Here is a 72,089-nt window from a genome sequence, read left to right as displayed (position 1 = left end):
TAGATGAACAATTTGTTAAAAGTCGTAAAATATCCTTTGTACAGAAACCTAAACCAGTACATGTAGAAGTCATAGATGGTCGTCCCTTGTCTTCTGGAGATGTCACTCATGAAACTCATCCTATAAAAGTAACAATAGACGGTCATGATAGCTACATAGCTTTTAACATAATTAAATCCTCGTCCAATCCAGTTATTTTAGGTTTATCCTGGCTAGAAAAATATAACCCTCGAATAGATTGGAATTCGCATAAACTTGACCTTTTCCAGAGCTTTATTAATAGTTCTACCAACCAAGTAAAAAATTATAAGTCTAGTATAATAAAACCCGTACTGATAGGTGCAAAAGCATTTATATACGCAACAAAAGAAGGATCAACCTTTGCTATTTATGCTGCACCTATTTCTGAAAACATAAAGACTTCAAGTGGCATTCCAAGTCAATATCAGGAGTATCAAGACGTTTTTGAGAAAAAGAATGCAGATATTCTTCCTGAGCATCGCCCATATGATTGTTCAATCGACCTCAAGGAAGGAACTCAGCCACCATTTGGACCAATTTACAGTTTATCGCAAGATGAGATGGCTGAACTCAAGACATATATTGACGAGAATTTAGCGAAGAATTTTATACGCCATTCAAAATCTCCAGCAGGAGCTCCAATTCTATTCGTAAAGAAAAAAGATGGATCTTTACGAATGTGTGTTGATTATCGAGGACTCAACAAGATCACAATCAAGAACAGGTATCCATTACCTTTGATATCAGGACTCCTTGACCAGTTGAATCAAGCTAAGATCTATACAAAAATAGATCTAAGAGGAGCATATAATCTAGTACGGATCAAAGAAGGAGATGAATGGAAGACTGCGTTTCGAACCAGGTATGGACATTTCGAATATAATGTCATGCCCTTTGGACTCACGAATGCACCAGCTGCTTTTCAACATCTCATGAATGATGTATTTCGTGAATTCTTAGACAATTTTGTCGTCTGCTATCTAGACGATATCCTGATCTATTCTAAGAACGTCGAAGAACATGAAATACATGTTCGTCAAGTATTACAAAAACTTAGAGATGCAAGATTGTACGCCAAGATGGAAAAGTGTGTATTTCACACTACTCAAGTTGACTTTTTAGGATACATCATTTCAAATGATGGTCTCATGATGGATTCTAAGAAAGTCCAAACAATCATGGATTGGAAGATTCCAAGGACAGTAAGAGATGTCCAATGTTTCTTGGGATTTGCCAATTACTATCGAATCTTCATCAAAGATTTCTCACGAGTTGCAGCTCCACTTACATGCTTGACTAGTAAAGATAAATTCCAATGGAATCAAGAAGCGGAAGTAGCATTTGAAGCCTTGAAGACATCGTTTGTCTCTGCACCAGTCTTATATCGTGTTGACTTTTCCAAGGCATTTTTTATGGAAACAGATGCATCAGATTTTGCCTTGGGTGCAGTTTTATCACAAATGGGAACAGATGACAAACTTCATCTGATAGCTTTTCATTCAAGAAAATTCTCAGCAGCCGAGATCAATTATGAGATCCACGATAAAAAACTTCTTGCGATCGTGGATTCCTTTCAAGAATGGCATCATTATCTAGAAGGCGCTTCTAGTCCAGTCACTGTGTATACAGATCACAAGAACCTCGAGTATTTCATGTCAGCACGCGTGTTGAATCGTCGTCAAGCTCGTTGGAGTATGTCTTTGTTAAGATTCGAGTTCATTATCACTTATCGGCCAGGAAAACAACAAGGTTTGTCTGATGCCCTATCTAGACGTTCTTATTTTGCACCAAAAGAAGGAGATGCAGCTTTTGAGCAACAAAGAACGGTCCTCTTGAAACCGGAGCAAATTCATCTCCGAGCAATGAAATCAACATTGACTGTTGATTCAACTTTTCTTAAGCAAATCCAGTCCAGTATGTCCTCAGACCCTCTTGTTTATGATATCGAGAATAATTCTTCGAAGTCTCATGATCCTTCTAAGTTCGAGTTCAAGAATAATCTATTATATTTTGAAGGACGCCTATATGTTCCAGAAGGAGAAGCAAGTTTACGTGTTCTTCAAGCACGTCATGACTTTCCAGCAGCAGGGCACTTTGGATATAATAAGACTTTGGAACTCATATCAAGAGATTTTTGGTGGCCACAAATATGGAAGTCAGTCAAAGACTTTGTACAATCATGTGATATTTGTTCAAGATCAAAAATTCCTCGTCATTGACCTTACGGACTTCTTCAGCCATTACCTATACCAGAACAACCATGGTCTTCTGTTTCTATGGATTTCATCATAGATCTTCCAAGCTCTAGATCTTATGATTCTATATTTGTGATAGTAGATCGTTTCACCAAGATGGCACATTTTGTGCCATGTACAAAATCTATCACAGGTGAAGAAACAGCTAAGCTTTTCATTGATAATATCTATCACTATCATGGATTACCTAAAGATATCATATCAGATAGGGGAACTCAATTTGTGTCAAGATTTTGGAGGACCCTTTTCAAGATTTTAAAAGTGGACATAAAGCTAGCTTTGGCTTTCCATCCTCAAACTGATGGACAAACAGAGCGCGTAAACCAAGTCTTGGAGCAATATTTAAGGTATACTATCAACTACCAACAAGATGATTGGACAACCCTTCTGCCATTGGCAGAGTTTGCTTATAATAATACGGTACATTCTTCCACGCAACAAACACCTTTCTTTGCCAATTATGGCTATCATCCACGACTTGATACTTTTGATTTTTCAAAAGTTGATAATCCTGCAGCAGAAAATATGACAAATCGGTTGTCAGAGTTACATACAATAATGAAGACGCAATTGAAGGAAGCTCAAGAACGACAAAAGATAAACGCAGATCTATATCGTAAGGAGCAACGACAACTCAACGTGGGTGATAAGGTATGGCTACTTCGTCGCAATATCAAGACTACTCGACCTTGTGACAAGTTGGACTATCGTAGGCTTGGCCTCTTTTCTGTTTCTGAACAGATCAACCCAGTTGCATATCGGTTACATCTACCGGAGTCAATGAAGATCCATCCTGTATTCCACATGTCTTTTCTTGAACCATATAAGACAGTGGATATACAAGGAAGAAGACAAATGCCACCGCCTCCTATAGAAGTAGATAATAATGAAGAATTTGAGGTGGAAGAGATATTAGACTCAAGGCGGCGCCGAAATAAGCTAGAATATCTTGTTCATTGGCGCGGATATGATATTAGTGAACGCACATGGGAGCCATCCAGGAATCTAGCAAATGCATCAGCTAAAGTCAAAGTTTTTCATCAATGACATCCATCAAAACCAAGATGAAAATCTCTCTTATAAAAGAGACAAGATTGAGGCAAGATAACATTCAATTTCCTATCCTTGTTTGTAACTTCTTTGCATTTGTGACGCTAATTAGATGGAGAGCCAACAACCAGCGAATTCAACTCAAGAACCTTCGTTTGGTGACCTGCCGGATGAGACATTACGATTGTCACAACCTTCAAGACAAAGCAATCGAGATGAAGATCTTCAAGAACGACATGTTCTTCCTCGAATAGATGGTGAGATACAACGCGTTTGGTATCATGATTTGGGAAGGAATTCTCGATGTTTGGTGATTTTACTAGAGGTAGGAACAACTCCTGATGGTATTCCGAATATTCTATTCGAAGGAAGTTACGAAGGCCTCAACAATGATCAAATAACTGGGTGGACTTCCCGCCCTGGTATGGGACACTACCGATGGTTGAGAGGCCCTATCAATCATCTTCAAAGAGAACAGAGATCAGAGTATGTGGCGAATACAATTCGTCGCATCATAGATTTCCTCAACATATGATGACCGCTCCTCGTGGAACTCGTCTTTAGAAGGGGGGGTAATGTCACGGCCATAATCATGTAAGCTAATAATTACATATAGAAATAGGTAGAAGTAAGTAAAAGTAGATAAAAGTAAGTTAATTCTATAATATTTAATATAGAAGCTTCCTAGAAACTTCCTAGACGCTGCTTTGACTTCATAGGTGTCTTTAATTGACTTTTTGGATTAGAAACGTGGTCAACAAGTTGGCCATGTGCCACACATGTTGTTTGCTTGAAGATCAAGCTAACTATGTGGCCCACACGTAGAAAAACTTGCCTTGTAAGTCAAGGCATGTGTCCTACAAAGTCAACACATATTGGAGGTCCTATAGAACGTCGCCACGTAGCCCCTAGTTAGATAGTATATATAGAGACAAGAGTGAAGGCTTCTTCACTCTTGTCAACTCCTTTCTTGCTTCTAGTCTAGTTTCAAGGGTCTCTAGTTTTCTTGTCTTTTGGCAATAGCCATTCTAGTTTTTCTTTTCAATATACATACTTATTATTCATATTTTGTTACTTTTCTTTGAGTGAAGGCTTACTTGTCTGAACTGTTTTTTCATCGAGTTCTTGTCCTTGACAATATGTGTGCATGAATGCATATATATAAATATATAGATACACACACTTTTTGTATTACACTGATAGAAATTATTGACATTTGGATTGAAATTTGGCATCCAAACTTTAAAATCATGTATGTTTCTTTTTTCTAACATAAAAATTTAAAATTAGATTTACTTTTCAAAAATATTTGTAATTTTTTTTATTTTTTTATTTTAAATTTTTATTTTTTTCAACCAAAAATGTGTAATTAAGTTTTTTTAGTCAATTCCAATAATACTAAGTAAAAATGTGAATTTTTTTATTTTTAATAAAATAGTGAATCAACAGATTTTTCTAAAATCTCTATGTTTTTCTAATTTTAATTTTGTAAGTATTAAATTTTGAAAAGTTTTATAGAATAAAAAATATTTGTAATTTTAAGTAAATACAACTGATTTTTTTTATTTATTTATTCTTAATTTATAATTTTTTAAGACTAATTTTGATAAGATAAAAGATTGATTTTATAAATTGAAAAAAGATCATATGAAAATAATCCTCTCCAATAGCTTGGTCTATTCTTCATTGCAAATTGTTATTAAAACCTTATCTTTGATCTTGGTGGAAGAATGTTGTAGAATTTTTTTGTATATGATTGTTGCTTTATCATTGTTATAAATGATGCAAAAAGAAAGGAATAGGTAATGCATCTAAGAAGGTCTCTTTGTTGAGGACTCATTATAATTGATTCACTTAAAAATAAAAATTCTTATAAAAATAATAGTTTGTTGCAAATAAAAATAACTTACTAAGTTGGAAGATAATTTCTTTTAATGTTATTAGTTGATAATAAAAGCTTCAAGATAGTATAAATGTGTTCAATTTTGGTAATTAAAAAAATATACAAAAGATGAATTGAAGTGCATCTAATGTATATTGAGTAATAGAAAATGTTTGTTTAAATAAAACCTTATTTATTTATTTTTCCTACTATTTTGAGGATAAAAATCCACACAAGATTCTTCTTCTTTTATTATCTTTTTACAAAAAAAAACTTTTATTTGATTTTATTATAAGATTTTCAATTATTTTTGGATACTTTAAACTTTTTCTTTTCAGAAAATTAACTTTAGAATTATATGTGAAAAAATAAATTTACATTAAATGTTGATATTAATATATCTATATGTGAGCTAAAATAAACCTCTGTTAGTTGGAAGTTTATTCTAGTTCACAATAAGTGAATTAGTTATGTGAATTTAAAAGATATAGCTTTTAATTAAATTCTAATCCAATCATTTTTTATTCTACTTAAAACACTGAGTTATTAATCGAATTCCCTACACCTACTCACATTTACAATAATATTTCACTCAAAACTTCATGCCAAAAAATTTATTTCTTTTTATTTATAGTAAGAAAATTTAATTTTTTTTTTAATATTTTTTTATTGATAACTATTATTAATATTTTAATCAAATAACATCCAATAGCAAAAATCATCCTCAAATAACAATTCATCCTTGAATAACTTCTCGTCCACATAATTCATTCGTGATTAAACTTCATTTCTTTTTATTCATTTAAAAACCTAAATTGCATCTTAACCTATCTTAGCCCTAAATTAGCTCTGATATCAGGTTATTCCTACTCATGGAATTCTTGGAGATGCTCCTTAGATATTCCAATCCAAGTCGGAGATCTTGATTTGAGGAGTTTGGTGCTGGCAAGCGATAAGTGTTCGTCTTGAATTCCTTCAGCTGTGTCTTTTTAAGACTTTTGTTAGTACTATCGATTTCATACCAGATTCATCGCCCTATGATCCCTCAACTAATTCATTCCTTGACTCGTGCTGATTCACTAAACCTTTCGAAACGTCTTGAAGGTCGCCTTTTACAAACGAAATTGTTGACAACCAATAATGATCGAGCCTATCCACCACCCTCGTCAACTAGTCCGCTTAGGCTATGCACTTCAATACAGTTGGGTGCTTTCTTTGACAATCATAATAATATCGAGAAGTTGTCCACGACCAACATCACTCTCCTCCACTCTATCCATGGAACAAGGTCCATTTGACCTCACAATTGCGATGCCCAGGCAATGTAAGCAAAGGTACATGATTGCCTTGACGGTTTGACCAACATGTCCCAAAAACGATGAAGATCGTAAGAATAATAGAGGGAAACACAACACAAAATTGACGCTTTGGTTGTTGCCTTCACCCTCAAAGGCATGCCACAGCAGCATCATGCAATTTGCAAATCACTTAGTAGTCAATAATGACATCGAGCCATTTGTCGCAGCACATTAGCCAGGAAAAGAATAAAGAAAGGACCCAAAAGACGTCGACCAACGGCCTCAACAACCACCAAGCTCAAGAATAGTAACATGTAAGAAAAAGAATAGAAAAATGACGTCGAAATGGCAACACCACAGTCGACACCATTGTAGGCCACTCCTAGCATGACTTTAGCACAACAAGCTGTGTCACCGCGACCAAGAATTTTCTTGATCCCCACAATGCCACAAGAGCGAAAAAATAAGTATATGTATAGAAGTAGATTTGTCGGCTACAGCTCGAGGAACCAAAAACATGGCAAGAATAGCTACCGAAGTCAACAATTTCAACCGTCAAAATTCAATTTCAACAAGAGGTAGCTATGCCACTGCTCCACCCTCCATTGGCAACGCAATTGTGATGGAACGAGAAATCCAAATTAATCGGCGAGGAGCTACTCAAAAGAATGCCGTCGATCTTTTCAACCAGCCGTAACCGCCTTCACCGAGAAGCACTACCACCCAACGTGTAGATGTCACCATACATGACTTCTTGACCACCAAAAGAGCATTGTGAAGATTGAGTGAACCTTGAATGTACTAGTGACACCACCGCAACACATCCCTAAAGTAGTGGAGCTTCCGCAGCCAACAAAAATATCAGAGAGAGAGACCGCTGCACCGCTTCAAAAAAAAGGCCAGTGGTCCTCCGACACCCAACCGTAGATCAAAATGGACGACAACAAAAGAACAAAACAGAAGCAATTGACAGGAGTTGTGACACCAGCCGCCGCTTCTGCTTCACACTACCAAGAATCAAATAAACATAATCGCCTTCGACGCTTATGCTCACACCCAATATACAAGGTATTGTCGCCCATTGTGACAATCGAAAGGAGAAGATCACCTCATGCCTTCCTACGCTGCTTCCACAGCACGGCAACCTTCACCACACGCAGCTGCAATGGTTGTTGTAACACCAGCGATGAAGCGCATACAGAAGAAAGAGAACAAATCAAGCCAGAGGCGCACTTTGCTGGACCCTGGCAAATCCTTCCAAAGAAACTGGATCAAAAACCTCCAAAATTTCTGGGAGGGTGAGATTTTTTCTTTCGGTTTTTTCTTTTTCTTTTATTGTTGTGTTTGGTCTTTTGAATTTTTCTTCATTTTTCGACTTTCTTTTTTGTATATTTTTCTATTTTATTTTATTATTTGATCTTCCATTTCATTTATAATTGATCGAATCTAGTTTACATTTAGCTTCTAGCTCAATTAAACTTTTAATGACAAAATCTATTATAAAACATCATAAATCTCTATTAGCTAAAATAAAGAGAAGATATGTAATTTAAAATCCCTTCTCAAGGACAATTCTACAAGAGATCCTTTCTTGCAACTAACATTCTATTTTATTTATTTTTATTTATTTATTTTCTATTTATCTCAAAACTACTACATTAATTCACAAAATCTATGATTTTAAGCACAATAAGTGCATTTTTCATATTAAATACTCAAGTGAGTCAATTTAGTGACTTGACCATAAAAAATAAAAATAAATCTAATTATTAATTTTATACATAAATGGTTGTGAAAGATATAGGTATTGGATTTCAAAATAAAAATAAAATAAAACAATAAAGTTTTTGTGGTATTAGATTAAAATTATATGCTATTTTAATAGATCAAATCATGGAAAATTATTTTAAATAAAAAAGACTTAAAAAGAGATAAATTCATAAATATACTTTGTAATTTTATCAATTTTTGTATTAAAATTATATGCTATTATTTTTATATATTATTTTTATGTATTATTCTATTTTATTGTATTAAAATTATATGCTATTTTAATAGATCAAATCATGGAAAATTATTTTAAATAAAAAAGACTTAAAAAGAGATAAATTCATAAATATACTTTGTAATTTTATCAATTTTTGATAATTCACCTAATATATGTATGATTATCTAATGCCAAAGATATGAATCATAAAAAACCTAAAGATCTATATACTCTTATATCACTAGAAAAGAATAAATGATCACTCAAAAATGGTATACTATGAAGATTAGAATAACTATTGCCAAAGATAAGAAGACTAGAGACTCTTAAAATAAGACTAAAAACAAAAAAAGAAAATGATAAGAGCAAAGAAGGCATCACTCTTGCCTCTATAGATACTATCTAACTAAGAACTATGTAATAATATTCTATACAATCTCCAATACATGTCTAATTTGCAAGACAAGTTTCCTACATGTACACCACATGGCCAACTTGTACCATAAGTCTCCAACATATACAATATGATGCCAATTTGTTGGCCAAGTTTTTAACCTATCAATTATCTACAAACATATATAAAATCAAATTTTTATCTAAAAAGCTTCTAAAAAGCTTTTCTATAAGATATTATTAAATATACATACTTCTACTTACTTCTATTTAATTTTTTTAATCTAAGTAATTTTTTATATTTGTGATATTATCCTTTTTTCCCTCCCTTTCTCTTCTCTTATAAAAACAAATTCTACAAGAAGAAATCATCACATATTGAATAAATACAATACAAAAAATTATATTTTTTACGTGCTTTAATCTTTGTTAATTTCAAAAGTAGTTGATAGGTCTTCTCAACCATCAATAGTGTTTTATATTAGGGGCAAAGGACCAGTTTGTTGTTTGATCAATATTGAGGCTTTTAAAATTTCATCTAAATAAAACATTTGGAACACCATTAAGGGTGGTTTTGACCTTCAATAATATCACCAAATATCAAGTGTCTCTTTGAATGTTGTGATGCCAAACATATTGTATTTCACCATCTATTTAAAAAAGAACATGTTATTTTTGACGATTGTCATCTTTATTATATTGGCTTGAAAGTTGTGACAATTTCAATGCTTTTTTTGGTAATTTAGCAAACAATAGCTCCTGAGTTGAATCTTCTTATTTTTGATTTTTTATGTTTTTAACACCACAAATATAAAATAATTACAAACAAGAATAAAAGATAGAATTCAATCTTTACTAAATTGTATTTTTTTTTTATAGCAAAGATTTGCTTAATCTTTCATCTTTGTTTTGATGGATGGTATCAATAAAAAAACATCAAGCTTCCTAATTGGCTTCCATTTGTATTTATTAATATCATATTCTCGCCTATGTATAAGATAAATTAACCTATTTTGGCATCACATCTAATTTAACAAGTTGGCCACATATTGTACATATTGATGACTTGTGATTCAAGTTGGCTAGTTGGCATATATATAGAATTTTTTTTTTATAAGTTAAACATGTGTTAGAAGTCCTATAGAATATTGCCATATAGTTCTTAGTTAGATAGTATATATAGAGGCAAGATTGAGGCTTTCCTTAATCTTTCAATGATTATTTTTATTTTTCATCTTGTTTTGAGAGGCTCAAGTTTTTTTATTTTATTTTATTTTATTTTTTATCTTTGAAAAAAGTTATTCTAATCTTAATATTATTCCATCTTTGAGTGATTATCTCTTCTTTTCTTGTAATACAAGAGTGTATTGATCCTTTGATTTTTTATGATTGATGTCCTTGATAGTTTGAAAAAAGAATATTAATTTACTATTCTTCTTTTGTTTTAAAAATCAGTAAATTATCTTATAATTTTTATTATATTTTAAAGATTATAAGCTATTTATTTTCAAAAAAATATTTATTTTTAAAGAAATAAGACTTCTTCTTTTTATAAAAATTAATATTAGAAGTTATAGATTAGCCTCCTCAAATTTGACTTGTGGATTTGTTAAAGTCATTGAATACAGAAATAGAAGAAAAAATTGGAAATTCTATACTTAACAAAAGTGAAAATAAAATTTGCAACTATTGGAGATTTTTATGTACATGTTAATACTTTTAGGATAGAAATCTCACCTATTATCAACATCAATAATAGAAACACTATTCTTATGCCTTTGAAAGAATCAACAATGAAACTCAATATTTATATAAAGAAGTTGTGTTGTAAAAAAAGAAAATAGATCACCCTTACAATTGAATCCAAGAAGTCTTACTTTAACAAATATAAAGAAGATAAGGATTAATATACTAAATAATTTTGGTGGTACAAGATTAGAATTTCAAAGATTTCTACAACAATTCAAGTTCTACCTAAAGTCACATCTTTTCCAATATGTATATGACTTTATACAAGTTGGATTTATAGACATGTTTTTATTTAATAATAATCTTTCTTAGTTTGTACCTTAGATAGAACACAAGTCATAACTTCTATATAATTTAAATTAAATTTTGGAAGTATTTATCTCCATATTTAAAAAAAAATATTAAAAAAAAAAAAAATAAAGACAAAAACTCCTATTTTTTCAATAAGAATCCTAATTTACTACCATATATGTTATTGAATTCTAAAACCTTACTTATAACATGGATTAAAATAATAAAGCCCTTAACAATCAATTTTGATATAGATTAAAAGATAATATTAAAGATTCATTATTGATATTGCTAAAAATAAATTCATTAGAATAATTCATTACTCAAGCCATTGTATGCAATAATTGAATTTTTAAAAAATTCTAGGAACAAAGATTTGATTGAAAAGGGACAAATCAAGTCATGATGACAACTTTTTTATTTTAAAAAAAAAACCATTACAATTTAAACTAATGCAAATTGGTATAGTATCATATTATGTGAATTTGCTTGAGAATGCATCAAGAACTTGGTTGTATAAGGTAAAATAGAAATTGCAACAACAAGATCTTCATAAATCTAATAGAATTTTAAAAAAAATCCAGTTAAATCTTAACAATTCTAATCAAGATTCTATTAAATCAAATTAAAATCTTAAAAAAAAATTAAAAATAAAATTTTAAAAAATCATAAATAATTTTATAAAAATTCTAAAGAAATAATAAAGTAATCCTAGAAGAATATAAAAATTAAAAATATTAAAAAAATACTAAAAATATTAATCCTTAATAAATATAAAACAAACTTAAAATAAATCTTAATCAAATCTTAATAGAATCTTAAATCCTAAACCAAATTCTCATTGAATCTTAAATCCTAAATCAAATCTCAATCAAATTCTAAATCTTAAATAAAATCTTAATCAAATTCTTAATCCTAAATCAAATGTTAATCAAATTTTAAGACTTAAATCAAATCTTAATCAAATCCTAATTGAATCTTAAATCAAATCCCATTAAAACTTTAAATCCTAAAATTTACTTAGATGTTGACTCACCTCTTTTTTTAACCTTGATGTCAATCTTTTAGTGCCAATATTTCTAAATTTCATTGCTTAATTTCTTTTAAACTTTGTAAAGTTGTTAAAAATCAAGTCAACTTACTAATAAAAAATTTAACTTAATCTAATTGGAAATTTTTTGTAGATCTTAAAAATCCTCATTGGTGCTCTAAACTCCAATTTCCAAGATCTTATGTTTGAATTTTAATAAAATTTGAGTAAATTATTAGATTAAGCTAAAACTTTTTTTAAAAAATAAAATAATATTAGTCCCACAATAATTAAATTTCACTCATAGATCATCTATAAATCTTGCACAATTTTTATAAGTATAAATCTTATATATTTTTTAAAATCTCAAGTAATTCCAAAATAACTCTAACTTTATAAATGCATTGTAAAGTTATTACAAATACAAATTTTTCAAAATCAATGTAAAAAAAATCTCTTTCTTGTTTACTATCAAATCTTATTCTTTGACCAACCGAAGAATTCCAAAATTGCCATAATTACACGGTTTATGCATCAAGGTCTAATTTTGATCTTAATTCATAATTGATCTTTTTTAGATATCAATTCTTAGAATCATAAGATAAATTTTGTTTTAAAATATTTTAAAATATTTCTAAAGATGCAAGAAAATCACAAAAATTGAGTATGATTGCCAAAGATGACAATGTATTACAAAATAAGTCTTATTTCTTGTAATCTTGATTTTTTTGATAGTACAATCTCAATTTTTCTTATCCAAGTAAAAATTCATAAGTCCATATGCTTATTGATAGGTGCAAGAGTCTTCATACATGTTGTAAAAAACAAATCATATTTTTTTATTTATGCCATATTATTTTGATAGTATAAAGATTTTAATCCATATTCTAAGCTAATATTAAAATTATCAAGATGTTTTTGAAAAGAAAAATATGCATTTTCTTCCAAAGTATTATTCTTAGAATTACTTAATTAGACTTAAAAAAAGTTCTTAACTTCCATTTGGATCAATTTATGGCTTATTATAATATATATTGGTTGCACTTAAGAAATATATTGATAAGAACTTAGCCAAAATCTTCATAGGTTATCCAATCTTCAACAAAAGCTTGCATTTTGTTTGTAAAAAATTGATAAATCATTGTCGATGTGTATAGATTTTCAAGGACTTAATAAGATCACCATCAAAATTATGTATCTTCTATCTTTTCAATTCAAATTTCTTAATCAATTGAATCAAATCAAGATCTTTATATAATTAAATTTATAAAAAGAATATATTTTGGTATTCATTAAAGAAAGAAATGTATAAAAAACTACATTTCAAACTAAGTATAGATATTTTGAATATAATGTCAAACCTATTGGACTCAAAATTACTTTAAAAAAATTTTAGCATTTTAAAAATGATATTTTTTGAGAGTTTTGGATCATTTTATTATTTATTATTTAAAAAATATTCTAATTTATTTTAAGAATAAAAAAATAAAAAAATAAAATTTATATATTTTTATATATTATAAAAACTTAAAGATGTGAGATTCTATGTCAAGATTTTAAAAAATTAAAAATCATATTACTTAAGTTGATTTTTTAGAATTCATCATTTCAAATGAAGACCTTATAATAGATCTTAAGAAAGTTTAGACTATTATGGATTAGAAGGTTTCAAGAATAATAAGAGATTTTTAATATTTTTTAAGATTTATTAATTACTATCAGATCTTTATTTAAAAAAATCTCAAGTTGTAACTCTAATTAGACATTTGACTTAACTTAAATGGAACAAAGAAGTTGAAGCATCATTTGAAGCTTTAAAAATATTTTTTACTTTTGTACCAATCTTATATTTTGTTGATACTTTCGAGGCATTTTTTATAGAAGTAATTGAATTATATATTTTTTTAGGTGTAATATTGTAACAAATAAGAACAAATAATAAACTTCACTCACTAGCCTTTCATCTAAAAATATTTATAGAAGCTAAGATTAATTATAAGTTTCTCAACAAAAAAAAAAAATTGTAATTGTGGATTTATTTTATAAATAATAATATTATCTAAAAAATCCATCTAATCTAGTAATTATTTATTCACATCTTAAGAACCTTAAGTATTTTATATCAATATATATTTTGAATGGCTGCTAAGTTTGTTGAAGCATGTCTTTATTAAGATTTATATTCAAGATCACTTATTAACCAAGAAGACAAAAATATTTGTCTAAGGCTCTTTTTGAACATTCTTATTTAATACCAAATGAATAAGATAGAATTTTTGATTAATAACAAATGATTCTTTTAAAGCTAAAGCAATATCATCTTTGAGTTATAAAATCAAAATTGATTGTTCATTTAATCTTACTTGACTCAATCCAATTTATTATGTCCATAAATCTTCTTATTCATAATATTAAGAATAACCCATCTAAATTTTATGATGCTTTTAAGTTTAGATTTAAAAATTATCTTTTTTTATATATTTTTTCAAAGATGAAGTACAACTACATGTTTTTTTTAGCTCATTTTGATTTCCAATTGCAAGATATTTTGGATACAATAATACTTTAGAGCTAATATCGAAAGATTTTTTGTAGCTTCAAATATGAAAGGCGATTTAAAACTTCGTACAATCAAGTAATATTTGTTCAAGATCAAAAACTCCTTGTCATTATCTTTATAGACTTTTTTGGCCATTATCTATAAAAAAAAAAAAAAAACCATGATCTTTTATTTTTAAAGATTTTATCATAGATCTTTTAATTTTAATTTTTTATGAATTTATATTTGAGATAGTAAATTATTTCATCTAGATGGCACATTTTTTATCATATAAAAATATTATCATATAAAAAAAAATAACTAAAAAAATTATTGATAATATTTATTGCTATCATAAATTATAAAAGAATATTATATTACATTAAGAGATTCAATTTGTTTTAAGGTTATGGAATTTTTCTTCAAGATATTGAAGATATATATAAAATTATCTTTAGCTTTCTCTCCTCAAATTGATCATCAAAAAAAAAAAAAAAAAAAAAAAAAATCAAGTTTTGAAGTAATATATAAGGTGTACTATCAACTACCATTAAAATGATTATACAATCTTTTTACCATTAGCAAAGTATATTTATAATAATATGGTACATTCTTTTATTCAAAAAATATTTTTTAATACAAATTATGGTCAACATCCATAATTTGATACTTTTAACTTTTTAAAAGTTGATAATCATGTAAAAAAGAATTTAGTAAATTTTTTATTGGAGCTACATATAATAGTGAAGGTATAAGTAAAGGAAGTCAAAGAACAAGAAAATATCAATGCATATGCTTATCATAAGAAATAATTTCGATATTATATTGGCAACAAGATATGGTTACTTTGATACAATATCAAGGCTAATCATCCTTGTAACAAATTGGATTACCATAGATTTGAACTATTTATTATTTGTAAACAACGTATTAAAATTGCTTGTTGATTACACCTACCAAAGTTTATAAAGATCTATTTTAAGTTCCATTTATTTCTTTTTGAGCCATATAAGATAATAGATATATTAAAAAGAAAAAATATTATTTCTTTTTATAGAAGTAGATAACAATAAAAAAAATTAGATTAAAAATTTTTTGACTAATTTTTCAACTTGTAAACATGCAAAAAATCAAACTTGTATTTATGAAGCTTCTAAGATGTTTTTTTGTAAGATATTATAAAATTTATTTATTTCTATTATTTCTATTTAACTCCTTTAATTTAGATAAATATATATTTTGTAACAACTAATTACTTATATAATTCTATTTATAATTTTTTATGATATTTTTTTAAGAATTTTTATAAAACTATTCTTTGTTATTAATTTTAAAATTATTTTTAAATTTTAGGTTGATAAATTTTAATTCTATTGAGAAGATATTTTTTGATATAAAAAATTATATTAAAATTATAAATAAATACTAAATTATTAATAATTAATATTAAAAAATATATAATTTTGTAGTGAAACCAATTTTATAAATTATGTAAGAATTTAATGATTATATTAATCCAAATTTATCAAAATAATTCCAAATATAATAGTATTTTTTAATTTTTTTATTATAAAAATTATATTTTTAAAATTATAATATTTTATGTATTTATATTAGAATTTAACTTATTTTTTAGGAATTCTTACAAAAATTACATAAGTTGTATAAAGAAGCATAGTTGCATCTAAAAGAAAATTAATATATTGACTAAGTTCTATATTTATTTTATATTATTAAAGTTATTTATATATAATTTAGATTATTTTTATTTGATGAAGATATTATTTATATTTAAATAATTTAATTTAATTAAATTTTTATTTTTTAATCTATTAATTTGAAATTATATGTTAACATAATGGATAGTTGATTCATATAATTGTTCACCTAGATGTAGATGTTTCTTTGCTTAAAACTAAGAAAGTAAATAAGTAAGCAAGCAAAGCAAATAAGCAAGCAAAAAAAATAACCAAATGAGAAGGAAGGAGAGGAGGAGATTAGTTGAGTTATAGAAATTCAATGAAGCCTTACAATATCTATACCTCTCCTATCCATCCATCTATCTATCAATATGCAAAGCTAGCAAATCTTAGTAACTTCATTTGGTGTAGAAGCCAATTAGGACTTTTCTTCTTTTGATACATATTATCTTTTGGGAACTTAGAATATTACCACCCATTGGCGCAAATAGAAAGGACTAATTGGTAGATATTGTGGATACATTGCGCACAAGCCAAGGTAGCTCTATCATAGTTTTTACCCACCAAGCATAGTGATTAGCATCAACCTAGCCCAAAGACACCTACTCGCCTCATATGAACTTTTTATAGTTCCACTCTTAGCTCCTTATTTATTTTATATTTTTCCAAATATATATTTTTAACTTGATTTGTAATCACTAATAATTTAAAACTTGTAAACTAGTTGAGTAAGACTTCTATAATATTAAAATTATACACAAATCTTGGGAGGAGCATTTGAGTAAGATCCTTGAGAACATGAGAACATACAATATTATTCAAATAGTCAATTATCAAAATGGTTTGTCAATACTAATGTACGTAAAAGTATAAATATTAATAAATCATTTGTAGGTGCTTATAAAAGTGAGGAACAATAGCTCAATATTCTTTCAATATTTATTAAAGAAAAATATTGAAAAGTACAATTTTTTGCACTATCACATAAAACTAATACTAGTATTTTTGACTACTTCTATAAATTCAAATCAAATTCAAAAGACAAAATTAAGGAGAATCAAGAATTTTTTTACTTTATAGACAATACTTAGTACCAAGATTGAAAACAAAATTGACTTCTTTGGATATTGTTTCTAGTGCAAATACATAATCAAATTTTATTAATACTAAATTACACTCAAAAATTACAATTAGATCTATGAACAACCTCCAAATGCCTTCTAGTTGATAGCTGCTAAGCTTGGAGCCACCTAACCATCTTACAATGGTTTTGTCAGGGTTCCATTCAAGTCTTAGCTTTAAAAAGAGATAGCTATTTCTACAACAAGCTGCCAGAGAAACAGTCCATTTTGCTAAGGCTGGCCTTTTTGGGGCTTGTTATAAGGCCAAGGCAGCCTGGCTGACCATTAGTGCCACTGGTGGCCATGCTCTTAGGAGCTTCTTAATTGTGCCTAGACACACACAAACAAACAAAGGGAGAGAAAGAGAACGAAAAGACACATCACCTTCCTCCTCTTCCTCCTCTTTCTCATTCCAGTTCTCTTCTCCATCCATTGTCTATATCTATCTCTAAACATATCTCTCTCTCCCTTCACATGAACCCACTTCTCCTCCTTCTTTACCACTGCACAGGGCTGAAGGTGGTCTCTAGCATGTGTTTGTGAGGGTGATTGCTCATTGCATGTTCTCTTCCTTTGAGATGACCATGTGTGTCAGCATCATAAGCAGAATTTAGCAGTAGTTCATTCATACAACCAATGCTGGCATTGATTGATGCAACTAAACCCAAATCATCAACAGATGGACAGCCAAGCTAGCAATTGACAATATATTAAAATAAGATGGTATTATCATGTTTCCACACTCACCCACCCACCAGGAGTGCAATGCCTGAAGGTGAGTGAGAGTGCTCTTTGGTGCCTGGATATATCCAGGATCATGACTAGACCAGATCAATAATATCTACTTTATTTACAATGGCAGACCAATAGAAAGAAACTTGGACAAAGGCGGTGCAGACCTGCAGTCACTCACTCCTCCTCTCTGATAGATACACTCCATCATCATCATCATCATCATCATGACTCCAATCCATCTGCACAATTTTTCTTTTGCATGGCCAATAATAACATTATTAATAATAATAATACTGGATGGATGAAGATGATGCCTCAAGGGGGAGTGTGTACGTGCAGAGTGCATCTCCACCTTCACCTTTGCGTTCTCAGTCACTCGAAGCTCTCAAGTTTTGGGGTCCACAAAGGAAGGTACTACTCCCCACGTGGTGGTCAGCCTGCAGAGACTGCAGAGAGTTTGCACTGAGGCAACCTGCAGTTTCCCTCTTCTGGACCACACTCTCACAATGTTGGCAACACTCACAATTGTGGGGTAAGAGACACTCCTGTGCCCATGTCATTGGGCGCTCACGCACAGCACAGTATTCCAGATGGATGTGGAATAAAATGTGTGAAGAGAGAGAGAGAGAGTGTGTGTGGAGGAGCCAGTTGATGGGTCTACATCCATTGAGGTTGGTAACATACATTGACAAAGACACACTCCCCTCTTCTCTTCTCCTATGGAGACAAAGATAGATCTGTCCATATCATTTTAAAATTGATTTTTTTTCTGTGGAATCAATTGTTTTTAGAGATCTTTAGAATTTCTAAAGATTGTTGGTAGCATTTTACTCTGTCTTAGAACTGATTTTTTATTTATTTTATTTTTTGCAGAAATTTCAACTAAATTTTCTTTGTAGTTATTAAAAAACACAAAAGATACTATCTGTTGCTTGTTTCAAAACTTTAAACAGACATCAAAATTTTAAAATAAAAAGAATATGCTCCAGGGTGTTGTAATAAAAAAGAGATGTGTAATTTTTATTAATAAACTTGTTTTAACATTATGTTATTAAAAATCATTAAAAGTATCAGTAACTATATACTACAAATAACATAAATATGTTTGATTTCTTTATAACATTGAATGTACTTGATTATGTGAACACAAATTTGTTATAAAAGTCATAAAGAAAAGCTATTTATATTCAAGAAGAAGTTGAATCAAGAAGTGGAAATTAAACAAAACAATAGAATAATCAGTTTATTAACAAGATAATAATGAAATGAATGAAATCTTGAATAAATCTTTTAAGTGTTTTGAGAGTTTGGTATGTGTATTTTTTTGTGGACATGCAACTGTAAAAAAGAAAACTAAATAAAAAAAATATATATAACATTTATTATAGTGAGAATTTGAAATTGGATGTCTTATAATAACACCGAGAAACGTTTTTCCATATGAAAGATTTTGTAATTGGTTGTTACAAGACTTATAAATTTTGGAACAAGACTACTATCATAAAAAATGAATTTTCTTCTAAACAAATTAATTAATTATTTTTGGATCCATCTACATTTAAAAAAACGGTCGAGATTTTTTTTTTAAATTAAAAAGTTATTAAATTTATAGTTTTTAATATAAGAGAATATAAACATACCTCATGCATTGATTTTTGAGATTCTTTTGGACAGTGATTTTAGAAATCATATTAATTTTTAAACTATACTTCAACTTATTTTATCTTTTTAATCTAAATATTGATAAATTAATGATATAAATCTTAAAAAACCAATTACTTAATTAATTGATTCCATCTAATAATTTTAAATAAATAATGCAATCATTTGAGGATTTTTTATTATTATAAATCATTAAATCATTAGCCTATTAGATTACTAAATTTTATACTACATATCCAAAGATGGTTGAGTTATTAGATTTGTGTTGTTTTTCTTATTTTTTTTCATCTAAGTTTTAATTAAAACTTAAAAATTCACTATAATTAAAATTTAGATATTTAATAACTTATATATTCATAATAAACAAATTGAGAGAAGATATAAGGATAGACCAAAGGACATAATTTAGTTAGACATTTCAATTTGGTCAAGCCAATCTATCTTCAAGTATCAACAAAAGAAAGATGATTGTTGATTCTATCAGCGCAGCTTTAAGATCAAACTAATCAAGGAATTGCTCAATTCTAGATCAATATCACCTAGACGGTGCTTATAACTATAGAATTTGGACATATTATATAAAAAATATGATTCATTAAGATGGACTCTATATCTATTGCATTACACCATCTTTAATTGTCATGTCAGATGCAAAATGGTTGAAAAAAGAAAATGCTCTCACAACCATTAATAACAATGCTGAAAATGTAGCGTTTTATTAGCTGAAGAGATACAAGGAAACATATTCGTGCTAGAAAAAACTCCAATATATGTATGAAATCTTCAATGGATCATGTAAAACTATGTTTATTGAAAAAAATTAACATAAAAAAGTTAGAAAACACAAGTATAGATTTATTTTTAACTAATGTGAAGGAAGTTGTTGATTTTTTAGAAGAAGTTGGTATTGACTTGCTTGAAGATGTGATAGTCTATAGCATCATAAACAATCTTCTTATCAATATGAGATTTCAAAAAAATAACATCAAATATAGATAGATTTTTCATATATGAAGCTCTAGAATCCAAGCTCATCAATATTGAGATCTCATTGAACTTAGATTTGAGATGAAAGATAACAAGTGAGGCTCTATTAATTTAAAGAAGATAAGATTATTATTATTGTATAATAACACAATTACATGGTGAAAAATAAAAATATAGATGTTATTATAGAAGAGCCTAATAAAAAGATGTAGTAAAAAAATAAGAATAAATGATAGAAAGATGGTAAAAGTTTTAGTCTTAATATTGCCTTTTATAGAAGGGACTTCTATTTACTTTGTAGGAGCATAAATGCCTCAAATTAAAATAAATGAGATAAATAAATAATATAAGTAACTTTAGAAAAGAATCAAAAATAAGTCTAAATGAAATTTACCTCAAATTACTAAAAATTGATATATAGAGAGGACCAATTATGAACATGGATCAAAATCAGACCTTAAGACATAAAGCCATTTATCTATGGCAACTTTGACGTACTTTTGAGAATTAGAGAATACAATTTAGAAGCAAAATAAAGATAAAAAATTTAAAAGTTAGTTTCATATCATTTGGATTATTATTAAGGTTATGAAGAACGTTTAAAGTTAGTTATATATTAAGTAGATTCAGATTTTGAGAAATAAAACTAAGTTTATAAATTTAAGGATTTTGTGAGTTTTATAGCATATTCATGGATGAAAATTTGAAAGTTCATTTTTGTGCTTGTTTTAAATATGTTTGAAAATTTTGAAGTGAATTGAGTAATTAGATTGAAGAGTATAAGAATTTTTGTGGATTATGGTCTCAAATAATTAAAATTTAGGATCAATGAGGAATTTCACAATCTGGCAATATCTACAAGTTTGATTGAAGCAAAAATTAGTCAGAGCAATTAAGATTTAAATACCTATACACAATCTAAATTTTGGATTTTCATTATTATTTAATTTTAGGAATTGTTCTAAGATTTGATTAAGATTTAAAAGGATTTTAATTAGAAATTTGATTAGAATTTAATTAGGATTTGATCCAGAAATTGATTAAAATTAATTAGGATTTCAATTAGAATTAATTGCAATTGAATTAGGATTTATTTAATATTTTAAAATATTTTTTTTATTTATTTATAATTTCATGGTTTTAGTATTTCTTTAAGATCATTTTTATATATTTAAAGTTTTATTTTTATACTTCTTTAGGATTTTTTTGTTATTTTTCTTTAAAATTAATTTATGACTTCTATGTGTCTCTTTTTCCCTAGTGACATTTCTTGGTTGCCTCCAGCCTTTCTACCAGTATCAGTAAACTCTACCTTTAGGGTCAAATGGTGTGCACAAAGCAGGAATCGAATGCGCAATTCGGCGATAATAGCACATGTTACTAGCCCATCGACGTACAGAAGTCTCCCAGTAGCCACAACCACGGCGGTTGCGAGGACTTCACAAGCTTGAAGAAGCACGCACCTAAACAGGAATTTATTCAGATTCGGGCAAAACAATTCCGAAGTTTACCTTCAGGTTGTCTCCACTCAATTTTCACTTCAACGTTCTGTTCATTACAACCTTCGTGTGCCTCCTCCACACTAGACCCTTCCCTACGTTTAGAAAGGGCACCTTTATCCCCTCCGACGCTTATTGTTCTTCTTCTGATCTTTCGTTACGAATTTTAACTAATATTTTCATTCCTATCGTATGAGTTCAGATGTAAGCCAAGGTATACCAGGTCCATCCATGATGCCAATTACAATTGAGAAGCTACCAGTGCACCATTACAAGCCTCCAACTTGTCAGAGTCTGGGGGGACACCCGAAGTTAACCATGAAGGGCGTCAAACTCAGATCCTGAAATCTTGTTCATCGACTTGGCAGCTGCAATTGGGCAAGCTCTGGAACACGATAGTGTTGTTGAAGCGACTATCCGCTCAGTAGAAGGCAGGGCATTTAGTTAGCATTGACCACAGATTCACTTGAAACTGAAAAAATTGCGATGTTACAAACTGATATTAGCACACAACTTTCCCCAAAGACGCTTCTCACAATTTTCGAAACGAGGAGGGTAGCGGCCATGGCATCTCCATTCTCAAGTGCTCATCGCCCATGACATCCATAACAGCAGCGGCATCCACAATTTAGATCAATCTTAGAAAGCTACAAAACCCAATGGAAGCTTCACTAAGTCCTCGAATACGATGCACTAAGTCTTCAATATATATATATATATATATATATATATATCTCTCATTGCATCTGTCGTTTCCAGCACTGGTGGGTTGCGTAATCGAAGCGCGAGACAAGTGACGAGCACTTTCTTCAGAAATGTCCCATGCTTTGCTAATTCCCTTGCATCCAAATGCATGCTAAAGCAAGTCACAGCTCCATTGTCAAGCCTGATGCAGCATATCCTCACGAAGTTTACACCGACAGATCTTTACGGTCCAATGCAGATGTTATTACGTTGTTCCGGAAAATTTTGAAAACACTTCCCCTGCACCGAGGTCAAACTTCGGACGTGTGCAGAATTGACGAGATCTTCCTGAAACGATCTCCTAATGGCATTGAATTTCTGCACTCTGAGTTGGCATGGAACATACAGTGAATTATATTGCACTTGCGATAGTCTTTCCTGACCTGAAATAACTTTAATGATAAGGTCTTATGACAAGTCTCGAATAAACAAGAGAATTCCGTAATCTTACTATTGATCGATCATTCAAAGCAAATTCAAGTGAACAGTGCCACAGAAATAGGATGAGGGCCACAAGTTAGAAAAATACCCACTTCACCAACCCAGTCTTAATTTGGCTGGAAAAGAGCTTCATGCTAACGCTTACAAGATTGCATTAGGTATTGAGTGTTGAGACTTGACTTATATAACGATATATTACAGGACGTTAATTTTACTACCCAAGAATTGAGACTTCATTCTTGTTCAAAATCCCTTGACAACGAAATCAACTTCAAAACAAAGCACGATTTTCTTTTAGCATCAAGTTATTTTCTGATCCATAGAGTTTTACAACTGAAACTTTGAATTTTCAGTAGCAAAGGAAGTTCGGATATAATGTGATACAGCACTAAGTTGATTACAATGAGAACCATGAAGTAAGGAAATACACTAGAAGGTAACCTGAATCAAATAACTGTCCTCATTGCACCAGATCTTTTAGATGTGTGCTTCTGGTAACATTTCCAAAGAAGAATGTGTACTCATAAATCAAAATACAACTTCTGTCCCTAGAATCCAAATACAAATTACCAATGCAAAAAGAAACTTGCGAATTCCTAGAAGATCTTGGTCTCAGCACTCATGACTTCGTGGATGCATCCACAGGCAGTTAAGAGAAATTCAGACCCAATTTTCATTTCTACAACTGAGAACTAAAGCGATGAATAATACCTAAACGTATTGCCCAGGTAAAGAGGGTATCAACTGTGTACAACTAAAACTATTACAAAAAATTGTACAAAGGATCTAGACCAAGTTACTCCTTTTCCGCTTGATAGTTTTAGAGGAGGTCAACTGCTTCTGTCGCAATGCAGAGAACATCTCGTACACCTATGTCATGACAGCGAGGTAAGCATTAAATCCACGTTTCAATGCTAAGATAAACATTTTTTGCGTATACTCAGAAAAGCAAAGAGAGGTTGGATGAGGTACGCAGCAAGACTCAAGCTGAAGCAAACACGTCGTAAGCCGCTAAAAACCTCTGATACACATGAAAGGGAAAAACAGAACGCACCTTCTTGACACCAGATGTCAATCCAAGACTATTCATGCTATCCAAGTCAACCCATTTTGTTACGACAGAACGTTGCATTTTGGGGGTACTTTTGTCCTCGATTTCTCCTGCAAGTATACGACCCTTACAATCAGAAGGATATCTGGTACAAGAAATAATCTTACCGTCCCTACGCATGAAAAGAAGATATACTAAATTTTATATCTGCATTTTCATGAAGGAGTATCCCGCTGAAGCAGTCAGGACAAAGATATCATCGGCCATCAAAAATTTGAGAAATTTACCTGTACTCAGTAGCATCCATTGAATAAACATGTGAAGACGAATATGCGAGAAAACGTGTACGTAAGTCCCGAATTCTTCCCGCTTCATTACAGTATAGCCTCCGCTTCCAATCTTAAATCCTAGTGTGTCACACAGGTAATTATCCATTTCCATTAACCTGGACTTTTCTGTGCTGTTGGGATTATCCAGTGGCGCAGATGGGAACTCCCACAAACCAGCTAGTAACCCTTTCGGAGGTCGTTGAACAAGTAGCAAAGACGAGGCTGCCTTAGACATTTTTGTTTGAGACTCAAGCTCTATGATGCACACTGCGACATATTCTTCTCGAGGTGCAGACTTCGGAACTTTAGCTGGAAAACATGTCACTGACGTTACGTTCTTTTCAACACGATGGACTAGTTTTAGCGCTGCACATTGACTTGAAACTGAACACAAAGCACAAGAAGGGCTTGTAGGTGTGCAGATGGTAGCTCCTAGTTCCATCAAAGCTTGATTGAAATCCCCTGGTCGATATTCCTCAACTAATTGTGAAGCTAAGGCCCTGCAGTGTCATACACAGAGAGGATCACTAAGTCCATTATTATCTGAGATAACAATAAACAGTTCTGGATAAATTACTATTTGTTGCCTGAGGAGTTTTCAATTAATTAGGAGTTTTAAATATGCAGTTCGACCAGGCGAGGGAGCTCGATGCAGAAGGTCTACTCTATAATTACACACTAGAGAAGAGATATATTATGCTGCTAGAACAGCAAAAACAAGAAGTTCAACAATGAAAAAAAAATTAAAAAATACAAATAATAAAAAGTTTAGCACTTTGCTGTTGACAAAACAGTACTAGAATCTGCATGTCTCGTTGAGATGCAGACAATTAACTGACCAGAAAAGCTTCACAGTTGTAGATGCTTTTGGATTCAACGAAATAGCTCGTAGTCTGCACAATACTCGGATAACATTGCCATCAACTACTGGGACTACCTGCATCGCCGCCTCACAAGTTTAGGGTCAATCATGAGAGCTAAGTAAAGTGCGTTCACACACAAGAACTCTAACTGCGTATACTAAATCGGCAACTTAACGTATCAGGGACAAGATAAGTTCAAATAATTAGCCGCCAAACCTGTTTGAATGCTATGGAAGCAATAGCACCGGCAGTGTAAGTTCCAATGCCGGGCACTTTCTGTAGCTCTTCAGCAGTTCGAGGAAATTCACCTCCGAACTCTTCTACTATTTTTTTAGCCCCCTATACAACAAAAGAAAGGTTAATTAGAGATGACAGTAAAAGTATGCCATTCGATCTTAGGTTTCTACCGTGACCGCAGAACCATTTAATAGGAAATCTCAATAAATAAGGATCAATTAGAAACACATGTCCATACCTCGAGGAGAAAGCGAGCACGGCGGTAATAACCTAAGCCTGCCCAAACTGAATTGACCTCCTGCGATCTCACCAAAAATTGCAAACGAAGCGTTACTTAATAATCCTCGTCATGTAAGGCACCTTGATGTGAAATACAGCCAGGATCAAGCTTACCAAGCAACTTTGTACGCTAGAATTTGGAATAAATGCTGAAGAACTCACCTCTTGAGTGGCTTGAGCAAGGGCATAAACAGTCGGCCAAGTCCTCATCCAGCGCTGATAGTAACTGATGACGGTTGCTACCCTTGTTTGCTGCAACATCATCTCTGAGACCCACACCGCATAGGCCCTCTCCCCTTCAGTCTCAGTCTGTAACACCAGGGTACTTCTTAACATATAATTCACAGGCTACAAAATAGATTTGAAGCGCTTTTAGCAGACGATTACTTGAACCTTCTCACTTGTGTGTTGGTAAGAGTATGGGAGCTCATAAGCCCCTACCACTGCGAGAAGAAATCGAAAATCTCGAGGCGCTTTCCAGTTTAATATTCTAGATTCAGAGTGCAGCAACCCGAGATAACTCTTCAAAATTTCAATTGCAGAGAAACACTATCCTGTTCTCTGTACATTATACTCAATGATATCTCTAAGCATTTAATATTCGTTCCATTGTATCAAATTTACATGCCAACAAATTATAATGACTTCTGTCGAGATTAGGAGTATTGATTTACCGCATTGTGCATAGAATCCCTACACAAGACTCCAGAGAGCGACGCATCGTTCATCACTCCAACTCCAGACTCTTCTTTGCAGATTTCACCAGCTCCATCAGCACTGTAAGAAGGATTTTCCAAACAAGAATACAAATTTATGCGCCACGGCAAGACACGGTGGTTACTGTCGTACCAAGAAAGCAGACTAGCCCGGATCGTCATCACCTCACTTTTCGCAAAGGAAAAATCAGCCAAAGTGCCATCTGAGGTACAGAGATCTTCCATATCAGTTGCAATTATCTCCTCCTTGTCAACCTGAGACGACTTCGTCTTTTTCTTTGTCCCAGTTCTGAACTTCTGCTGCAATCCCTTCCCAGGTTTCTCATTCGATTTAGCTTTATATACTTTCAAATTGGTCTCATCCTGGAATCCCTCAACCGTACGTATTGGATTCTTAGCATACATGGCTGCAGGTGAGAAAGCTGTCCTCTTACACGACGCCTCTGCTTCCATCGAGAGCCGGACGGACCGAGTTGTGGGAGCCATTGAAGGCACAACTCTGGAAAGTGGTCGATTAAACAGCACCATCAGCTTGCATGTCTACCACGTCCAGCCAGCTCATGACTCGGCATACAGCAAGCAACCCTGCGTTCAAGCACCGATCGTTTCAATTGACAAACTTGACGGTGCATTTCTACACAGCAGATTCAAAGATCTCTCGAAAACGGGCTTTCAAAACCTGTTCAAGATGATTGCTGGAAAAATTCGACCTAACTGATCTCCACAAGCTACCAAACTTACTTTGTTTGTGCGATGTGATTCGACATTTTGCAGAGGTCAATTTCTGTCCTCCGTAGCATTTGCAATCTCATGCCAATCACGCGTATCCCTCAAAATTGTAGAATGAATACACAGAAACGCCAGAATCATCACCCTGGAAAGCTTCTCAGCCCAGTGAAGGCAGTCCGCAAGAACAGCAACTTGGTGCTGACCTAGGTCATTGAGAGCCGCATTCAAGTGAGCCATCACGCGAACAATCCAGCAAGATATGAATGTAAGTAGAGCTGGGATTACGCATCATAGCGTGAGGTAGGGATCACCCCCTTTGCGTTGGCTGGATAGCAAGGAAGGACCCGCAATTAGAGCCACACCACCAGACCTAGAAGCATTTGTGATTCCCTGCGCAAAGCATCCTCGGTGGAGGATGAGGAGAAGAAGGGAGAAGGAGGAGGAAAAGAAGGAGACTGAGCTGAGGAGGAGGAGAAGGGAGGAGGGAGCAGGAAAAACTATTGCAAGCAAGCAAAGCCAAGAGGAGAGTGGAGAAGAGAAGAGAAACAAGGAGGGACACACCACAGACACACTCTCCCTCCTCGCAATTCAAATGCCGCAGAGCTAATTAATTAATGCTGGGAGAATGTTCCGCAAACCAAGATGGATGATGACGATGCTACATACCTACATGCCTCCCTCCTCCCCCTCGTCCTCCTCCACACCACCACTGCGTGGGAATAGAGAGGGCACGGTAATCCGACCCACGATAGTAGGGCCAACGTATACTTCGCTCGCCCTCCTCCTCTCCCTCTCCATGCCACCCGTAACCACTCTGCTAGTTAGTAAGTAAGTAAGTAAGCAATAGGCTTTTCTTACTCAGCCGTAGATTCTACACACGATGTAACACGAGATTTGATAATGAGATCAAATCTTCCTTCCTCGATATGTATACTTATTATAATAATAAGAAGGTCCTCTAAAAGCTTCTTAAGAATTACAATACTTATGAAGTGGTTTTATGATAGCTTTTCAGATTTTGTGAACTTCTAAAAGTAAATTCTGTAGATATGTAAAATATCTAAATGCACTGGTAGATCAAAACATCAATCAATTTTTATCACAAAAAATTTTAAGAGAATTTAATCTACCTCTTTTAAAATAATAATGATAGTAGTAATAATAATAATAATAACAATAACTCTTTACATTAGTATTACATGTTTTGTGATATTATTCCTTTTATAGAATACAAGTTCTTCAAAGTTAATGGGGTTCTAATTTGCTTCACAACCTGTAAAAATCTATTGCAGGTTGAATGATATTCCATTAGGAGATTTAAAATCGATACTTAAAAAAAATTAATCATTTTAAAATCAGATATTTGAAATATTATTAGGTCTAATTCCAACTTCTAATAATATTATCATGCATCAAGATTTTGGTTTTAGATTTTCATTCAAAACGTGAATTAATTTACTATTTGTGCAAGAAATTAAAAATATATATAATTTTTTGTTTTTAATTTTCTAAAAAAATTAATATAATACTAAAAAAATATATAAAATATTTTGAATAAGTAGAAGTGCATTAAAATACATTAGATAGATAATATAAAAACAACATACAACCTTATGCTTGGCCATAAGCTTTATTGCTCTTTGGAAATTTTTCCATAGCTTTTTTATTAGATAATATCTCCAAATACAAGATTGATATTTTATAGTATTACATGAATGTATTTTATTTTTATTTTTTATAATTTATTTAAATAATAAAATTATAAATTTTATTTGTATATCAACTATAGTATTTTATTTAGAAATTTGTAAATAAATATTCTTAAGTTAAATATATTTATTATTATTTGAATTACATTTGATATTTGATCCATTCAAATATTATCTACTAGATATGAATATATTTTTTATATTTTAATAATTTGAATTAAGATAAAAAAACATAATATTATTTAAGAATCTAATTGCATAATATAAAAAAATTATTTATTTATTAGATATATTTTTATTTTAAAATTTTGTTAAATAATATATTTATAATCTTTATAATTATGTCAACACAAATATTTTTGTAGATGTAATTTATTCTTATATTTATAAAATTATAAATTATATTACATTGATTTGCATATCTTCTATTTTTTATATAGATTTGAAGAAATCACAAAAATTATTAAAAAATTATAGAAGTATAGAAATATAATTACAGGTATTTTTAATTAATTTTTCTAAAATTTTATTTAAAGAAAAAAATGAATTTTTTATTTTTTATTTAAAAATATCTAAAAAATGAATTATAAATTTTGTACATTGTAATATGATTCAAAAGTTAATTGATTGATGAGTGCAATATCATTTCATGTAACAAATGCCTATATTATTTAAGTGAATAGAAGTAAATAAAAGTAAATAAAAGTAAGTCAAAGTAAGTAGAATATTTTAAGTAGATAGTATCTTATTTTTAAAAAATTAAAGAAGTTTTTGGATGTTGATTAAATCTTCATATCTTTATCAATACATCATGTGGCTATTAAAATTTGTCCCACAAGTTTCTCACTTTTTAATTGCAAAGTGGGAAGTAACTTACAATTTGATGATTGGACCATAAATCTAATGGATTTTAGGCTTCTTAGTAGTTAGAATATATGGAGACAAGAGTGAGGCCATTCTTAGTCTTATTAACATTTTTCTTATACTCTAGTCTTGGTTCAAGACTCTTAAGCTTCTTTGTATTAGACAATAGTTATTATAGTTATTTTATACCTTGTATCTATTTTTTTCTCCTTACTTTCTTCTCTCTTCAATGATACTTAAGTGTAATATCTTTTGAATTTTATCTAGATTTATATTTTTGACATCTCATATGATATCAATTGTTAGTTTTCAAAATTTTAAAGCATATATATATATATAATTTTATTATTTTAAAAATAATAATAAGTATTTTTTTAATTGCATCTAAGTTATTTTATAATAGATATATTATTTTTAAATGATTAGAATAAAGATACAATAATTTCACTAAATGATATCCTAAAAAGTTTAATGTTATGATAATATAGTATATTAACTTTGAATTTGGAACTCAATGACTTGTTGTACTTAATTAAAAAATCTCTATAACTTAAACATAGTATTATTAAGAATTAAATAAATAAAACTTTTGATTCTTTAAAAGTTGTAATTATATTTGTATGATTCTTTGCAAAAAGAATAAATTAAATTAGTATAACTATTTAAAAAAAAAACCTCTTTCTAAATTAAAATATATAATTAATAAATCTTAGAATTAGTTATTATAGTAAATACAATTGTTTCATTATAACTATTAATTAATATTATTTTTTAAGATTCATATTGTAACACCTTTATTTTTAAAATTTTAATATTAATATAAATTTTTTAATATATTAAGAATTTTTACACATACAATGAAAGTATAAAAAGATTATTATTATTTTTTAAAATTTATAGATATTATGAGGTAAATAACTTACAATCTTTTTAAAAGTAAACATTTCATTCATTATTTTATAAAATATTATCGAATTTTGATATTAAATCTAAAAATATTTTTTTAATAAAACATTAAAACTATATCTTTTTTACAACTATATTAAAAATTGAATAATGTATAGATGGAAAATATTTTTTTATAAAAATAGAAATAAAAATAAACCTTTCATAAGAATAAAAATATAATATAACAGAAGTAATGGTAAGACTAAACATGATTTTAATTTTTTTTTTTACATGTATCAACTAAAAGAAAGTTACATAAAAGCATTTAAAAAACCACAAGACTTGCAAGACATCATCTAAATTTTGGAAGGCTTCTATAATAGCTTATCAAATAAAAGACACTACTTAGTAATGTTCCAATTGTTACAAAGCATATTTAAAGATACTTGGAAATCTAATTTACACAAAAAAAATTCTTCAACTAAATTATGTTCTAAATAATTCTATTTATATTTATTTATTCCTATATTATTGGCATATAATTTTATTAAATTTTTTATCTTATACAGAATTTAATAGTAATAAAATCTATAATATAATTATTTTATTTTACACCTTGATTTGAAAAAATAAGTATAATGATAATTTGAAGAAAGCATGGGAAGCGGAGCGAAGGGAACGGGGAAGGGAAGCCTGATGCCACGAGAGGGGGGGGGCACCCCCGCCCTCCATCCTCATCGCCGTGCCCGCCTGCCTGGCCTCGTTCCCATTCACGTTCCCATCCTCGATCCCTTTGTAATTCCTGCCCGTGACAAAGGAGAGCGAGCTCCTGCTCTGCCCTGCTTGTCTTGCCTGGTGTTTTATTGTGTTGGATTGGGTTATCACTGGCATGGTGATCATAGCTAGCATCACCATGCACATGATACATTCAGTGTCTTGTATTCATAGGAAAAGAGACAGACAGCATAACAAATCATTGCATCACCCAACAGCTCGCCCACAACTTTACACTAGTCATGGGTGAACTATAAATTCTAAATACATAAATTTCAAAGCGTGTACAGGTATTAATAAGATTATGCAAAACCATGGCATAATTTTTAATCGTATCATTATATTGTTTAATTTTTTAAATTAATTTTTGTTTCCTTTGCAATAATGAGCCTTCATGTATCTTTCAGTAATTATTATATCCTTTAATATATAACATACCACACTTCTGGAGTAATCCTTCATCTTTTCTTAAATAAGTCCAGTTTGAGAAGCGTTTTCATCATGGAATGACTCTCATTGTGAGGATACTGCCGAAACAATCTGGGCGAACAGCCCGAACTTGAAATATGGCACGTTGGCGGGGTTGCACACCTACAGTTGCGTAAGAGTTCCGAGAAGACTGAGGTTCCACTCTAGGCATTCTCCGGACCACGATAATCGCCCGCTAGTCTGATTGAGCATGCAAAATGTCGCCTTACTTGCCTTACAACCCACAAATCAGACTCGCACGTGTAACTTTGTAAAGCCTGGATGAAGACTCACCTGGTCTCATGTATGCCCTTCTTTGAGTTAGAATGCATCTAACAATTCTGGAGCAAGGGGTCGCAGTGGGAAGGCAACGTTGGAATGTATATGCCTACAATTGTATGGGTCTACGCCTGAATTACCGGTCCCAGTTGTACAAGACTCATTCAAGCAGGGTGACATGGCGTGGCGGACAGAGAGTACGTTCAAGTCCAAGTTCCCATGTTCCAAACAAACTTAGCATGAAACGAAAGAGTCTTGGATGTACAGCCCCTCCGTTATTGTGATTTATGCACAATGCCAGTGTCGCTCGCTCTAACTTCTCAGATCCTTCCATCTATCTATATTTATATATATATATATATATTCACCGAATTTGTGTACAGAGTTTGCATTCGTCGGAAGCTCACATTGGTGTGTTGTAACTGGAAGGCGAAGAAGCATAAATGTTGCATGCAATCCGACGAAGTGTAGAAATGAATCCTTTCAAATCTCGTCATTTTCTTCGGTTCGCGGCCAGCTTGGAAATGCTATTCCTGTCACCAGAAAAGCCTGATTGCCAGCATGATGACGCGTAAAACTCAGGTGTTGGCACCATCCTCAATTTATCCAAATCGTGGGGACAGCGAGATTCCGCGCGTCCGAAACGAGCACTTCGTTGCAGATAGATACATTGTGAGCGAACAAGCAGAATTGGGTTCGACAGAGGTAGATGTGGTGGAGATACATGTGAGGGCGTGGGCTGGAGGTGTGTGAGCAGGATTTTGGGATGTCGGATGGTTTAGCTGGAGTTCTCGTCCACACTGTTTGAGGCTTATTTATTTGTTTTCATTTTTTTGGTACGGATTTGGTGAGACAGGATGTTTAGGAGATTCCTTGGTATTGCTTGCAGTTGCGGGCACAGCGAGTGTGATGCTACACATGGATTATCTGCCGGGGCGGTAAAGAAGACAATATCAGGGCATTTGGGCGGAGAAACTACAGCTAGGGCTTGGCTTGCGTGACAGGTTGCTAACAAAGCAGGAATTCATGGATACGCCTGGTAAAGGACCTCTCCAAGCTGGTACCTCCCCTTCAGGAAAACAGCGCTCCAATTTTAAAGGCTGCTGCATCTTCTTCGTCCTTGTGGCTGCTGTAATCCTCGTTGCAGCTGCTGTTCTCATCCCAACGGTATTGATTCCGAGGCTGCGCGACAAGGATAAACCTGCCGGACATATCAGCAAAGCGCTAGATCGCATTGCATTAGCTTGTAATATAACGAGGTTTCCTGATACATGCAAGAGCACTATCGTAGGCACTACCGCCGCTGAGTCTGACTCGATCTGGATCCCCAACTTGGCTGTGGCGGCTGCTACAGATGCCGTTACTAGCATTCTTTCGCGATGCCGCGCCTACAACCTAGATCCCGAAGTTATATTTAACGCGACTTACGGGAGCATTGTGGATGACTGTCTCGAGATTCTGCAATATGGCCTTCAGTACTTAACGAGTTCGTCTGAGACACTCTCCAAGTTTCCGGGCCCAGAACAGAACCGTGAGCCGCCGATTAACGAGCTCAGAACATGGGTTAGTGGAGCACTCACTGTCACCGGAGCCTGCTCCGACACACTGTCACGAATCCAGACCGTCAAGAGCGCACCTTTGCGACAGCAGGCGAACCAGACCTTCCAGGTTGTCAGCAACGCACTTGCAATTGTCAACTCATTCGCAGTATACGGTGATGATTTGGAGAAGTGGCAACCAGCTTATTTCTTAGGTAATTCCCGTGGGCCTCTGTCAAAATCTGCACGGCGTATGTTGCTCTCTACTGAAGATTCGCCACAGTTCAAGCTTCGCAGGAGCAATCCTCTGTCGATTTCAGGTGGATCGTGTGAAAGTTCTCCGAATCATAACTCCTGTTCATCTACGACTGGTTCCTCCTTGAATGTTGCTGGTTCTCTTCCCAACTGGTTGAGATCACAGGATAGGAGACTATTGCTCGAGGAATCCTTTCCCATTGCAAACATTACAGTTGCCCAGGACGGTTCAGGCAATTACACGACCATTCAGGAGGCAGTGGATGCTGCACCAATCAACAGCAGCATACGATTTGTAATCCACATCAAATCGGGCGTGTATGACGAGGTGGTGAGGGTCCCCTTTCTAACGAAGAATGTCATGTTCCTGGGAGATGGCATCAATCAAACCATTATCACAGGAAACCGAAGCGTGCAGAATCCGAGCATAACCACCTTCAAGTCTGCCACTGTCGGTAGGGCGTGACTATTCACCTTCAATACTTCAACCACTTCCTTTATTTTCCATATCTTGAAATTTTGTTCACCACCATGGAAAACATGCAGACGTGCGAGCTGTCTGGCTATGGCGTTTGTCGGTGCGCTTTACACAATAATATTGTGATAAAGAGCTTCAAGACACGGTCAAAGCACTGGTGGGAGGTCGAAAGTTGTGGCTCAAAGGACTGGGTTCTGACAACGGACAACCTTGCACGAGCATACGTTGCACTACATAATGTCGCTGCGATTTTCGTGTTTTATTTTTTTGACAGCCTGTTTTGAGTGGGTTACTCGCTGGCATCGTAGCTGATAATCATAGCGAGGCCCAGCATGCCGCATGAACACCTAGAGAGTAAGGCGTTTTTCGTCGAACTGGTGGCCTATCTGGTCATTTTGACAGATGCATGATTCATGGCAGCTGCAATTTAGTTGGATTTGCTTAAACGGGGACCTGGCTGTGAGGGTGTGCAGGTGTGGCCGGAGAAGGCTTCATGGCCAGGGGCCTTACGATCCTGAACACGGCCGGCGCCGTAGCTCAACAAGCCGTAGCGCTCCGAGTCTCGGCAGACAAGAGCGCGTTGTGGCAATGCTCACTGCACGGGTTCCAAGACACTCTCTGGGCACATGCATTTCGTCAGTTCTACAAAGACTGCACTATCTCCGGCACCGTTGATTTCGTCTTCGGAAATGCCGCAGCAGTGCTGCAGAGCTGCACCCTTCTAGCGAGAGTCAACCTCCCTGGCAAACAGAATGTGTTTACTGCGCAAGGGAGGACCGATCCTGGGCAATGGACGGGGTTCTCCATCCAGGACTGCACGCTCGACGGAACGCCGGACCTGCTCCAACTGAATTCTTCGTCACAACAACTCACTTACCTGGGGCGGCCCTGGAAGCAATATTCTCTGACTGTGATCATGAAGTCCTACATGTCAGCCATCATTGACAGCGCTGGCTGGCTTCCATACTCTGGTATATTTCTATTGGCTTACCAACCTCACTCCTGGTCGCATTCTGGAATTACGTGCCTAGTACATGCACAGCCAACTCCTTTTAGAAACTGCGGCTGACAGTGTTGAATTGTTGTTTTCAGGTGACTTCGCTTTTACTACGCTGTTCTACGGGGAATATGGTAACACTGGACCTGGAGCCAAAACTGAAGCAAGAGTAAACTGGTCGACAGCAATCACAGATCCCGCAGTTGTCACCAAGTTTCAAGTTGGGCAGTTTCTTCATTCCGCAACTTGGTTGCCCTCCACTGGCATTCCTTATACAGATTCTTAGTAGCACCCTCAGTGGATGTTACCCCTGAGTTCACTGTAGAAACCATTATATTAGGCTATTTATCTGGAGTCGCCCCTTCTGTAGATTAGTACAAAAATGTATGTAGAAGATTTGGACTTGCGTGTGCGTGCAAAGAATCCATGTGGGTTGCCCGAGGTGCGTTATTTTTCTTGATAAGTTGAGAAAATAAATTAGAACACAGACACTTCGTTCACTTGTAGATTATGTCACCTTTTGCCTCCAACATGATTGCTGGCGATCCATTGCAGGGGTACCCTGGCATGTATTTATACTGAAATTCCTGATATCATTTTCTTGGGTACGACATTGCTTAGAGGGCAGTGCCGGGCTGAACGCTCAGTTGCCTGCATATTTGTCAGCTGGTGTTCAATTGTGTGACGTCCTGTGATCATACTTCGCTCACTCGACGATTTTCAATCTAGTACTTGTGGTTAGCATCACTAAAACCTAAATTAAGTATCCTTGTCCACATCTGTCCCAAAGTTGCACAACGTTTTAGTCAATGTCCCGAAGAAATCAACCAGGGAGATAACGAGGAATAAACCTTCTGCTGCAACATCAGGTAACAGTTAGTAGCACAGAGTAAAACACATGATATCATGCTGCCTAACCTGTCTTGGCTTGCTTGCACTTCAACATCATGCTATCAATGTCCAAATTCCAAAATACGTTGAATACAATTCCGGCAAAAACAGCCTCACAACCTGCATCACCTCCACAAATTGTTCAACTTTCAACGAAAATTTGTGGAGCTCATGCATTCACTTTAAGGTCCTCTACACAGGGTACACAATGAACAATGACTGCCCCGGAAACACCAAAAATTGTTTGGCGCCTAGAACTTCTGTGAGACGCATGAGACTGATCAAAACTGCGTCATGTTGCAAAACTGCTTCTTGTATATTTCACAGTCGACTTTGAAAGAGACAAAATGACTCCAATAAGATCAAGTACCACGGCTTAAATCAGGCGTCAGCAGTCCGCTATTCTACATTGTCAAGACCCGCCACAACAGATTGAATGCACTATATCTGTACCTGGCGCATTACCTCAAGGGTAACTTGTAGAGAGCATTGCTGAGTAACATCGACTTAAACGCGCTGCGTCGTGATGCTGCAATGGATGGAGCGGTCATTTAGCAGCTGATTGTTCCTTTCCCACGGAGGTTTCTAACAGACCTGAACTCGTACTGGCTCCGACCCATTACAGTGTTCGAAAAAACTAAAGCCAGCTTGTGCTGTTGGAAGCATTTGAGGGAAAGGATCAAGCTTTGTAATAATTTTGAATAAAGACCGTCAGTTTAATATTTAATTGCAGCGAGGAAGATAGGACGAGTAAATCTGCAAGTAATCTTCGGTATTTAATGAACGTAATCAGTGCATGTCGTGACAGGTGGAACATGTAGTGCTATCAAAGTTCGGTAAAACTGGAATCGATCACCGGGACTAAGAGTTACAATTTTGTTACTAGACAACCTCATCAACCAAAGCTATTCTTAATTTTTGAATTTCTAGATTGCCAAACTTTTCAAATTCTTAACTTGGTGAGCTTCTATTGCTATTTAAATACATAAAAACATGTTTTACTCTACATGCATATTAAAAAATTAAGTTATTTTTTTATTAAGGTATGAGTCATCTGCCTCTATTCATACATTATATTAGTTTTGTGTATAGTTTTATATCGTTAACAATGTTGGTTTAATCTTGAATATATAATTGAGTAATATCCTAAAATGAATGCAACGAAAAATAAAAGAGCTTGGAAAATGATACTATGATTTTAGTCCATGTTATATTCAAATATATTAAAAAATAAAATAAAATAAACTACCTCCAAAGATACAGTGATAGCAGGGCAGTTGTGGTAGGATTTTTTTAGTTATATTTTCTACAATACAAGAAAAGAAAAATGAAGGATGAAAACTTGTAATAAGAATAAATATCCAAGACATAAGTATCAAAAAGATTTGGTATAAACAAGAGACAAATTAATACTATTTATTTCACTCTACTAAATACCATTCAAGCCTTCTATCTTAACTTATTTTAATTCTAATTAAAAAAATTGATAGAAAAATATTTAAAATTTGACTCAAATCTTTAAAAAGTAGTCTCTATAGAAAGAATAAATAATAATAAAAAAAAAACAAAAAACAAAACAAAAAAAACAAAAAAAAAAATATAGTTTAGCAAAACTTTGACAATACACAACATTCTTAGATGATAAAGAAGTTTGAAATAGAAATTTTGGATGTTGTTTGTTTGGTATGGATGGTTTTGTCTGGTGTAGTCATGATATATTTTTTTTCTTAAAAGTGGTAGTGTTTTTTAGTGGTGATGCATTTCTTTCTTTCTATGTGATGTTTGGCTGCCATTGTGGGAAGGATTGACCAATATTGTTGTTTATAATTATATTTAGTACTCAACCAAGCCCACAATGCAAGGCAAGGCAAGGCAAATTAATAAGTGTGGTATTGTGTCTCCATGGTGATGCTTGCCCTTTGTTATTCTTACTATTGAGTTGAATCTAGTTGTGCATGTTCTTAAATCTTTCATGCTGATTCATTCTCAATCAAATGAAAGGAAGTCTAGGAATTACAATTATCATTGTGAACAAAATTTTCTCACACAATGAAATAGTAAAACTAGTTTTGAGATTTTCCAGAATTTCAGCTTCTTTGTATTCATGATTAACAATATAATACACAATACAACATCTTGGCATCTCTTAAAGAGTCAATTGCTGCATGCAATGGCTTGAGTAATAAATTATTCTGATGAGTCTACTCTTTGTATTGTCAACAATTAATCTTTGATATTATCTTTTAAGCCATATCAAAATCAATTGATAAGAGTTTTGTTATTTCAATCCACATTGCAAGCAAGGTTTTGGAATTTAGCAATACATATGGTGGTTGAATATGATCCTTGTTGTAAAGATAGGACTTTGGTCTTTGCTACCCTTTCTTGATCACTTTTTTCAAATGTAGCCATAAAGACTTCTAAGAATTCATTCAAATCATAAAAGAATTGTGTTTTTTTTTTTTTTTTTTTTTTTTTTAATAAAAATAAAAATGCAAACCAAGAGAAATCACTTCCAAATAGAAGTGTATTTATGAATCCAACTTGAATAAATTTGTCTAGGTATTAGGAAGGATGCAACCTTAGATACAACTTCACTTATTGTAGAAATCCTCAAAACTTTGATCTTGTTTTGTCAAACTTCTCCGACCTACTTACCATTGCTTCCTTCATATTTATAGAACCAAGGCTTCTTATATTTAATTGTGAACTTGATCTACTTTCTTCTTTCAATTGCACAATTTTCTAATGTAGAGTCTGAGCTTTATTGTTGTCTTCTTTCACAAGCACAAGAATAATACCTTCATGGTTTACATTAAAAATATGTGAGATTTTAATCCTAAGAGTGTTGATAAACTCATAAAGATCTATAATAGTTGCAAACCTATTATTGTTTTTTTTTAAGAGTAACGTCCATAATTTTTCCTTCCATAGACAACTCAAATAAACTCATAAGTCAATTTAGAGGAAGATAATTGATAATTTCTAATACCAAATAAAAATTTCTACAAAGAGGGATAGTTTACTCTTTTTAAGGAAAAAATCAATGTTAAAAAACTAAACTATTAGTTTAAAAGTAGATAGTCTACAACATTCAAAATACAACAATAGAAATGGAGTAATCTACTTACTTCTAAAAACAAAACAAAAAAAAATTAATTAGTTCTCTTGTCAAATTTTCCAAGTCATGAATCTCAAAGAATCAAAAAATCAATATACTTAGGTGTTAAAAAGATTATATAATCATTTAAAGATGATATAATATTAAACTAGAATGGATATTGCTAAAGATAAAGGACTAGAAAGTCTTAAAACAAGACTAAAAACTAGAAAGACATTGATAAGAATAAAAAAGACTTCTCTCTTGCCTCCATATATACTATTTAATTAAAAACTATATGGCAATGTTCTACAAGACCTCCAACACATGTTTAAATTGCAAGACACATGTCTTAACTTATAAGGCAAATTTTTAATATGTGCACCACATAATTAGATTGTACCACAAGCTACCAACATGTACAAGATGTAGCTAACTTATTAACTAAGTTTCTAATCTATCAATCAACTACAAATATATATAAAGTCAAAGCCGCATGTATAAAGCATCTCTATAAGATATTATCAAATATACCTACTTTATTGTACTTCTTCTTATTCATATTATTTAGGTAATTATTAGAGTAAATATATATATGTCTATGATAGTAGATGCCAAGTATATCATCTATTGACTCATGAGAGACAACCTTGAGCTTGACTCGAATTGCATTTGCATAAGTATTAGAATCCATTGAGATGCTAAAATCTTAATCCTAACTCTTGCTCATGATCACTATTTATATCCTACTTTCAAGGTAAAAATGAAGAAATGTTCTTAAGCAACAATTGCAACACATGTTAGAAAACAAATAAAAAAGTTGTTCATATACTATTCTATGGTTGGCACTCATTAATCTTGCAATATTAGGTTATGTAAGACAACTCAATTGCCTCATAGCACCTCTCTTCTTCATTTAAAAATATGGAGCTCCATCTTGCTCTGTTCCCTTGATAATATTTTGATGCCCATGTTAGAAGGCCAAACTTAGATAAGGTTTTATTCATATTTTATACTTTCAGCATCATTATTATGCTCATGATACCAATCTTTGAAGTACTTGCTTGCAATGTTACCAACATTTCACTCACAAAAGGAACTAGCACGAGGTACTTCATGTCCATGATACCAATCTTTGAAGTACTTGCTTGCAATGTTACCAACATTTCACTCACAAAAGGAACTAGCACGAGGTACTTCATGTCCTGAAAGCAACTTCAGCAATATCTTGTAAGTAAAAAATATGTTTAACACATATGTTGTATGCATGTCCATGTTTGTATTTTACTTAAACCACCTGAAGTTCTTGGATTAGAATGTCTTTTTTTAATTACCTTGTTCCCCCAGGTTTTTGTGACCTGCTATGTAACTTGCATCATTTCATGAGTAACCTCTTGAAATTTACAAAAACATGTCTTGCAATCTATACTGGCATTCATACCTATATATTATAAATTATTCTTTAAAAAAATTACATATCACCATCATATATCATATATACTTTTACAACAAATTGTATAAAAAGATTGGAACTTTCTGATTCAGGAAATTAATAATTAATTCATGATCCAGACCTAACATTGGCTACACAGCTTGCATTGGAGCCATTGAAGCAGTTGAGACTGCTGAATTTCTTCTGCACCGATAGTCTCATCAAAAAAATAAAAAATAAAAAATAAAATTGTGCAGTGTGTATAAACCACAATGAATGTAAGCATTGAAGTAAATTACTACAATCAATCAAAGTCAGTTGAATACTGGGCACAGATTTTCCCTTGCCTGAAGCCCAAGAATATTGCAAAACATCATGTAGGACCTAGATAGGCATGCTAACTACCTCCAAATTCATCAGTTAGTCAGGCCCTAACACCAGACATCATAAATCCTAACATGCAACAAGTGATACTGTCAGGACGGCACCATTTTTTTTTTTTTTTTTTTTTTTTTTTCAATTCATACATTGCATCATTCAGTATACCTTCTGGACAACCTAGAATATATGTTATTATCAAGAGAGCACGCCGATCTATGTATGATTATTGTAATGTCATTTGTGTGCATAACGAGCTCCTGGTCTGCCAGATCAACTCACTTATGCGATTTCGTTTACACGCTTTCTTAATGGCCGCAGTAAGTATTTCCAGACGCTATAGTCGTAACTGCAATTGTTTACCATTATTGGCTGCTCTGCCTTTCTTGTCTTTCAAGTACATCCCTTAGGCTCAGCGTTTTGATGGATTTGCCATCAATCTCAAAGCCATGTGAGGGATTAATCTTAGCATTGAGAGGGCGAACTGGGCCCACAGCAAGGGATGTTTTAATGACGGGCAGATTTCCACTCACACCAGCGGTGTGGTTGTCGTCAGAATTCTTTCGGCGCAGCAAACTCAGCACCGTCACGAAAACGCCCCTGCGCTGGTGAGTAGTCGACTGCTTGGTTGTTTCTGAATGGGCATTGGGCAATCTTCTTTGATGAGACTTCATTTTCCTTGTGGCCAACTCCCTCAAGATCTTTGCTCGAGTATCCGCTTCCCGCATGGCGTTTGCTCCACGTAATTGATGTTTTAGGACATCTGGGTAGCACGACATATCACACATATTAATGCATGAAAGTTGATTTTTGAGCTCACAAGACCTTACCGGGCATGTTTTAAGAAGCTTACTTTCAAGATATATCAATCACAGTGCAGTTACAAGGTATTTGAAGAGTTTGTTAATTGGGCTGTTACAGACGAAACCACATGCATGCACGGAGCGCAGCGTCGTGGACAATGAGTATTGCCCAGTCATGTAAGCTATAGAAGTGACAAGTTTGAACAACCTCAGATACGAACCACTACGGCTCCATCGCCCATGTAGTTTTTTAAAAATACAAATTTAAAATAATACGTTCATTATCTCTCAGAATAATCGAAAACAATCACTACACTCAAGTTGAATGATAGCTCTAATGTAGGCTGTGAACAAGTTCTCCGAAGACGTTACGAAGCTTTGAAGCGAATATCACACATTGTATCTCTCACAAATACCATTAGCAGAGATTTTTCGGTGTCTAGGAATGTTTAGCTCACATTCAGAAACATAATGGTCGTTGTTGCAAAGAACTGCTTGAAAACATCGCACTCTAGGACATGTGTCATGACTTGGCGAGATCCCCACTTTTAACGCTCCCTAATTTGGCCTGTCTTTCCATACATTGTCAATTGTTAGTAGGTGGGCATGTTCCAAACAACCTTATACTTGGTTACCGGTTTGAATGGTCGTGAGATAATTACAACGGGATCAGTGTTGGCATATGTTATAAATTAGTATACAAATCTACTCTAAAGCTTTTGGAAGAAGTATGCGCCCAGATCGTTCTAGTCTGAAATTCAGAATGTGGGAAATGATCTCTGTTTCGAACAAGGTAGAACGAGGTGAAGCCGCAAGCCCGCATATTTTGAATGGATTTTCACCACTCTACATTATGCTGCTTTCGACTCACTCAAGCAATGATCGAGGTGAAAGGACGAAATTTCTCGGTCTAAATATGAGTGAAGAGTTATATCTCAGGATCGAGGAGATCGTTGACTGAAGGAAACGAAGGACGGAATAAGTGAAGTGAGCAATAAACACAACAATTCGCAGACGATGTTTTTTTCCACTGATGCTAAATAGTGTCTATGTCACGGTAACTTCTCTTCCTGAGCTCAGATCATTTTAGGCTGAAGGACTCACATCAACAAACTCGTCACCTCGTGAAATGCGACCTGCGTAGTACGACTGAACTAAGGCAAAAGCCGAAATCGCCAAGTAACGACCCACGTCTAGGAGCTCATAGCGTACAGACAATCAGAGAGCTAATTGGCAAGGCCTCTGTAAAGACTGGAGCATTTTTCTCAATAAGAAACCAAACCATACTCATACAGGTAAACAAAAGCTAGGAGAAGATTTAAACTCACTTGAGTTGCAAGGAGGTGCAGACGACCCCACGTCAGTTGATCCCCCACATGCAGCATGGCTACTGCAGCTTAGGCTTTTCTTTGCAGCAAGACAAGAAAAATTAACACCCGGCGTCGTCGCTCTCAAGGGCATGGGCTGCATGTCCTGGATTTCAAATAAATCTGAGCTGTTTTCATCCAACTCATGTGTGTTCCATTGCCGATTCAACTGGCTGTTGGGTGATGTTTCCAGATGAGAGTCGGAGCTGCTGGTAAGCACTCCATTTGCGTTGGTCGCGTGCTTTTTGGCAAGAGCTGCAGTGTTTGCCCGTTCCAACGAGAACAGCTTCAGCCTCTTGTCAAAGACGTGTCGCGTCGTCCGCCCACTGGCACCGAGGACTGGAAATGGAGATCCGAATGCTCCTTTCGACAGTGCATTGCCACCACGAGGGCTTTCAGCTCGATTCCTCGGCCCCTCCAATTCTTCCTCAGCCTCGTAGTCCGGCTGATGTAGGAATCGCCTCAGTCCCATCTCCTCCTCTAATTTAGCCGATTTCATTTCCTCAATAATGTGCCCTGAGCCAAGTTCTTCCAGATCTTTTGCAGATGGAGAGGTAGGAAATGAAAAAAATGCATCCAGATCAGAATCAACTCGATCTAATTGCTCTGATGGTTCGACCATCACAGGATGCTCAAAAGTACTGCAGAAATTAGAAGGTCCTGCCTGCTCTTGCCGCTTGGGTATGCTCACTCTCAGGCCGTGGGTCGGAGTCAACATGGGCACAGTAAAAAGTTGCTCCCTTACGTCATCCTCAATGCCTTCAAGTGAAACTTGAATTACTGAGCTAGAGCATGTCTCGCTCTTCGCACTTTGACTGGGGGTCGCAATAGAAACGGGTATGGCGAGATCCTCCCTTGATCCACAGCAACCAATACAAGCATGTCCAACTTCGGAGCAGGTCTCGCTGTCAGAATATCTGCCGCTCGCCCTCGAAACACAACATCCCACGCACACATGTCCGGCATCGGAACATGTCCGATCACTGCCCGAAAATCGGCCAACATTATAGATCAATTGCCGATGGTAGTCAGGCTCATTAGTAAGGTGCAACTTTGACAAAATCTCCTGGGGGGTTTCATGCCGGATCTTGAACTCTAGAAGCTCATGCAACGGGGGCGCAGCAGTTTCACTACCTTCAGTGAACTTATTTCGAGCAGGAGTATTGTGGCTTCTGGGTAAACAAGCTGACTGCCTAGCAGCATTCACCACTGAGGCCCACCGGCCTGTTGCTGGAAAACACGATTCAAAAAAAGACCTGGCCTCTACTTTCTGCATCCGAGCTTTATAGAGCGCCCCTAAATCTATGTCCTCATGAGCAGATGATGAAAATTCGGACAAACTCAAATCTTCACCCTGTGCACTGGAGGAATCATGTTCAGTCAGTATCATAATCTCGTCATCTTCAGAAAAATCTAATTGAACCCCTTCAACGTTCTCTAGCTCTGATTCTTCTTCGATGTCACCATTGCCGTAATCATTGTCGTCATGTAGTTCACCTTCGTCGTCATCTTGATCAACAATGATTATTTCGTTTGCAACTTCAATCTCAATCGACTTCATGTCTGGCGTCTGAATCTTAATCTTCGGTGCATAGACTTCCACAGTTTTCGATTGGTCCCGTTCTTGTAAGAGCAAGAATGTGTTCCTAGCCGACGCTTTGGCAGCGGAGATAGCATATGATCTTGCAAGAGCATCCATGCCTTCCGTCTCCAAGTTCCTTACGAATGGTGTCCCCACAAAAGACGCAAATGTGATGTCTCCAGGTGAATGCTTCATGTGAAGATTGTGGATTCCGCCCAGGAGACCTTCTAAGCGAGCTGTGAAGAGGTCTGGATTTCCACCATTTCGTCTTCGTCTCTTGTAAAATAGGGTCGCGAGTTTTCCCTTATCCCCTGTGTCTGCTGACCATCGTGGCGATTCGTAGATCAACGACTTAGAGTTGCTGGTGCTTAGCCCCGAACAATCTGTGTAATTTTCAGTGCTGGTTCCAAGCCATCCTGCTTTGGAATAGCAAACCCCCATCCTCTCTCTGTTTTTCAAGTTTGATTCTTAATTTCCAACACAAATCCGCAAGCTCCTCACCCCTTGGATCGCAGCACATGCTCTTGAATCGATGAAAGAAAGATGTGCACCCTTATCATGTCCAACCAGGTAGCAGTAGTTGGGAAAAATTTGAAGACAATAACGTCAATTACTCAGTTATAGTCTCGGAGACTGAAGTTCGAAGATGGGTAATGTCAGTCTGTATCCTGGACGGTTTCGGACAGTGTGCGTCCATAATTGATCGTCTCAAAACTTTCCCAGTCACCCTTGTGTTGCTAAGGGAAACCCGGCTAACATGTGGAAGAGCCGGGAGAAAGATGAGAGAAAGGGAGAGAAAGGAAAAAATTGAGGAATACGTACTCAGATAGAAGAGCCTAACAATCTCTATCCATGATATCATCTTCAAGGGTATGATTGCATCAAATGATTTTGCCACCTGCTGAAATTGTCATAGTAACTCTCTCGATTTCGGCAGCAAGCTCAAAATCCTCTACAGCGAGCTCAAGGTACATTCTTGTCTTGGTAGTAACTCAATGGTCTCGATGCCAAATTGAAACTTGCCATAGCCATATTCTCGGCTTTCGAGGCTCCACATTGCAAAAGGCAGGACACTTCTAGGAACCGGAAATTCCCGAAGTAAGTAGTTGTATTGTTTCCATTATTCGCACAGATAACTGCCATGGAACGAATCAGCAATTTCAGGATCAACAATCGTCAAGACCGCAAAATGTACCTACATCCGCTGCAGCTTGATAGGAGGGTCTGCAACGAGCCATGAAACCACGAACATATTTACTAGAAATGTTGGCATCACTGCAGAGAAACTAAATGAGAAGTGCCCGAAATTTACAGAAGGGGGATAAAAGGAGTGTTTCGTAACACAAACTCAACCCTAGCCGAGATATATTGGAAAGATTGAAATATTCCTTCAAAAACAAGTATCAAACATCACTGCCTGAGTTACCTGGAAGGTAACAAGCGGTCTCAGAGGACTCCTGATCTTCGTCCTAGAGTCTTCACATTGATGCATTTTGGACTAGTCCAGTTCTCCCTTGCAGTTTTGGTACAAAAACCATCCAGGGCTGAAGATGACCGTGTCAATTTTCGGGGACCATTGGCTAATGAAACATCCTCATTCCCATAATATGATTAGCTCAAATATGAAGTGGAAACGACTGACATTGGAGTTGCTCATGACGGATAAAACATCCCCTATTTGAGGAGCGACTTGAAGGTTCCGTATAGAGGACCTCCAAGAAGTTCGAAGCTGTCCACTCTCTGCAGTTAAGAGAGAAAAAACCAAGAAAATTAATTCGAGGGCAAGTTATTATCACCCCGAGTAATCTCTACGCACCCTCTTCTTTTTCTTTGGAAGGTCGGTGGTGTCCATTGCCGTCCTTTGCCCTCCAGGAAAGACATGAATGAATAACAAATTAGAAATAAGATGCCTGAATGTATAGATGTTCGAATATCCTGGTGCTCAGCCTGTACTTCCAAACAGCTGGCTCCTCGACTTCCTCAACAATGCCGACACTCTGCAGATTAGAAAAGAACGAATGAGACACTAGCTTTCTCCCACACAGATCATCGACAGACCTCAACTACCGAGCTCGCACTAGCACCCTTGCACCACGTAACCATGAAGCGGTGATCATGGAAGTAACTAGACCTTAAAAAAGAACAAATTAAGAGGCGATCGTCAAGCGTGCGCACTCGACGACTGCCATGGGCCAAAAGCAATATCCACTCTGTGCGAAACACACACAGTGGAACTGGACCGGAGGCAGGCAGAACACACGCAGATGGGAATAATTCCGGAAGTAGAACTCAGGGAGAGCACAGAAGAAGCAGAGAAGAGAAGAGAAGGGCGGGAGAGCAGATCATAGACGGCAGGTGAGGGAGAGGGGAATGGGGATGTGGGGTTCGGGGGGGGGGGGGGGGGGGGAGTGTGTGTGAACCAATAAGTGGAAAGAACTGCAAAGCAAGCGGCTTGATAATGGGTGCAAGTGCCGAGGGGAGAGGCCTTGGCTGTTCTTGTCCCCGCCCCCGTTCTCTCTCTCTCTCTTCCCTTCCCCATCGCACCCGCCCCCTACCTCCCTCCCTGCCCGCCCCCCTGCCTGCCATTATACAGCCTGCCACCGGCCTTGCTTTTTCGTCCTTCCCTTGCTCGTCTTCTTCTTGTTCTTCTGCCTGCTGCTCCTCCTGCTTCTTCTTTCTTCTACTCTTTTCCAGGTACTAGCCCCCTCCACTGCCTGCCTGCCTAGCCCCTTCCTTCCTAACTACTCTCCTGACGCCCTTGAATGAAACCTTGACACACCTCTCCTCTTCCTTATCTTTTTCACACTCTGGAGCAATAACCCATTTCTTCTGCACCCCCTGACATGCATCCCCCTCAGCTTTTTTGCCTATCAGATGCATCACTTGCATGGTCATGTATTCATCCATGATCATGCTTACCAGGACATCACATGCTTTTACCTTAAACAGGTGCAAATCACTAAAATTACAATTATTTGTTCTCCCAAAATCCTTAACAGCACACTTTGAAAAGTATGTGTTGAGATTTTTTTCCTCATTATCAGATGCATCTTTTTTCCTCTCATGTTTCTTGCCACTTCTACTTTTATTCATGATCAATACCAACTAACTTAAAATGATACCATGGCTTCCAATCCATGTTCACTCCAGTGTAGTTACCATGTGGCTGTGTAGCTTCTCCTTTTGTGAAATAGTTACAAAAGGCTCCTCACACAAGACAATGAATTTTGAGTATGTTAAAAGACCATTCATCCATTGAAGATGAAGGAATCTTTGGATGCATGTTGAAATTCTCATGGCTGAACAGAAGAAAAATCACATCACCAGACAGATGAGTTTCTTGGTTGGAATACCCTGAGATGTGCATGTTAGGAATGTTTGCATGCATCAATCAATAGGTGTTAAATTGAGTATCCTGCATAACTTAATCCTTTTGGATTACATTCCTGCTAGAACCCTTCCCAAAGGCTACCATTCTTGTGTTGTGATTCTGCTTGTCATTTGTGCTTCCTTGTTTTAGTGTTCCACTCAACACATTTACTGAAACTTGATAACCTTGTTAGATCAATTAAATGAGGCTACCACATAATTAGTGCAGGAGTTGTTCACAATGCCAGGTGAGAATGTGAAAGACTCTAAGTGCAGCTCCACTGGACAAGTGGGAGTAAAAATGTGCTGTCACATTTAAGTTTACTGCAGTAACTCTGCTGAGCAATCTCTTAAAACGATGACTGAGATGGAGTACCAGAGAGAATGAACGATGCCATGATGTGAGGCCAATGGTGAATGGCTCTCATTGAGAGTCTGGAAAGAATCTCATCATCCCTTGAAGACCATTCCACAGAACAATCTCAATGACAGGAGTATGATCTTTGCAGAATGCCCTCTCCATTGCTGGGGGTGGTGTGGGTATGGGTGGACAAGCCTTGTGCATTTGGAACTGGGATGGGGAGTTCAGGTTTGAGTCTTGAGCCCCACCATGTGTCCACTGAAAGCTCCTGGAGGTAGACCTCCAGACTGCAATGTTTTGTATGGAACTGAATGGATTCCTCCAAAAGAAGAGCTGGATTGGGAAGTGCATGGCATGCTAATGATGGGAGAAGAGAAGGGTGCTGTGGAGGACCACTGCCAATGGGAAGAGGGACAGAGCAGGAGGGAGGGAGGGAGGTAGACCAAGAGGCTGCCAAGACCCTGCAACAGAAGAAAAGAAAGCATGCAAATCAAGGGAGAGGAAAGGACACGAAAGTAGATATTGTAACCACAATACCAGCAAGGTCTCCTCCTCTGGTCCAAACATGGTAAAGAGAGAGTGTGGGCAGCTGGGATCCAATGGGGGTGGATTTCTGGAAGAAGGATACAATGTCCACATGCAGACACATGTATTACTCTTCCTTCTTCTTGCTCCTGTGCTACTTGTTCACCTGCATACCCCCGTCCTCTTAATGCAAAAAGGAGAAAATAATTCCAGCTTTTGGTTCATTTACAATTAATGTCAGAGGTGAAAAATCATGGGGGTATGTGCACCACCTCTGACACACTACCACACCCTCCCTCACCCACATGAAGGTCATGATGTATGTATTATTGCTGGTGATGGACCATGAGAAAGAGTGAGACAGTTCCATTTTGAACTAGGAGCCTACAAAGGTAAGCAAAATACTTCTGTAGGAATGGGAAGGACAAGAATCCCATCCCCATGCATTCAATCAAGGGTGCTGTGGATATGAGAGCATGGTACTCTTGTTCAACACTTCCTTCCATATTCCTCCTCCTTTTGATTTTCTTTCCCATTCTCCAGAGTTTGTGATTTTTCTAACAAGAAACCTGGGCAATGAATTATTTTCTAGGGCATTGTAACATGCATGTGTTGCCTGTGTATAAACTCTTATCATCCTCAATTATGTATCACATATAGCTTTAACAAATACTTCATTACAATCAAATCAGAGACAAGCTTAGAATTTCATGCTGAGGAGGAGGAAAATGGATATGGGTGTGAGGTAAACAAGGGAGGGAGAAAGGAACTGGGTTCTGTGCTGAAGGGGAAGAAATAGATAAAGATGAAGCAAAATTTCAAGTGTTGGAAGGAGGAAGAGAGAAAGGAGGTGAGTTTTAGACAGAAGAAGGTGGAGAGAAATATTAATGGAGGGCTCAACATTGTTGTTGCTGTTAAAAACCAACACTCATGATTAATAATGGTACTATTGCTCATATGGTACTTAATGGTACCTTGGGTTTTTAATACTAAAATATGAGCATAATATATCTGTTTTTGTAATTTGAAAGCAGATGACAAAAAGAGATAACTTCATTTTTAGAAGACAACATTGGCTAGATGCAAGAAAAATATCCCAATGCCAGGATTTTGCATATGATTTAAAAAATCATTCAATTTATTATGGTTATCTATTTGGAAAGAGATGAGCAAAATTACAAGGTAAATGGATCATCAAATCAATATGAGAATATTTTTAAATGAGGACCAAAGAAATTAGTTTTGCTACATGGGTTTGATGATGTTTGGGTATGATATAGGAACACATTTAATTTCCAAAACATAACTATCTAAAATCCTTTTTCCATTAGAGTAGTTTTAATTCAACTGAGCAACTGAAGATAAATAGTTATATTTTAAATTTAGTTGGAAGAACATACTTTAAAGTAAAAGGTATATATTCATTTGTAGAATTTATAATACAATAACACATGCAAAAAAAATATATAAAAAATGGAAGGTGAATTATTAAGTGGGTCAAAAGATTTTATTGAGTATTAAAAAAAATCTTTGCAGCATTGGAAGACAGAACATCAATGCATATATATATATATATATATATATAGCATTAATTTGGTAGCAACTGTGATGATAGGAGAGAAGGTCACCATGGATGGTAATAAGAAAGAGCTGTAAAAGAATGTGAAAGGTACATGACAAGTGGTATACAGGGTTGGAATATGTGAAAGAAAGCAACAAATAAGGGCTTGCTTCCATTGAGGGTGCAAGGCTTCAATAGCAAAGCAAGGCTTCAACATCAACAACTCCACAACACAGGCAGTGAGTGGTGCTTGGGGGGAGTGCCCTCATTGCACATCCATCCTCTTGGTCACTCAAATTGCAGCTTCTGAGGGTTTCATCCTCCCCATTCCTTCCTTCCTCAAGCCTTTGTGCTCCATCCAAAGAGGAGGTGGGTGCATTCTGTCCTCCTCATACTCCCTTGTTGGACCTTTTTGTTGAATGATATCATATCATTTGGAGTGCAAGCTAGGACCTGTACAACATGTTATAAGTTCCACAAAGTGCTGCCTCTTCTCTTGTTTTGGCACATTCATGTTTGCAGTATTAATGAAGTTTCATTTTTGTAACATGGTATTAGAACCCTAGATGCACAAGTACCATATATGAAAAATTTGAATGAATTTTGTGGATAAAGTTTTTTAGACAAATATTTTACAAATGAATTGTTCCTGTCTTACTACTGCCAAAGCTTGGCAGTTGCACTACTGGAATATAAAACATTATTTCATTAAGCAATTTGTGGAGAAAGGATAGATTGTATTGAAATATTATTCCACAAAGTAGATTGCACTAGTTATCTTCACAAAACCTCTTTCTAGAAATAAGTTTCTAGTTTTCAATGATATGTTAGGTCTTGTTTTAATAGAGAACTAAATCCCACTTCCAAAAGAGAAGGGTTGAATGATACCATATTGTTTGTACTGCAAGCTGGGACTTATCTAGCTGTAACAATTTCCACAAAGTGCCACGTCTCTCAATGTTTGGGCACGTTCATGTTGCATTTTTGTAATACTTTTGCTTAGCATGCACATCGCTGCCTCTCCACTTCTCTGTTAGCCGCCTGCACTTCCCATCGCACTGTAGATGCATCTTCACCGTCATCAGCTGATGACTGCTCCTCCTCCTCCTCCTCGCCACTTCATCTTCCTCGAGATCATTCTGCAGTACCACCTCCGCCAACTTCTCCTCCACGGTTGCAGGGCCTACTGTGTGTATTGGCAGGGCACTGATAACACCAGCGACATAATCCAAGGATTGCTTTCCCTGACAACCCCCCCCCCCCCCCCGTTTATATCTTCGGGACGGTCTTGATGTCGGGGGAAATTGAGACGCACGAACTCGCTTCATAGTTCGGAAGCAGCTGCAGATCATTTCTATTCACTAGTCAGTAAACGACGCTGCATGAGGGCAGGCAGGTCACTTCCTTAACTGTGTTGAATTTCTGTTCAAATCAATCTCGTGCGAGTAAGATAGCACACCATCATCGCAATCGACTGCAACCTCTTCCGTGGCTTTGAAAATTCCATGCCCTACGCGATTGCCGCTTCCTGGCAATCGGATTTCTGCTAGCCGCTTTCCACTGTGTTTCTGACCCTGAGTTTGAATTACGCTGATACAAAGCAAACTCTCAAGTTATTTTTTAACCTCTGATTTCTCTTTCCAATTGTCAAGCCAGTCTCCAACTGATAAGATATGTACAGTCTTCCGGAGGTGTTTTCATGGATTTTTTGGGTTGCGGCAGAAATTTTAGTCTCTGCTTATCAGTTTCAACTTCGAAAGTTTCTGGTGAACTTGGCACATGCTATAGGGTAACCTGATGTCAGATCAATAAACGAGCAGTATTTTGCCTTCATAACAGCGGGGGTTATCGTTGCTTGTTATGAAAAGAAAAATAAATTATATGAAATCACATGGGTAGAATTTGTCGTCAGATACCATGAGAAAGACTGATTTGTTATCGACCTGTTGTACAAAACACAAATAAATAAATAAATAAATAAATAAATCAACGAGCTGCGAAGAAACACTCACTCCTTGCAAGTAATGAAATCACGTGACAGCCTTTACAACAGAAACTCGGAAACTAGAGCAAAGATATATTAAGAGACAGTGCTTGCTGGAATATCATATCATGTCAGATTTATTATTTTCGATGCAAAAAGATTCGGAACACATGATTATAAATCTGACATGATATATTTCTTTGTACGTAGTTTGTGTTGTGTAGATTTTGGACAGCTCTGTTCTGCTCAGGACAGCTACACGAATGGAATTTGTTCTAAAGAAATGGCTATCCGTTCAAAACGTTTTGCTACTTTCTACATTAACTCGAACGAGTGAATGTGCCACGTTTCCTTGCGTGGAGGGTGCACTGATTTCAATGCTTCTGATGAATCTTAAATGCAAAATTTAAAATCAATAATCGAGGTAGTAACTGGTGTCTCAACATGTGAAGTATGCAGGATGGACTACAACTGTGCGCTTCGTCCAACGCAAGACTAAGCATAAAAGTCGCGCAACATGTAGTGCGATAAGTTTGAACTACGCTGATACAAAGGACATGATAAGAATCAAGAATATTTTACCGCATCTGCGTATGAACCCACATATAACCAATAAAATATGACTGGTAGAATGTTATGAGAAACAACTTGGATATTTAAGTATGCGTTCAGCTTCATACTTTCTCGCAATGAAGTCCCGAATAATATTTGGTAGAATATTTGAAGAAGGCTTTTTGCACACACTTTCCTCTTGTTTAGATGAAGTTTGCATTAAACCATCATCACCGGCGCACATCACAGGCTCACGTGAGCTGAAACTCCCTCATTCTGTAAGCGTTAATTCTTCTTAACCTCCTGGGACAGACGAAGTCCGATTTGAGTAGGGCAGTACACCTGAAGTAACTCACATTTGATCAAAGATGCGACATGATTGCTCGTGAACCTGAAGCTAAATTATACATTTCTCGAATTAAGTCTACAAAAATCCTTGCCTGCATCGACTGAGCTTTTCCTGCAACAAGTTGAATGTTTACGTCTCTCTGACGGTTGTGTTCGCAGTATCCTGCTGACAACGAGAGTGCAAAGATTCTTGATGATGACAAGAACAGACATGCGATCAGCCAATAAATGAAGAATAATGACCAAAGGCGCTGGAGATGTTGATGTGCTCAGTAGCCTGAACTCCACTGATATTTTGCTATTCCGTGCTTGGGAGGAGAAGTGGCGAAACCGCGGTTGTTCTTTGAATACTGAAGATCTTTTCCAATAAAGAGGTCAGAAGTCTGGAAGGACACGCCATACTGCACTGGTTGACGTGCTATTCCCTTCCCTTTTAGATGCTCAGGCGTAAAGCATGAACATGGCTTGTAACTTCTGATTGGTCGCTGCTTGTTCAATTTTGCAGCTCCACAGCCAATTCGCTATATCCGTCATTGTCAGGATAGTCATATGACGTCTACATACCTTTTGATAACTTTCATGCTTTCCTTCATCGTGTTTAAGTAACGCAAAGAGGTATATGGTTTGCTGAGAATGAAGGGATTGCAATCCTGTTTTTGCGAATCGCTATGAACTCAAATCGACATATGTAACACCAGATTTTTTTACTCATCCAACTACAAATATGCGTGTTTCATGCACCATACCTTTGCCAAAGAAAGGCGTTGGTAAGAGTTAGTTTACGAACCTGAGTAATAACGTAAACATTGTCGAGGTAATTGCAGTATCTGTCCCGAAATTACTTCACTACCACTTGGGTTATGCGCTGAACTCTGGATAGACTGATATCAACTTGTTCGATACGTTGTGCCTCACGGACACAGTTTTCTCTTCAGATTGAGCAATGATCCTACGAAAAGCCTTTGGAATAATAACAAGTCTAAAAACGACGAACTGCTACCTATTATTTCAATTTGAATTGGTGTCATTAAAAGCGGAGAGATCTCCTTTACATTTTGATTGAAAATGATATTTTCAGTCATCATCTGGTAGACGACCCGCCTGGGTAGCTGGTGTTGGCGTGATTCGCATTATTGCGTTGTCCCTATGCAAGGTGTAGTTGCAGTAACTCTATCTCAGGCTGATGGTAATGGCTGTGGGCTTGTGCATATATGTTTCAACGAGGCTAGTTTTCACAAGCTAGGGCAACGTAGGGTCGAAGAGGACCGGTTGTCAACTTGTATCAAAATCAGTTCTTAAGGCATAAAGATCTACTCAAAGTTCTTTGGTAGATTGGAAAAAAGAATTTGAGAGCAGACTTGAGGAGAGATTTTTAGGTTTTTATTTCATATCAATTAAATCAATATTGAATTTTTGAGGGATTTTCAAAACTAGTGATATTCTTGATTGGTTTAGATTTTGAGAAATAAAAGCATGTTTGCAAATTTGAGGATTTCTTGAGGATTGTGGTAAGTATACAAGTGAATTTTAGGCAATGTGTTGGTGTGCTAGTTATAAATGTGTGTACAAAGTTTGAGATCAATCAAACAATTAAATCAAAGTGTGTGAAGGTTTGTGTAGGTTAAGGTCTCAAAAATTGGAGTTTGAGAGTTAGTGAGTATTTTTAAGATCTTTAGCAATTTGTTATTTGGATTGAAGTGATTTTTTTTGTATGGATATTAGACTCAATTTTCAGTGTTAAGATAAAATTTAAAAGCAATTCAATAGTTAAAGAAGGAGGTATTGGTGCTAGAAGTTCAACATTCAAGTTGGAGCAAGAAGCTATATAATATCTAATTGGATTATCTTGTATTTCTCTCAATTGATAAGTGTGATTGATTTCATCTTTCTTGTACTTATTCTTAACTAAGATATTAAGAAAGGTGCAAATTTTGTGTTGATATCAATGGTTTGATCATTACTTGATAAAGTACCAATTTGCTATAGGATTTGGTTTAAGATTTGTTTATAGTTTGATTAGGGCCAAAGATTTGGTCTAGGATTTGATTAGGATTAGGATTTGCTTAGGATTTGGTTTAGAACTTGAGTAGAGATTGTTTAAGAATTGTTTAGGATTTATCTAAGTTTTAGGATTTTATTAGGGTTTCAATTAGGATTTGACCTAAGATTTGGTCAAGGTTTAATTAAAGTTTTAATTAAGGTTATATTGAAGTTTTTATTTTTAGAATTTCTTTAAGGTTTTTTATTTTTTAAAAAATATTTCTATTTATAATATTTTAAAAAAGATTATTATTATTTCTTTAAAGATTTATTTTTATATTTTTTTATAATTTCTTGTTATTTTTCTTTGAAATTAGTTTGGAATTTCTTTGTGTTTCTAATATAACTTCTTTTAAATTTATTTTGAATTGATCAAAGTTTCATTAGGATTATTAAGGTCTACTTAAGGTTATTTAAGATTTTATTAGACTTGATAGGATTGTTCTTGTATTTCTACTTACCTTCTATAACTAGACATTTGGTGCATTCTTACATAACACAACAACGTAAGGGGCGCCAAATAAAAATTTCCATTTCAATTACTTATTTCATTTATTTTGATTTGAGGCATTTATGTTCCTACAAAGAAAATAGAAGCATCTTCTTTAAAAAATAGTATTAAGACTAAACCTTTTATTACCTTCTTATCATTTATCCTTGTTTTTTTACATCTTTCTACTAGGCCCTTCTATAACAACATCCATGTATTCATTTTTTACCATATAGCCATGTTACCTTCATGACATTGTCAAAAACTTGGATACTTAAACCCAATTGAGAACCTTGCAGCCACTTTTTAGATATTTGTATATATTCAAGGCATCTAAGTGAACAATTTATAAGTAATTGATATAGACATGTTTAGAAGAAAATTATCAATAGGTTCAAGTAAGAATTATCTCAAATTACCAAATATTGATACCTAGAGAGGTACGTGGTTTCATGCTTCTTTTGTAATTTTTTAATTTTTTTTTTGATTTGATTAAAGCTTGATTAATATTGTTAAGGTTTAATTAGAGTTACTTAGGATTCTATTAGAATTAGAATCTTGTTGTTGCAATACTCCTTTTATCTTCCACAACAAGGTGCTTAGTGCATTCTCAAGTAAGGCTTCACATAATACAACAATAGGTATTACTAAAGTTGTTTGTCATAAGCTATGTGTGATGTGCCGTTTGTGCGTGTTATAATGCATCTCTGAAAAAAGTTTAGTTGCTTGTCCTATGACAATTAATCTTCTTCTAAAGGCTCAATTCCATGCATGATTTGTAATAGGATATCTTTTATTATTAGATATGTAACATATTCCCTCAAGTTTGCGACTCTGTCTTTAAATCATTGTAGGAAGGTGGAATGTGCCTAAGTCATTGGGCACAATATATTTTATGCTTTGTTGAGGTGAGCTGTTATTTCTCTTTTCAACTTAAGATGGTGGTTGGTGTGTGATGGATGTCTACATGGTTTGAAAATAATTGGCTAGGTCCCTGAGAAAGAAGTCACAATGACAGAACGGTTTCTACTTTGAAGGGCATATTACCTTGCAAAAGATGTTTTCCTATGCCTACATGGTCTTGAATTTGGTCTCTATTTTGTTGAGGCACTTATGTGAGGAATATTACTTATATTTTTGTAGCTCTATGCATATATCTATAGCTACTTATAATGTGGTTTGATATGCTCAATATAACACTATTTTGAGGTTGAACTAGCCTTCTTTGAGGTTATGTTCATATCTTTGGTACTATATTTATAAGATTATTATATATTTTAGGATGTCTTAGGACATATTCTTGGTGATGGTGCATGGACTGCCCATATTCCAGAACATGCTTTTTTCTTGTACTTTTGTATCATTGATAAGTGCAAGGAAGGTGTTGTAGAATGTAACGTCCTACATAATATTGAGGGTTGTTAGATTTATAAGCTTTTTGATGGTCGTATATTTCTTTTTAAGCATGTGTAATCTTTAGGCATACAAAAAAAAAATATTGTGCCATTTTTAGAATCTAGTTCGAGCAAAGGTTGTAATAGCTATCTTGTTAAATCTTACATTTCTATTCTCTAATAGAAAAGCCTTCTCCAATCAAGAGCCATCTTGTGGCAGAGATCTTGAGACAAAGTTACAATTGCCACAACTTTACAAAATATCGGGTTAGCTAAGTTGTCACAAAGATACTTAATTATTCTAATAATTATCCATATAATTAAATAGAAGTAGATGAAAGTAAATTTATTTTATAATATTTTCTAGAGAAGCTTTTTAGAAGCTATATAGACTCAATTTTGACTTTACATAAGTTTGTAATTGATTGATAGGTTAGAAACTTGGTCAATAAGTTAACCACATATTGACAACTTGCCATACAAGTTAATAATATGGCACATATGTAATAAAAATTGCCTTAGAAGTTAAGATATGTATTTTTCAAAGTCAATACATTTTAGAGGTCTTATAGGACATTATCACGTAGCTTTTAATTAAGAGTATATATGAAAGCAAGAGTAAATCCTTTCTAGTACTTTATCTTCTTTCAAAAATTTCTAATTGTTTTTTTCTTTAGTAATAATTATTCCAATTTAATATTATATCATCTTTGAGTGATTTTTTGATTTTTTTGAGTGATATAAGAATGTACTAACATTTAAATTCTTTGAAGTTCATGTCCTTGATAGTTTAAAAAAAGTGCTAACTTATTGTTTTTATCTTGTTTTAAAAGTGAGTAGATTATTTTATTACTATTATTATATTTTGGAGATTATAGATTATCCATCTTTAAATAAATTATTTAATTTACTAATACCAATTTTTTTCTTAAAAAAAGTAGATTATCTTTTTTTATCAAAATTTTCATTTAATATTAAAAGTTATGGATTATACTCTTCTAATTTGATTTGTAGATTTATTAAGTTGATTGGGATAAAATAAAAAATCATAGATGCTACACTTAGTAGAAGAAAGAATAGATTTGTAACTATTGCAAATCTTCACAAACTTCTCAACACTTTTAGAGAAGAAATTTTATGCATCACCAACAGTAATTATAAAAAAACTAATCTTATGCCTATGAAAGAAGTTCAGAATCTATGGCAAGAAATTGTAAAATTGAAGCAAGTAAGTAAATTAACCTTACAATCAAATTTAGGAAGTTTTATTTTTATAAGTACAATAAGGTTATGGATTTGTATACCCGATAAGTTTGATAGAACAAAATCAAAATTTTAAAGATTTTTCTAACAAATCAAGCTCTATTATGAAGGAAATGAATTTGAAAAAAAAAATCCTCAATACACTCTTGTGTTACTAAAACGAACTAAAAAGTCACTCAAAGATGATATAATATTGAAGTAGAATGGTTATTGCCAAAAATAAGTAGATTAGAAAAACTTGAAACAAGACTAATAACTAAAAAAGTATTGACAAGAGTGAAGAAGGCTTCATTCTTGCCTCTATATATACTCTTAACTAAAAGCTATGTGGCGATGTCTTATAGGACCTCAAAAATATGTTAACTTTGCAAGATACATATCTTATCTTGCAAAGCAAGTTTTTTATATATGTACCATATGATTAATTTAATTAATAAGCTATTGATGCATTGTCATAATACGTGAAGTCTTACTTGAGAATGCTCTGGTCATCATGGTGTAGAAGGTAGAATAGAAATTACAACAACAAAATCCTAATTTCAATAGCATACTAATAATGTTAAACAAGCTTTAATCAAATTTAGAGAAACCTCAAAGAAATTCCAAAGAAATAATAAGAAATCTTAAAGAAATATTAGAATGATTACAAACATATCTCAAATACATCTCAATTCAATCTTAATTTAATCTTAGTTGAAATCTTATTGGACTTCATTCAAATTTTAGGCTAAAAACTAACTAAATCTTAAATCCTAAACAAACTCAAATAAAACCTTAAGTCCTAAATCAAATCCTAATCAAATCCTAATCAAATCTTAAACCCTAAATCAAATCCTAATCAAATCCTAAACTCTAAATCAAATCCTGACCAAATCCTAAATCCTAAACCAAATCCTAATCCTAAATCAAATTCTAACTAAATCTTAAATCTTTAATCAAATCCTAATCTTAAATCAAACCTTAACCAAATCTTAATCAAAATCTAACCCTAAATCAAATCCTAATCAAATCCTAATCCTAACTCTAAATTCTAAATCAAATCCTAACCAAAATCTAATCCTAAATCTAATCCTAACTAAATCCTAACCCTAAATCAATTCCTAACCAATTCTAAACCAAATCCTAAATCCTAAAACCTAAATCCTAAACCAAATCCTAATCAAATCCTAATCCTAATTCAAACTCTAACCAAATCCTAAATCCTAAACCAAATTTTAACCAAATCCTAATCCTAAATCAAATCATAACCAAATTCTAAATCCTAAATCAAACCTTAACCAAATCCTAACTCTAAATCAAATCTTGACCAAATCCTAAATCCTAAATCCTAAACCAAACTCTAATCTTAAATCAAACCCTAATCAAATCCTAAACCCTAAATCAAACCCTAATCAAATCCTAAACCCTAAATCAAACCCTAATCAAATCCTAACCAAACCCTAAATCTTAAACCAAATCTTAATCAAATCCTAATCCTAAATCAAATCCTATTCAAATCATAACCAAACCCTAAATCCTAAACCAAATCTTAACCAAATCCTAACCCTAAATCAAATCCTAAATAAATCCTATACCCTAAACCAAACCCTAATCCTAAATCAAATCCTAACCAAATCCTAAATCCTAAATCAAATCCTAATCCTAAATCAAACTCTAATCAAATCCTAACCAAATTCTAAACCCTAAATCAAATCCTAATCCTAAATCAAACTCTAATCAAATCCTAATCAAATCCTAATCCTAAATCAAATCCTAACCAAACTCTAATCTTAATCCTAAATCCTAAACCAAACCTTAACCAAACCCTAATCCTATATCAAACCCTAACCAAATCCTAGTAATTTCTAAAATAGTTTTAAACATCAATAACTAATGAATAAATAATTGATATTAGTTCAAAATTTTGCATACTTCTTAAAAACTAAGTTGAAAACAAGCACAAAAAATTTGAAAAGGATCGAAATTACCAAATAGACAATAATTTCAAAAATGTGTTTGGGTATTGGCTATCTTCCTTCTCCAACCTTGATGCCAATCTTCCAAAGCCAATATCTCTTCTATTCACCATTCGATTGATCTCAAAATTCTCAAACACATAGAAAAACAAGCCTAATATCCTCTTACATAAATTTCACTCCAATCCAACTAGTAGATTGCAAGAAATCTTAAAAATCTTTACTAGATCTAAAAATCTACTTTTTGAGACCTTGACTCACTTAAACCTCAATAATCCTCAATTCAACTATTAGATCGAGCTAAGATTCACAACACATATTAAGCACAACTATGAATATTTATCCACAAAATTTCACTTATAGATCTATTACAAAATTCTTGAAATCACTAGAAACATCAACCTTATTTGTTTTTCATAAATCTAAGTCATCAGAAAATAATCTTGACTTTATAAAGCTCTTACAAAATCACAACAACTCCAAATTGCCCAAATCCAATTCTTATAGAAACTTTATCCAATCCACTATCAAATTCCATTTTTTGATTTGCAAAAGAACCTTGGAGTCGTCGTCAAGACTCAGTTTTGTGCCTCAGGGTCTGATTTCGATCCTAATTCATAACTGGCCCTCTCTTAGTATCAATATCTAGTTTTTCTAAATAAATTTTGCTATAATTTACTCTTAATTTCCTTTTAAAGATGCCTATATTATTTATTTTTCTAATCGACTTTGTTTTGCCTTATTTATGGTCCTACAAAGTAAGTAGAAGTCATCTTTCCAAAAAGGCAGCATTGGTACCTTTTAGTTTTACTACCCTTTTGACTATTAACTATATTTCTAAGATAATTTGCTCTAATACTTTGAACTAAGATCTCTTACATTATAATAATTTCTACACTCTTTCACCTATTAATCATGTTACATCATGACAACGTGGATAACTTGTTGACAAAGTTTTTAGCCTACCAATCAACTACAAATACATTTAAAATCAAAATAACATCTATGAAGCTTTTAGAAAGCTCTTCTAGAAGGTTTCATAAATTTAATCTACTTTTATTAATTTTTAATTACATCTATGTAATCATTTAGATATTTATTAGAATATGTATATATACTTATGACATTATCCGTCTTTCTAGGGATGAATTCCACAAAGAGCAGTCATCATGTCTTGATGAAATCTAAGATGCTGCAAATTGTATTTGCTACAAATTCTGATCTTTAATTTTTTTAAAAATGGTTGATAGGTCTTCTCAGCCATCAATAGTATCCTATATTAGGACAAAAAGACCACCATATTAATTGATTGTCATTAAAGCCTTTGTAACTTCCTTCAAATAAAACATTTGGAATTCTATCAAGAATTATTTCTATATCTAATAAAATCACCAAACATCGAGAGTCTCTTCTTAGGTCTTGATATGAAACACATTGTATCTTACAATCTAATCAAGGAAGAATATGTTCTTGAGGATCTTCATCTCAATAATGTCATCTTGAAGATTGTGACAATTGTAATATCTCATTTCATAAGTCAACAAATAATCACTTTTGGATTGAATCTATTGCTTATTGATTCTCTGTTTTCTTAGCATCATAAATATATAGAAGCTACAAAGAATAATAGAAGGTAGAATGTTATCTTCCTTAAATATTGTTTCTTTTTATAGAAAAGATTTATTATCTTCATCTTGTTTTGATGGATGTCATCAATGAAAAGCTTTAATTCACTTTACTATATTTGAAAGCTTCTTTACTAGCTTCCATATAAATTCATTAATATCATATCTGTTGTTGTATTATAATACAACTATATAGTGAAAGATAATAATATGAATCTTATTATAGAAGAGCCAAGTTAAAAGATAAAGTAAAAATATATAGATAAAAGATAGGAAGGTAGTAAAACTTTTAATAGTAATATTAGTTTTTTAAAAAAGTAGCTACTGCTTACTTTGTAAGGCCATAAATAAGGCAAAATAAGGTAGATTAGAAAAATAAAAGATAAAGGCATATGTAAGAGGGAGTCAAGAATTGATTTTAGTAGAATTTATCTCAAAATAGACAAAAATTGATACTCGAAGAAGATTGGTTACTAACCAAGGTCGAAATTAGACCTTGAAGAAAAAAATCAAGCCTTGACAATGCTTTTGGGGTTCTTTTAGAGATTAAAAAGTAGGATTTGAGAAGAGACTTGATAGGATTTTTTTAAGCATTGATTTTGAATGATTTGAGTATGTATTGATTTTGTAAGAGCTTTGAAAAGTCAAGGTTTGTATAGGATTTGACTAAGATTTATTTAAGATTTAATTAAGATTTTTTTAGGATTTGATTAGAATTTGTCTAGGATTTATTTAGGATTTGATTAGAATTTGCTTAGAATTTGTTTAGAATTTGATTAAAATTTGATTAGGATTTAAGTAGGACTTGACTAGAATTTGCTTAGAATTTGTTTAGGATTTGATAAAGATTTGATTAAGATTTAACTAGGATTTGATTAAGACTTATTTAGGATTTGACTAGGATTTGACAAGGATTTGATCAAGGTTTGACTAAGGTTTGATCAAGATTTGACAAGATTTTAACTAAGATTTAATTTAGGTTTTTATTTTAATATTTTATTAAGATTTCTATTTTAGTATATTTTTTTGAATTTCTATGTTATTTTTTTAAAATTTCTTTAAAGGATCTTTAGAAATCCTTTGTGTTTCTTATATAATTATTTTGAAATTTTAATTGAATCTTATTCATATTTGATTATATTTTCTAATCTTTAATTATAATTTATTTAAAAATCTATTAAAATTTTTAAGATTTATTATTGATTTTTTTTTTTTTTATCTTCCATAGCAAGGTGCTTGGTGCATTTTCAAGTCAAATTTCACGTAATATGACATAGTGCCAATGAATAAGATATTCCAACTTATTTTGGTACTACCTTGAAACTAAGACTTCTTCTACCTTGAATTCTTGATTATTATCTACTTTCATAGGAGGAAGTAGTATTTGTCTTCTTTTCAAGATATTCATTTTCTTATATGATTCAAAAAGAAATATGTAAAATAAAAAATGGATCTTCATAGACTCTAGTAAATATAATCAATAAGCAATATGATTGACTTGTTCACTAATAAAAAAAGGTCCAAACTTATAATAGTCCAACTTGTCACAAGAACAAATAGTCTTGATATTGTGACAAAGTAACCATATTCTTAAAACCTATGTTGAATTGTGGTTATTCCTTGCGATAAGTATCTGTATTAATCTTTTATTGTTATTGAGCTTCTTTTAACTGTGCCTTCATTATTGCATGTAGCTTTGACAACAATTTGCTAAATCTTTTGCCATACAATTAAAAACTTTTGAAAAGTCAAAAATATCAAGTTTTAGATGATAATCATAATTGGTAAATAAAGGTATTTTTTAAATAGAAGAATCTATCAAATTATTGTATGCAAACTCTACCAATAGTATAAGAATTGATCAATCATCTTGATGATAATTGATAGTATATCTCAAATACTGCTCTAAAATTTGATTCACTTGTTCTATTTGCCCATTAATTTGAAGATGAAAAGCCAAAGAGAGCTTTATATCCATCTTTAAAATTTTAAAAAGAGTTCTCTAAAATCTTGATATAAATTGAGTCTTCTTATTCAATATGATATCTTTGGACAATTTATGATAGCGATAGATGCTGTTAAAAAAAAACTTAGCCATTTTTTTGATAAAATAATCTACAACTACAAATATAGAATCATATGAACTTGAGACTGGAAGATCTATGATAAAATCTATAGAAGCAAAAGACCTTGGTTATTTTCAAATAGGTAATTGTTGAAAAAGTCTATAAAATTGATCATAAGGAGTTTTAAAACTTAAAAAAATATCACATAATTATACAAAATCTTTCACCCCCTTTCACATTTGATTCTATTAGAAATCTCTTGATATTAGCTTCAAAGTCTTGTTGTATCTAAAATATCTAATTATTGGAAAGTCATGATGAGTTTGAAGCATATGTAATTGCGCTGCACCTTTTGAAATATATAATCATCCTTCAAAATAGAATAGATTGTTTTCAAATATAAACTTGGAAGTATCATAAGATTTAATAGAATTATTTTTGATATCATAAACAAAATGATCAGAGGACATATTTGATTGAATTTTCTTGAGAAGATTGAATTAATAGATAATTTTGATTTTATTACTCAAATGTGAAAATGCTCCAATTTTTTTAAAAAATATTCTTTGTTGATCAAAAGATGCATCTCTTTCTTTTAGTGTAAGATAAGAATGTCTAGAAAGGATGGCTAATAAATCTTATTGTATTTCATGATGATAGGTGATCTTGAAATCAAATCTTGATAAAGACATGTTTCAACGAGCTTAGTGACGATTCAAAACACGTGATGATATAAAAAACTTGAGGTTCTTATAATTTGTATATATAATGATTGAATATAAAGTACCTTCTAAATGATGATGCCAATTTTGAAATGAATCCATGATTGCAAAGAATTCTTTGTCGTGGATTTCATAATTAATCTTAGTTATTAAAATTATTTTTGGAATAAAAAGCTATTAGATGGTATTTGTCATCTGTTCCTATTTGTGATAATACTGCACTTAAAGCAAAGTCTGATGCATCTATTTCTATGAAAAATACCTTAGAGAAGCAACATGATATGAGATTGGTGCAAAAATAAACTCATTTTTTAAAGCATCAAATAATGCTTTGGCTTCTTTATTCTATTAAAGTTTGTCTTTACAAGTCAAACATATAAGTGGAATTGCAACTTAAGAAAAATTCTTGATGAAGATCCAATAATAATTGACAAAGTCCAAAAAGCATTGCACCTCTTTTATTATTCTTAGAATCTTCCAATCTATGATAGTTTGGACCTTCTTTGGATCTATTATTAGTCTTCTATTAGAAATGATGTAACCTAAAAAGTCAACTTAAATAATATAAAATACACACTTTTTTAACTTGATATATAATTTTACATCTTAATTTTTTTATAAGAGATGACAAATATGAACTTCATGATCTTTTGTATTCTTAGAATAGATTAAGAAGTCAACTTAATAACAAATGATAAAATCATCAAAAAATTCAAAAAAAACATCATTCATTAAATGTTGAAAAGCAATTGGTACATTCGTGAGTCCAAAAAGCATGTCATTATATTTAAAATATCTATACATAGTTTAAAATGTAGTTTTTCATTCATCTCCATTATTAATACATATCAAATTATATGCTCTTTGTAGATTTATTTGTGTATAAATCTTTATTTAATTGAATTGATCAAAAAATCCTGAAACCAAAGGTAGAAGATATCTATTCTTGATGGTGCTCTTGTTGAGTCTTTAATAATCCACATATCCACAAAGATCAGACTTTTCTTTCACAAATATGATAAGAGCGCTAATTGGAGATTTAGAATGATGTATGAAATCTTTAGCCAAATTTTCATCAATATATTCTTTGAGTGCAGCCAACTCGTTTTATGATAGGCTATAGATTAGTCCAAATGGTGGTTGAGCTCCTTCGTGAAGATCGATGGAAAAATCATAAGGATGATGCTTTAAAAAAAAAATTATATATATATATTTTTTTCAAAAACATCCTAAAAATCTTGATATTGACTTAGAATACTACTTGACATCTTCTTACCATCAAAAATAGGTATGGTACATAATGCAAAAGACCTTTCTTTTGAGACATTATAATTATCATTTTACTTATTCTTGAAATACCTTTTCAAAATAAATCTGTAAAGGAGAATTTGAACACAAGAAAAGACTATCTGCACGAGTTTATATATTAGGGTCATACAATTAATTATCTTTTGGTTTGATAAAAACATCGAAGAATGCTACAATGCCTTCAATATTCTATCAATTCTTCTTCTAATAAATAAAATATTGCAATTGATAATTCTATCTTATGCATTCACTATCTCTTCTCTTCTCTAAACTTATAATAATAATAATATGTAATACTGTACTATTTTAAAAGACTGCATAAAACATTCTATAATCCAATCATTGGAATTTTTAAAAATTAATTGTCATTTCTAATAAATTACTTCATACAATTTCAAACTCCATAAATTTTTTCTTGTAGAATACTCTCAACACTCGATAATCAATGTATTATAATTCTCGCATTCATATCCATTCTTCACAAATATCTTCAATTATTGACTTTTCAATTTTTTACTTATAATTCAATATACAATAAATCCAATTTCTCATTTGATATCATATAAATCAAATCTTTCTTTCATTACAAAATTTTACTTCATATTATTTAAAATCTATCTATTACCCTTCTTTTATAAAGAAAATAAAAACAAAAGGTAGCACCAAGCTTACCTTGGCTCATGACTATTACAATCTGGCCCTTTTTACTTCTTCAACTAATTTATACTTACATTGAAACAGAGATTTCAACCAACATTTCTTATTTAACCACTTTTCTCAACTAAATCATCTATCTTACATCCTAAATTGATTGTCCTATTGATGATTAATCAATTTTATCAATATCTAATCAATATCCTATAAAAATTAATTTCTATCCATTCTACATAGCTCTGCTCTGAGGTGTGCAACATCCTAGCAAATATGAAATTAATAAAAAAACTTCTTCAACGAATCTTTACAATATTTTTATCCTTCTGATTTGTTTGATTGATCAATCCCAACATTCTCCATAGGTAGTTTTATTGATTCTTGTTTTAATGATAAGTCCTCATCTTTCTTTGATACTTCTATTGGCTCTCTACTCAATTGAGCTGATAAGTCCTTATTATATGCTCCCAATTCATGAACTTGAGCCTCCAATTGTAAAATCATGACATCTTTCGCTTCTAAATGGTGCTGCTTTTGCGTCATATTCTCATTCAATTCATCAATTATTGAAACTGGTGGGACATACATTTGTGATCAATCAATACTGGCTAAATCACCCTTTAATTTTGTCACTATAGCTTTCAAGGTTCCAATTTCTATCCATAATTTTTTTTGTTTCAATTCTATATTGGTCATCCAATTTTTTTTTTCTATTCCAATAATGCTGCCTTCTCTGGTTCTACTTTTAATTGACTCTTCACATCCTCCCATTCCAAATCCCATATCCAGCAATTTTGTAATAGTTCTTGTATTAGGCCTTCAAAGAGATGTTAAGTGTGTTTTTTTTTTTTTTTTTTTTTTTTTTTTTTTGCACAAGCTTCCTATTTCTCTCCAAATTTATGCTCCAATAGTGACTTGCATTTTATATTTTCTTGAATAATTCGATCTTGTTCTTTAATTTGATGGCTTTGCTTTGATATCTCTTTTTTGATTGCCTCCAGTTATTGCATTAAATTTCCATCTTCATCCAATTTATTCATCGTGAGCTATAATTAAGAAATTTAAGTATCACGGACATGAATTAGAAGATGATGCATAAACCAATAAAATTTGTATTAAAAAAAAGTAAAAAAATTAAAATAAAGAAGTACGTATATTAAAAAGAAATTAGAATGGCTTATTGCCAAAAGATAAGAAAACTTGAGACTCTTGAAACTAAACTAGAAACAAGAATGAAGTTGACAAGAGTCAAGAGGGCTTCATTCTTGCTTCTATATATACTATCTAACTAAGAGCTACATGGTGATGTTCTGTAGGACCTTTAATATGTGTTGACTTTACAAGATACATGCCTTAGGTTATAAGGTAAGTATTCTATGTGTAGGCTACATAATTAGCTTGTTCTTCAAGCTATCAACATGTGTGGTACATGGCCAACTTGTTGATCACATTTCTAATCTAAAAAATTAATTAAAGATGCCTATAAAATCAAAACAACATCTATAAAGCTTCTAAAAAAGCTTCTATAGAAGATATTATGGAATTGACTTACTTTTATCTACTGTTACCTAAATCATATAAGTAATTATTGATTTATATGTATATGTCCATGACATTACCCTCCCTTCTACGAATAAGTTCCTTGAAGAGCGATTTTAATATGTTGAAAAAATCCAAGTTGTAGCAAATTATATTTTTCACATACTTCTATCTTTTTTTTCTTCAAAGATAGTTTATAGGCCCACTTAGCCATCGATAGTTTTTCATACCAAGACAAGAAGATCACCTTGTTATTTGATCATTGTTAAGATCTTTATAATTTCTTTCAAATAAAATATTTGGAACATCATGAGGAGTTGTTCCTACTTCTAATAAAATCACCAAACATTGAGAGTTTCTTCCAAAGTCGTGATATGAAATGCGTTGTATCTTGCCATCTATTGAAAGAAGAATATGTTGTTCTTGAAGATCTTCATCTCGATTACATTGTCTTGAAAGTTGTGACAATCATAATGTTTCATTTGGCAGGTTAGCAAACAAAGGCTCTTCAGTCAAATCCACTGGTTATTGGTTCTCCATCTCTTTAGTGTCACAAATACAAAGAAGCTACAAAGAAGGATTGAAAGTAGAATGTCATCTTGCCTAGATTTTATTGCTTTTACAAGGAAGATCTTCATTTTATTTTTGATAGATGTTGTCAATGAAAAGCCTTCACCACTTTTGTTGTATTTACAAGATTCTTTGTTGGCTTTCATGTGCATTCACTAATATTATATCCATGCCAATGAACAAGATATTTCAACTTATTTTGGCACAACCTTAAGTCTTAGACTTTTTTTACTTCAAATTCTTGATTATTGTCTACTTTTATAGGAGAAGGTGGTACTTATCTTCTTCTTGGTATGTCCCTTATCTTGTATGGTTCAAGAAGAGAGACATAGAATACTAGATGGATTTTTATTGACTTTGGTAGGTATAGACAATGTACAATTGGATTGATTTGTGTAGAAATAGGAAATGATCCAAGCCTACAATAGTCCAATTTGTCACAAAGACGAGTAGTCTTGATATTGTGATGAAGTAACCATACCTTGTCACCTATGTAGAATGGTGGTTATTCCTTTTGATAGACATCCACATTGATCTTTTGTTGTTCTTGAGCTTCTTTTAATTGTGCCTTCATTGTTGCATATAGCTCTGACAAATAATTTGCCAAATCTTCCATCATAGGATTATTAGCTTTTGAAAAGTCAAAAATATTAAGTCATGGATGATAATTATAATTGGCATAGAAATATGTTTATTTTATAGAAGAATGTACTATGTTATTATAAGTAAACTTTGTCAATAGCAAAAGAGTTGTCCAATCATCTTATTGGTAGTTGATGGTACATCTTAAATACTGCTCTAAAATTTGATTAACACGCTTTGTTTGTCCATCAGTTTGAGGATGGAATACCAAAGATAGTTTTATATCTACTTTTAGAATCTTGAAAAGAGTCTGCCAAAATCTTGATACAAATTGAATTCTCCTATCTGATATAATATCCTTATATAATCCATAATAGCAATAGATGTTGTCAAGAAAGAATTTAGCTGTTTCTTCACCTGTGATAAATTTTATACATGATACAAAATGTGCCATCTTGGTAAAATAATCTACTATCATGAATATAGATTCAAAGATTGAAAGATTTAGAGATTGAAAGATCCGTAATAAAATCTATAAAAATAGAAGACCATAGTTGTTTTGGAATGGATAATGATTGAAGAAGTTTTTAAGGTCGATAACAGGGAGTTTTTGATCTTGAACAAATGTCACATGACTGAACAAAGTCTTTGACACTCTTCTACATTTGTGGCCACCAAAAATCTCTGGATATAAGGTCTAAAGTCTTATTGTATCTAAAATGTCATGCTGCTAGAAAATTATGACGTGCTTGAAGAACATGTAATCAAGCTTCTCCTTTTCGAACATATAATTAACCTTTAAAATAGAGTAGATTGTTTTTGAAGTCAAACTTAAAAGTATCTTAGAACTTAGAAGAAGGATTCTTGATATTATAAACAAGAGGATCAGAAGATATACTTGATTGGATTTGTTTCACAAGGCTTGAATCAACAATCAATATTAATTTCATTACTCAAAGATGAAAATACTTTGGCATCAAAAAAATTATTTTTTATTGATCAAAAGATGCATCTCTTTCTTTTGATGTAAGATAAGAATGTCTAAAAAGAGCGATTGACAAACCTTATTATTTTTCGAGTCAATATGTGATCTTGAAATCAAAACTTGATAAAGACATGCTCCAACAAGCTTGGCAACAATTCAAAATACATGCTGACATGAAGTACTTGAGATTCTTATGGTCCATATATACGATGATAGGATTCAAAGTACCTTTTAAATGATGATGCCATTCTTAAAATGAATCCATGATTGTAAGAAGCTCTTTGTTGTGGATTTCATAGTTAATCTTGGTTGCTAAAACTTTTTTGGAATAAAAATCTACTAAGTGAAGTTTATCATCTGTTCCAATTTGTGATAATACGGCACCTAAAGCAAAGTTTGATGTATTTGTTTCCATAAAAAATATCTTATAAAAATCGACATGATACAAGATTGGTGCAAAAATAAAAAGTGACTTCAAAGTTTCAAAAGATGCTTTAGCTTATTTGTTCTACTCGAGTTTATCTTTCCAAGTCAAATGTTTAAGTAGGACTATAATTCAAGAGATATCTTTGATGAAGATCCAATAATAGTTGACAAAGTCTAAAAAATATTAGACATCTCTTACCATTTTTAGAATCTTTTAATCTATAATAGTTTGAACTTTCTTAGGATCTATCACGAGCCCATCATTTGAAATGATATATCTTAAAAAGTCGACTTGAGTAGTGTTGAATATACACTTTTCTATCTCGGCATAGAATCCTCCATCTCTTAATTTTTATAACACATGATGAATATAAAGTTCATG

General features: G+C 33.3%; 3 protein-coding genes and 1 long non-coding RNA gene across 13 annotated transcripts; 2 read left to right on the top strand and 2 right to left on the bottom strand.

The window, feature by feature from the left end:
- Window positions 1–23,821: 23,821 nt before the first annotated feature.
- Window positions 23,822–27,830, bottom strand: LOC112295285 (adenine DNA glycosylase). Of its 2 annotated transcripts, XM_090244144.1 has the most exons (10): window positions 27,601–27,830; window positions 26,993–27,444; window positions 26,818–26,888; window positions 26,306–26,452; window positions 26,103–26,162; window positions 25,844–25,966; window positions 25,604–25,701; window positions 24,723–25,264; window positions 24,439–24,545; window positions 23,822–24,254 (listed from the first exon to the last, which is right to left on the bottom strand). In XM_090244144.1, exons 3-10 carry the CDS (start codon window positions 26,869–26,871, stop codon window positions 24,171–24,173), a joined length of 1,215 nt encoding a protein of 404 aa, XP_090100270.1. In that variant the 5' UTR covers window positions 26,872–26,888; window positions 26,993–27,444; window positions 27,601–27,830; the 3' UTR covers window positions 23,822–24,170. The 2 variants fall into 2 exon arrangements, with proteins under 2 accessions (XP_090100270.1, XP_024402404.1); XM_024546636.3 differs by having other exon boundaries at window positions 26,818–27,444.
- A 5,444-nt stretch (window positions 27,831–33,274) lies between these two features.
- Window positions 33,275–36,446, top strand: LOC112295284 (pectinesterase 2). The gene is made up of 3 exons (XM_024546635.2): window positions 33,275–34,818; window positions 35,315–35,812; window positions 35,934–36,446. The coding sequence occupies exons 1-3, from the start codon at window positions 33,597–33,599 to the stop codon at window positions 36,122–36,124; spliced, it is 1,911 nt and encodes a 636-aa protein (XP_024402403.1). The 5' UTR covers window positions 33,275–33,596; the 3' UTR covers window positions 36,125–36,446.
- A 5,088-nt stretch (window positions 36,447–41,534) lies between these two features.
- On the bottom strand, window positions 41,535–47,794 carry LOC112295481 (uncharacterized). 9 transcript variants are annotated; one of them, XR_002973651.3, is made up of 4 exons: window positions 46,818–47,794; window positions 43,771–46,615; window positions 42,901–43,014; window positions 41,535–42,402 (listed from the first exon to the last, which is right to left on the bottom strand). XR_002973651.3 is itself a non-coding variant. In XM_024547151.3 (3 exons), exons 2-3 carry the CDS (start codon window positions 45,830–45,832, stop codon window positions 42,005–42,007), a joined length of 2,460 nt encoding a protein of 819 aa, XP_024402919.1. In that variant the 5' UTR covers window positions 45,833–46,615; window positions 46,818–47,793; the 3' UTR covers window positions 41,535–42,004. The 9 variants fall into 9 exon arrangements, 5 of the variants coding, with proteins under 5 accessions (XP_024402919.1, XP_024402921.1, XP_024402924.1 ...); XR_016498206.1 differs by having other exon boundaries at window positions 43,771–46,527; XR_002973650.3 differs by having other exon boundaries at window positions 42,901–43,010; window positions 46,818–47,793.
- LOC149987419 (uncharacterized) lies at window positions 47,785–51,915 on the top strand. Its single transcript, XR_016498207.1, has 4 exons — window positions 47,785–49,770; window positions 50,339–50,496; window positions 50,681–50,828; window positions 51,338–51,915. It is a non-coding gene; the product is annotated as an uncharacterized LOC149987419 (long non-coding RNA).
- Window positions 51,916–72,089: the final 20,174 nt, after the last annotated feature.

This window comes from Physcomitrium patens, chromosome 18 (genome assembly GCF_059467195.1).
Source record: "Physcomitrium patens ecotype Gransden chromosome 18, ASM5946719v1, whole genome shotgun sequence".
NCBI classification, from domain to species: domain Eukaryota; kingdom Viridiplantae; phylum Streptophyta; class Bryopsida; order Funariales; family Funariaceae; genus Physcomitrium; species Physcomitrium patens.
The sequence above is the reverse complement of the archived record's forward strand: the minus strand, read 5'-3'. Positions and strand labels throughout refer to the sequence as shown.

Excerpts from the sequence above, each read along its gene's own strand:
- LOC112295481 (XM_024547151.3), bottom strand. The coding sequence starts at position 45,832 with ATGGGGGTTTGCTATTCCAAAGCAGGATGGCTTGGAACCAGCACTGAA. Across the intron at positions 42,403-43,770 it reads TGCACCTCCTTGCAACTCAA|ATGTCCTAAAACATCAATTA; the intron begins GTGAGTTTAAAT and ends CGTGCTACCCAG.
- LOC112295284 (XM_024546635.2), top strand. The coding sequence starts at position 33,597 with ATGGATACGCCTGGTAAAGGACCTCTCCAAGCTGGTACCTCCCCTTCA. Across the intron at positions 34,819-35,314 it reads CTTCAAGTCTGCCACTGTCG|GTGTGGCCGGAGAAGGCTTC; the intron begins GTAGGGCGTGAC and ends GAGGGTGTGCAG. Across the intron at positions 35,813-35,933 it reads TGGCTGGCTTCCATACTCTG|GTGACTTCGCTTTTACTACG; the intron begins GTATATTTCTAT and ends TGTTGTTTTCAG.
- LOC112295285 (XM_024546636.3), bottom strand. The coding sequence starts at position 27,387 with ATGGTGCTGTTTAATCGACCACTTTCCAGAGTTGTGCCTTCAATGGCT. Across the intron at positions 25,967-26,102 it reads GTGCTCGCTTTCTCCTCGAG|GGGGCTAAAAAAATAGTAGA; the intron begins GTATGGACATGT and ends TTTGTTGTATAG. Across the intron at positions 24,255-24,438 it reads TGACATCTGGTGTCAAGAAG|GTGTACGAGATGTTCTCTGC; the intron begins GTGCGTTCTGTT and ends GTCATGACATAG.